The sequence below is a fragment of the Corvus kubaryi genome, unplaced genomic scaffold, assembly GCF_017639235.1.
Source record: "Corvus kubaryi isolate FWS band 111438036 unplaced genomic scaffold, C.kubaryi_AGA036_p1.0 37352, whole genome shotgun sequence".
Taxonomy (NCBI): domain Eukaryota; kingdom Metazoa; phylum Chordata; class Aves; order Passeriformes; family Corvidae; genus Corvus; species Corvus kubaryi.
Genome location: NW_024581114.1, coordinates 109,216 through 176,654, shown reverse-complemented (window position 1 = coordinate 176,654; position 67,439 = coordinate 109,216). Strand labels below are relative to the sequence as shown.

General features: G+C 57.1%; 3 protein-coding genes across 11 annotated transcripts in view; 1 reads left to right on the top strand and 2 right to left on the bottom strand.

Moving 5' to 3' along the window:
• Positions 1-10,734: 10,734 nt before the first annotated feature.
• On the bottom strand, positions 10,735-30,504 carry NPHP4 (nephrocystin 4). 3 transcript variants are annotated; one of them, XM_042031954.1, is made up of 29 exons: positions 30,414-30,504; positions 29,946-30,160; positions 28,952-29,083; positions 27,016-27,188; positions 26,626-26,690; positions 26,191-26,346; positions 25,344-25,480; positions 24,444-24,610; positions 24,236-24,362; positions 22,664-22,846; positions 22,412-22,541; positions 20,149-20,195; positions 19,280-19,470; positions 18,985-19,176; positions 18,187-18,374; positions 17,781-17,941; positions 17,195-17,375; positions 16,226-16,342; positions 15,956-16,035; positions 15,579-15,796; positions 15,298-15,487; positions 15,063-15,146; positions 14,811-14,967; positions 14,407-14,492; positions 13,452-13,537; positions 13,199-13,370; positions 12,455-12,634; positions 11,499-11,642; positions 10,735-11,333 (listed from the first exon to the last, which is right to left on the bottom strand). In XM_042031954.1, the coding sequence occupies exons 2-29, from the start codon at positions 30,081-30,083 to the stop codon at positions 11,193-11,195; spliced, it is 4,023 nt and encodes a 1,340-aa protein (XP_041887888.1). In that variant the 5' UTR covers positions 30,084-30,160; positions 30,414-30,504; the 3' UTR covers positions 10,735-11,192. The 3 variants fall into 3 exon arrangements, with proteins under 3 accessions (XP_041887888.1, XP_041887889.1, XP_041887890.1); XM_042031955.1 differs by lacking the exons at positions 27,016-27,188; positions 30,414-30,504 and having other exon boundaries at positions 29,946-30,020; XM_042031956.1 differs by lacking the exons at positions 26,191-26,346; positions 26,626-26,690; positions 27,016-27,188; ... (1 more) ...; positions 29,946-30,160; positions 30,414-30,504 and adding an exon at positions 25,594-26,179.
• Positions 30,505-30,863: 359 nt separating this feature from the next.
• KCNAB2 (potassium voltage-gated channel subfamily A regulatory beta subunit 2) lies at positions 30,864-49,588 on the top strand. Of its 4 annotated transcripts, none has more exons than XM_042031952.1 (16): positions 30,864-30,896; positions 36,312-36,430; positions 36,804-36,845; positions 44,786-44,829; positions 45,198-45,235; positions 45,425-45,504; positions 45,961-46,005; positions 46,166-46,210; positions 46,294-46,337; positions 46,463-46,549; positions 47,705-47,790; positions 48,007-48,127; positions 48,264-48,358; positions 48,549-48,669; positions 48,750-48,838; positions 49,147-49,588. In XM_042031952.1, exons 2-16 carry the CDS (start codon positions 36,354-36,356, stop codon positions 49,234-49,236), a joined length of 1,104 nt encoding a protein of 367 aa, XP_041887886.1. In that variant the 5' UTR covers positions 30,864-30,896; positions 36,312-36,353; the 3' UTR covers positions 49,237-49,588. The 4 variants fall into 4 exon arrangements, with proteins under 4 accessions (XP_041887886.1, XP_041887887.1, XP_041887884.1 ...); XM_042031950.1 differs by lacking the exon at positions 30,864-30,896 and adding an exon at positions 32,834-33,201; XM_042031953.1 differs by lacking the exons at positions 30,864-30,896; positions 36,804-36,845 and adding an exon at positions 32,833-33,201.
• Positions 49,589-52,310: 2,722 nt separating this feature from the next.
• CHD5 (chromodomain helicase DNA binding protein 5) overlaps positions 52,311-67,439 on the bottom strand; it is a 23,861-nt gene continuing 8,732 nt past the window's right edge. For 3 of the 4 annotated variants that reach the window (XM_042031945.1, XM_042031947.1, XM_042031948.1), the window contains 35 exons: positions 67,305-67,439; positions 67,003-67,224; positions 66,283-66,492; positions 65,984-66,195; positions 64,882-65,013; positions 64,249-64,357; positions 63,760-63,951; positions 63,474-63,674; positions 62,963-63,100; positions 62,435-62,556; positions 62,076-62,249; positions 61,249-61,390; positions 60,918-61,049; positions 60,314-60,431; positions 59,741-59,865; positions 59,151-59,382; positions 58,948-59,073; positions 58,642-58,814; positions 58,310-58,484; positions 57,809-57,901; positions 57,324-57,412; positions 57,003-57,136; positions 56,644-56,788; positions 56,302-56,461; positions 56,097-56,176; positions 55,853-55,979; positions 55,431-55,538; positions 54,977-55,114; positions 54,619-54,727; positions 54,306-54,438; positions 53,918-54,113; positions 53,576-53,736; positions 53,371-53,485; positions 53,210-53,260; positions 52,311-52,964 (listed from right to left, as the gene is read on the bottom strand). The exon at positions 67,305-67,439 is cut by the window's right edge and continues 32 nt beyond it. In XM_042031945.1, coding sequence (XP_041887879.1) covers positions 53,253-53,260; positions 53,371-53,485; positions 53,576-53,736; positions 53,918-54,113; positions 54,306-54,438; positions 54,619-54,727; positions 54,977-55,114; positions 55,431-55,538; positions 55,853-55,979; positions 56,097-56,176; positions 56,302-56,461; positions 56,644-56,788; positions 57,003-57,136; positions 57,324-57,412; positions 57,809-57,901; positions 58,310-58,484; positions 58,642-58,814; positions 58,948-59,073; positions 59,151-59,382; positions 59,741-59,865; positions 60,314-60,431; positions 60,918-61,049; positions 61,249-61,390; positions 62,076-62,249; positions 62,435-62,556; positions 62,963-63,100; positions 63,474-63,674; positions 63,760-63,951; positions 64,249-64,357; positions 64,882-65,013; positions 65,984-66,195; positions 66,283-66,492; positions 67,003-67,224; positions 67,305-67,439 — 4,866 coding nt within the window. In that variant the 3' untranslated portion in view covers positions 52,311-52,964; positions 53,210-53,252. The remainder of the gene's footprint in view (positions 52,965-53,209; positions 53,261-53,370; positions 53,486-53,575; positions 53,737-53,917; positions 54,114-54,305; positions 54,439-54,618; positions 54,728-54,976; positions 55,115-55,430; positions 55,539-55,852; positions 55,980-56,096; positions 56,177-56,301; positions 56,462-56,643; positions 56,789-57,002; positions 57,137-57,323; positions 57,413-57,808; positions 57,902-58,309; positions 58,485-58,641; positions 58,815-58,947; positions 59,074-59,150; positions 59,383-59,740; positions 59,866-60,313; positions 60,432-60,917; positions 61,050-61,248; positions 61,391-62,075; positions 62,250-62,434; positions 62,557-62,962; positions 63,101-63,473; positions 63,675-63,759; positions 63,952-64,248; positions 64,358-64,881; positions 65,014-65,983; positions 66,196-66,282; positions 66,493-67,002; positions 67,225-67,304) is intronic. The other variant, XM_042031946.1, reaches the window with a different exon arrangement.

Below are 67,439 nucleotides of genomic sequence, written 5' to 3'. Positions count from 1 at the left end.
CAGAATGTGCTGGGAAGCACATGGGCTTGTAGGATCTGCACTGGGTCTTGGACCTTCGTGGACATCAGCTTGACTCTGACTGCTTGGCACCATCATCATCCCATGGTTCACACCCAGACCTCACTCAGCACAGTGGTTCCTTGCTGATCCCGTCAGTGCTGGAGATGCTCACAGCTTCCATGAATCTGGATGATCTTGTCTGACTCAGGTCCAAAATCAAGCTTCCTTGTGTCATCTGAAAAACTTCTGGATTTGGATATAGGCTACATTACAAATATCACTCTCATCCTCCAACCTAAGTGCAGTCCTACTCACAGTCCTACTTACAGTGCTACTCACAGTCCTACTCACAGTCCTACTCACAGTCCGACTCACAGTCCTACTCACAGTCCTATGTGCAGTTCAGTGGTGGGTCGCCCTGGTGAGTGAAAACGGAGCAATTTTAGCCAAAAGCTCTGCCACCAGCTCTCAGACCGTGGTTTCCTGACAGATCCCTGTCTGCCTCTTGCTGTGGGGAACATGACACTCAGCTGGGATGCAGTTTGCACCACCCTGCCTGCAGCTGCCTGACTCTGGCTAAATTGAATACCATCATCCATGGATCTGAGAGGCAAATACCGCCCAGGAGAAGATGAGTTGGATATTTACCTTCAGGGAGGCTGGAAGCTGGCAGTGCCCACATCAAACCCTCAGTGTGGGCAGCAGGTGGCTGTGACCGTCCCCGTCATGACTGTGGGCAGGGGCATCTTCCCCATCCACCCACTTACAAAACCTCTTGCAGCCACAGTTTCCTCTGCTTTGCCCAGGAAAAGCTGGGCATCGCTATGATATGCTCATGCCACATCCCTGTGCGTTGGCATTTTTGTGAAGATCTGAAGGAAAACTAGAACTGAACACGCTGGTTTGCCCCTGGCAGGAGCCACCACAGACAAATAGAGAACACGGCTCTCCACGGCTCTTCTTGGGGATCACGCTAACGACTTGCGTGGCGCAGACCCAACATCTCAACGGGAGGCAGCCAGGCATCAGCGAAAATGATGGGGAATATAATGAATCATTTGTCTTCCCTGAGAAGGAAGAGTGGCGGTGGAAAACACAGACCCTTAACTCTTCCACAGCCGCCTGCCGCTGCTGTCAGCGTTCACAGAGTCCCCAGTGGACTGGCAGGAAAGGAAAAAGGAGATGAAAGAGGACATCACCATGCTGGCATGTCCCAGTTTCTAGGATGGATGTGGGCTTGCTCTCCAGAGCAGCCTGGCTGTCAGCAGTTGATTATTTTGCTGTTAATGATACAGAACCCCTTATGGAAAAGGATTTCACTTCCTCGGTAAGGCTAGTAAAGTGGATTTGGCTCTGTGCACTGCATCCTTTGTCTGAGGGGCCAAAGACACCAGAGGCTTTTGGGGAGCTGCTCCTCCAGCACACAGTGATGGTGGAATCCAGATGTGTTGGGAGGCAGATGAGCAATCCAGAAGGGAGCCCAAACCCGGAATGCTTCGGACCACGACGCTGCTTCTCCCTGGAATGTCCCTGTTGTGACAGGCTTCCTCACCCAGCTTCTTGGACAGGGAGGGATTCATGGAGAACAAGGAGCCACCCCATCAGCCATGACCACAAACACATTCCTAACCCCAAACCAGTCCCAGAGGGGCAGAACTGCTGTGGCTGCCCCAAGGTTCCAGACTCCCTGAGGGTGCTGGAACTGTTGACAACTGGGAATAAATTACAGTTCCCATCTAATCAACTCTTCTCATCATTTCCAGTTGAGCGAATTAAAAATCTTCCAGCAGCACAGACGAACTGCGGCCCAACCTCGCGTCTGATAAATGTTCCTTTTGAAATCACGCCCAATGGGGGAGCCGATTAAACTTTTAACTTTTTTAATCCTATAATTTATTTAAAACGCATTTGCTGAAAGAAAATAATGTAGAAGATTTTTTTCTTTGTGATTTCTTTGTGATTTTTTTTTAGGGGGAGCCGATGTGAGAGGCAGATAACACAGCGCAGCAAGCTCGCCTCTGATGTTATCGCTCAAACCAAGTCCTGCAGCTCAGGCTGAAATTCCCAACTTTCAGTGAAATCTGAGATTCAGCTGGGGCAGGAGCTTCCCTGAAAAAGTCCAGCAGTGTAATCCCAATTGGAGCAGGCAGGACCGGAGGAGCTACCAACAACCATCTCTGCTCCCAGTGCCGTCACAGCGCTCTGCCTTGCCAGCCCACCAGCGCAGCACTCACTATCCCACAGGAGTTTCCCAGCCATGCAGACAGGTCCCATTAGCTGCCACACTTCCCAAGGGGAATTTGCATGGAATAGCACAGCATATACATGCTCTGCAGCCCAACAAGCTTCCTGGGATTATTATTATTGCTGTAATTACCAAAGGAATTAGTAATGCTAAACTATCAAGAGGTTAACTGCACCAGAGGCTAACGAGCCATGAGACACATCAAAATGCTGGGAAGCATTTTCCCAGCTCAGAGTCACACCATATTTACCTGGTCTACTCATCCCTGGAAGTGGTCAAGGCCAGGTAGGATGGGACTTGGAAAAACCTGGTCTATTGGAAGGTGTCCCTGCCCATGCCAGGGACATGGAACTGGATGATTTTTAAGGTGTCTCCCTACACAAAACATTCCGGAATTCCATGATTCCGTGCTTTCCCCAGGAAGCAGTGCTCAGGTTTGCTTTTTTCCAGCCCCATTGCTTGGCACACAGTGCTGAGCTGGCAGGGTCGTTTTGACAGTCCAGCTCTGGCCAAAGCAGGGGCACATCTTCCCTCCAGGAACTCTCCCTCTCCGTACGGCTCCTGCCAGGGGCAGCAGCCTTAACCTGGGTTTTGACAACCTCCTCTTTGTCTGCTACTGACAACAAAGCTGTAATTGCAGCCCTCAGCAGAGCAGATAGAAGGAGCTCTCCAGGCCCCACAAGGAATAAAGGGCATTGCATGATCCAAGACTTGTCCTGAGATAACTGTGACTCTGCTCCAACAGTGGTGGGTGACAGAGAGTGATGCTCCTGGCCACTCAGTCCCTGAGCCCAGCCCCCTCCTCAGTGCTGACCTTCCAGAGCCACAGAAAACTCACATGACATCCTGTGGTCACACCGGATCCCTGCACATCCCTTTAGTTCCAGCAGATACAGGGACGGGGGGTTCCATGTGCTCCCATTTGTGGGATGAGGAGCGGGCATGCTGCAGATGCGGAGCAGTTGCCGCCTCCTGCAAGCCTCAGTGCCATCTCAGAATCAATACTCTGCCAACAATGATGGCAATAAGTTTAATTCTTGATGAATGGCAGACATAAAACTGAGCTATTGTGTTGCTGAAAGAAATTGAATTAAGGGTGAGCAGAAGGGACGCATCACTTGGCAGTGTGGCTGATAACGCTGCCTGCTTGGCCAGCTGCCACCAGCAGCCCTTTGGCTCCTGACGCGGCTCCTGACGGTCCTGGCAGGTCCCTGGGTGCCCAATACTCCCTAAAACCAACCCATTCCATGGTTCAATTGTTGCTGTACAGGGAAGCAGATCTCCAGCCCCCTCAACATTCCCCTCATCATGCCCTCCCCAGCATCCCTCCCAACATTACCTGCATTAGGGCACATCCTGGCACTGGGGACTTGGTGGCCCCTTCACCCCACCCCGTGGACATGCAGGAAAGGGAGTTTGGTCTTGGCCAAGTGTTTTGGTTTGGACAACCTTTCCCTTGGGATGGACACTTACTTATGTCTGATTATTTTTCCCAGCGCGTCTGTGACAGACTCCAGGTTTCCTCTGCATGCACAGGAAGACTTTCTTCATTAGCTGCTAGACTCCAGCTCCCGAAGAGCAAATTAGGGGACATGAATATGCAAATTAATGCTTCTAAGCTGATAGCGGCATTGCTGCCTCCAAGGGGATCAAAGCTGGGTGACATTTGGCTTCCAGCTCTTCACATTCGGGAGTGGGGTTTGACACTTTCTTTAATTGTTTTTTGCACTGGAGACAGCTAAAAATAAACCTTCCACAAAGTTGTTTTCCCATTCACTCTGTTGGGCTTGAGTTGGGGTTTTTCAAATTGTTTTTGCCCCGTGTTGCCCAAGCTGGCAGCATTCCACCGGACGGGCTGAGGCTTTTCCAGTCTGCAGGGGCCATCCCAGTGATGCCCTGCCCAGTCCCCACGTGGGCCACAGCAGTGGCATGGACACAATGGCCGTGGTGAGATGGTGTGGCACTAGGGACAGTTTGGGGACATGCTGGATGGCAGGAACTGCATGGGGTCACAGATAGCTGAATTTGGTCTGCAATTCCCCCAAAGAAGCCATTCCCCACCTTCAAAGGTGCTTTCCAACAACATCTGAGCCCATCAGCTTTCCATCCCTGCAGCCAGCCATGAAGACCCAGGAGTACATCCTGTGGCCACCACCAGCACCCAGATGTTGCAGGCTGACAAAAGTGCCCATGGCTGGGGCTTTGAGAGGCAGAGAAGGCTCCACACCCTCACATCCTGCATCCCCACAGGGCGTCTCCATCCTGGGGCACTGCCCAGGTAACTTGTCAATAAGTATTGGGAATTGGGAGGAATAATAAGGAATTCCAACAAACTCCCTGCCAGAAGCAGCTGTCGGTCCATGTCCCACTGCCCTGGACTGTAAATGCCCTTGGCTGGCTCTCTCCCTGCTCTCTGCCAGCCCAGCCTCTACTTAGAAGTAATTAGGAGATAATTAACATTTGTAGCAAACAGCAGGAAACATCTGGGCCTGATAATGTACGAGGAGCCCTCGAGGGTGATTAATGGGGCTGGAGGAAGGAGAGTGGCAGGTGGCATGGCAGAGCATCATGCTGGTGGGGTTGGGATGGGATGGGATGGGATGGGATGGGGATGGGGATGGGGATGTCTCTGGGGGATGCTCCAAGGATGGGGATGCCTCCTTTCATCCTCCTCTCAAGCAAAGGTGGGAAAGCAGCACCGTCCTCCCAGGAAGTTTTTCAGTCAGGAGCCAATCACTTGGAAGCAAGCTGGACTCAGAGGAAGAACAGAGGGCAATTTGGTGGAGCTGTAATTTATTTTGTCTGACTCCTACTTAATTAAGTACTTCATTTGCATAACCCTGTGCAGTAAGTCACTTCTGTCATCATGAGATTCAGCCATGTGCAAACAGTCTGCAAAAATAACACACATAATTCAAACTTACGTTTGTTGTAAGAACGAGTTTACATGATGCGATTAAACAGGCCTCACAGGCAGCCCAGAACACCCTTCCCTTTCTCCTTCCTCTCCCTTTCCCCTTTCCTTTCTCGTTCCCTTTTCCTTTCCCTTTCCCACCCCTTTTACCCCTTCCCCTTCTTCTCTAAAGAGAGGAATGAACCTTTGCATTGATTTCTGGAGAAATATTTGGGGTGTTGCTGGGCTTCACTTGCTCCTCTCCAGCAATTCTCTTTCTGACCTCCCTGCTGCAGAGGTCTGCAGTGCAGAGGGAGCCTCGGGTTCCCCTGAGCCACTCACACATTATTTCCCTGTAAATCAGCAAAAGGCCAAGCCAAGGGGTCCTCAAGGCCTCCCATAACCTTATTAAACCTTTCCCTCACTCGTGCCCTGGCCTCTCCGGCCTTTCACTAGCAGTGTGTGTGTTGGACACTGAAGAAGCCGAAAATGCAGCTGTGCGCAGGCAGAGGTATATTTTTAGGGCTGCGCTGACCTTCCGCATCTTGCTGCTGTCCTCCCCATGTGACACCAGCAGAAATATCCCCGGTGACACTCGGTGGCCGTGCACGGCTGGCCTGCGAGTGAGCAGCTCCACGTGCACGGGCTCGGCAGCCGGTGCAGCCGGGAGCGCTTAGCGCCGTGGGATGCTCAACAAACCCTGCTGACATTTCCCAGTGTGACATTAATAAAGGTGGGCTGGAGCAGGGCAGGGAGCTCCCGAGGCGCTGGGGAGAAGCCAGAACATCCCTGAGGAGGGGGACTTTGAGGTCTGTCCGGTCCTGCCCTGCTTGTTCCTTATTCACACCCGTGCCAGAGCAATGCTCAGCACTGTGGCAGCAGCCCCTGGGCTCCCCCACCCAGTGCCGTGCGGGTGAGCAGCCCTGCTCCAGCCTGGCATTTCTGGGGCACCCGTGTCCACAGCAGCTTGAGCAGCGACTGCCAAAGGACACACATGGACCTGGCGTGGGGAACAGCATCCTCACAGGCAGAGGCTTCTTGCCAGTATTGGAAAGTTTCTGAGGTGTTTGTAAAGTTCTGATTTGCTAAGCACAAACAGGTCAGCTTTGCTGGTCCCTCTGCCAGCCTGGATGGCTGCTGCAGCACTGCTGAGCCCAAAGGTTGGGAGGATTTCCAGACAGCCGAATGCCAGATGCTGGTGGCCCCCAGGACAGTTTCCCTCAGATATACACATCACAGAAAATTCGTTTGGCCGTGATCGAAGAGGCTCCAGGAAGAAGCTGAACACATCCCCTCTGGTGAGCGTCCCCTGGGATTCCCCAGGGCCACACAGTCAGGGTTGTTGCTGTCCCAAATCCCCCTCTGAGCAATATTAACAAAGAGCAACAAACCTCCCCATGCCCCCTTCGGCTGCCAGACCCACATGGCCAGGAACATGCACATGTGGTTTTCACAGAGAACAATCCCAAGTGCCTATAAATACCTAGAAAGGTAAATGCATTAACCTTATCATGATCCCAGAGTGTAATTACATACAGCCTGGCTCCCAGGTAAATTAGTACATTAATAACAATTTTGTTCCATAATTACTGTGGTATCTTGATCTTGCAGCTATTTGCCCACTCACTTCCACGTGCAAGGGCATTCCCACCACCATTCCCACTGCTGGAGCAGCCTTGGCCAAACAGCTCCAGGCAGTGCTCGGGAAATCTGTGTGCAGACTACCAAAGTCTACTTGTAGTTTAGGTGAAGATGCCACAAATAAACCAGCCTGGTCCTCTGTCCAGCTGTAGGGCTGATTCCCACCAGAGAAGATTTTCTGCTGGCCAAGCTCCCTGGGGAGTCAGGTGGGATCAGTTCCAACATGGGAGGAAAACTTTTACTGGGAACCTGTTCCTGGCATGTGTGGGATGCTCCACTGTGGAGTGGGGCACTGGGACAGGGTGACCACCACACCAGGACTGAAGCTACCAGTGGATGCTCGGACACTCCCAGACCCCTCGAGGGCCATCCCCAGGAGGGGCTTCTCCATCGGCTCAAGAGGAAGAAGGAAGGCTCGAGCATCCACTCGGATCTCCATGGAAACCAGGGAGCGGTGGGGAAGACTTTAATTTGAAGTGCTGATTTGGCGGAGGCCCTGGGAGCCATAGACAGGAGATGAGCTGCATTAAGGAGCAGCAGCGGGGGGGATGCAGCTCTGAAAATGGGTGCCAAAAGGGTATCTGATATCATTAGGATTGAAAAGTTGCTGTGAAAGGCAGGGAGTCAAATGGGACCAGTGTAGCAGCAAAGGATTTATTTAATTCATTTGGCCCCTTTTCTGGGCACAAATTATCCATGTAGAGAGTTTTTCTTTTTTTTTTTTCTGAATTTGCTCATTAATTTGCAGCAAGGGGGCAGATGGCTGATGCAGGCAGAGCTCAGAGCATCCTCCTGCCTGCACCCTGGGCGAAGGCAAACCCTGACACCATCCCCACGCCGCAGGGACTGCATCCACCGGCACCATCTCCCAGCTCCCTCCACGCATACTTCATATTTTGGAGATAAACAGAAGACTGGAGCCTCCAAGGCTTTGATTCCAGGACTTTTCATTTACTGTAATTACTGAAGGATGTTTCCCCTGAGATAAGATCTGTGTGACATTTGCGCAGCCGAACCTCCTGGCACAGCCCGCTCTGCTCACACCTGCCAAACAGATTCACAGCCGCAAACAACCAGGTCCTGCAGCAGGAGACAAGGCCAGCGTCTCTGGGGAAGCCGTGGGGCAGCTCCCTCCACCTTCCCAGGGACGAGTGCGGGGTTCGGCGAGCCAGGGGAAAGCAGGATGAGAACCCGATGCTAATCTGGGCTGGGAGGTGAGGAGCAGCTGTCAGTGCCCAGATCGCTGTGCCCCTAAAATCAAGTGCTCTCTAAGCATGAATTTGGGGTGCACTCTGATGTACCCTTATGCTGACGAGCCAAGTGATCCACTCTTGCTCCCACAAACCCTTTCTCATCACCCAGCAGGATCCACTGCAGCATCAGTCTTGCCAGAGGGGCCTTCGTTGCCTACAGCACCCACACGGTTTATTTAAAAACCTTAATAGTATTTGGAAATTACAGGCAAATGCTCCATGTTGACCTTCACTAAGGTGGCTGCAGTTTCCCACCTCCGTACAGTAAATCAGTGGGGTAAATGAACACGGAGACTCAATTCATCATCAAATGTCAAGCCTGAGACAGAAAGACGGGAAATGATTTAAAAGCAACTGGCAGTTTAGAACTGCTGCAAATTTCTCATTATGGAGCTGCGAATTGTTATGAGAAACTAATCTGTGTTTTAAGCTTTGGTTTGCCCAGAGCTGACAAGGCTCCTTCCTTCACCCCTCCCTTCAGTTGGGGTGAGTCCCATCTGACACCCCCAAAAGCCTTTGAGCATCACCCCCCCTTGGATGCCCCACTCTCCACAGACCCTGCAGGAGCTGAGCTCCATAGGGTGGATATTGAGGTGTGTTTTTGAGCAGCATCCCCAGCTGAGCATCCTTCCCTGGGAGTTCTCCCCCAGGCCAGCTCCTGTCCCGGGCAGAGGCCACAGCCATGCAATGTCACCATCCTGCAATGTCACCAAGGTGCCCATCACCCTCCTCCCTGCGGGACCAACCAGGGAGTGAGGATGTGCTTTGCAAAGTCCTCCACACCCCATCCATTGTGGCTGAACGGGAGCACAGCCACTGCAGCTCGGAGGCTCCTCATCCCTCCTGCCTGACTCCTTTCTCCGGAGACGCTAATAAAATGCATTTCCTCCAGCCAGCGTCTCGCTTAGGGAACCTTCGCCTGGGCGTGATTGAGTGCACTTAATATAGTCGCTCTCACCGTAGAAAGGATTCTGAGCCTCCTATTTGACAGCCTTGATCTTAAAGAAATCCATTAAGAGCAGCTTTATCTCTGGGTTTTGTAACCACTAAATCAGGTTTTATCAAGTCGGTGATGTGCTTTCAGAGAGACAAGTGGGAGAAACGGGGAATAAACCTCCCAAACTCCCACGCTGGGGCTGCTGGGCTGGATTTGGGTGACATGGAAATAACCAAGAGAGGGTTTGTCTTAGTGGGAAGCCCCTCAGGGTGATGCTGCCTCCCCAGCAGGTCACAGGAGCCTTTGCTGGATGCTGCTGTGCTGTTTCCACGCGTCCCAATCAGCTTTCAGTTTGGCAGAGGCGCTAAATACTCATTTCAGCTAATAAAGATGCCCGGTAATGTCATATTACAGGGCTGGCAAGCTCCCAGCAAATATTATGGTGAGGCTTTGTTTAATTAGAGGGTTCTCAGGCAGTCGCAATTTCCTTCTCATAATGGGGAAAACAAGCTGGGTTTAAAAGTTTGGGCTGGCGGCAAACCCTGCTGAGGCTCAGGCAGCCTGAGAGCTGGTTTCCCAAAGGGCCTTCAGCTGCTGCAGGGAGCTTTGCCCCCAACTCCTATGTTGGTTTTACTTTTCTTTTTACCTTATTTTCTCATTACTAGTTGCCATTTTTTAGTTGCCCCTCCCTAGCCCAGGTGCTGGGGGCCAGGTCTCCCTGCTCTCCTTATTCCTCTGGTGCCATTCCACCAATGCCTTTGCCAAGGCAGTGACACTCCAGTCCCCAAAAGGTCTCATTTGCATCTACTCCAAGAGGGACAACACCACAGAAAATTACTGAACCCATGGCAAGGGCTTCTCAATCCTTCCCTCTCTGTACACCTCGGTGATGAGACACAAACCGAGATTTTTAGGGCAAATTAATTCTGTCATTACTGGAATCCAGTTTCCTTCCTGACATGAATGCAAATGGGAAAAGCACACCAAGCTGCATGCCAGGCACGGGTGCTCGAGTTCATTGTCATCAGCAGGGATGACTTTATTAACAAGTGGGAACCCAGGGAGCTGCTCCCACGCTCATTGTGAGTTTGAGAGGCAGCAGCAGCAGCAATTCCAAGGGCCATGGCCATAATGCCAAGCAGCTGGGACACAAGGCATTTGTATTTCCTACAGGAAAAGTTTTATCAACTTTTCTTAATGACAGTTCTGTAGCTCTTGGGCCACAGATGTGTGCTGCAGGGCAGCAGGCAGCACCATTCAAGCACCAGCTCAGCTCGAGTCCCTGTGCTGGCATCCCCTGAACGTTGGCACATCATTCACCACTCGAGCTGCCTGTGCTGCAGGTACAGCACCAGCTCATTCATAAGCCTCAAGAAATATCGTTGTGTGAAAATGTAATAAAAATTATTCAGCTAATCTACTTTAATAACCCAACTCCGGGGCCTCTCTGTGCTGCAGACAGTATAATCAGTTCTAAAATATGAGCTGTCATTTCCCATCAGTTCAAGGGAGGCAGAGGAACTCGGCACCCGACTTCATCGGGGCCACTAATTCACCAGCCTCAAGCCTGTGGAGAGTGAGGCAGCATTTCCAGAGCTGGTGGGCTGCTCTTCCCTCCCAGTCCCATTTACAGTCCCTGCCCTGACCCCCAGGATGCTCCAGGGGATGGGGGTGACACAGGGGACCTCCAGCACTCATCTCCACAGGACAAGGATGCTGAGGATTTCCACCTCCCCGAGAAGAAAATGCTGCCACACTCTGACAGTTACGTACAGCAATTTTTATGGTTCAAGGATGAGTAAGAAGTATCAAAAATCCCATAGAACTGCCTTAGTGTGTACAAAACTCTCCGTAGAATATAAAATATACTTTAAAAATATTCCGCAGAATCAAATCTGCAAACTTTTTAAGTTAAAAAAAGATTCAAAGTGCCTAAAATATCGTCACACTTAACAAAAATACAGATCCTGCAGTCACAAAGTGCCGTAACAAACACATCCACTCGTCTCGATTGGGGCGGATGGAGCCGCTCGGCACCACCGGCACTCACAGCAGTGCCCAGGGACCCCAGTGACAGAGAGACCTCCCGGCCTGGCAAGGTGACAGTGAGGGGCTGGGGGTCATGACCACGCTCAGACAGACACGGATACCCCCGAGGCGGTGCTGACGAAGCCGCTGGGCTGGCGCAGGAACCAGCAGCTTTGCAGTGGCAGGCGGGCAGCCTCACTGGTACAGGACCTTCACGCAGAAGGTCTCCTCGTTCTTGTCCTCGTGGTCGTTGATGTGAATCAGGATCTCCTCCTCCCCCACGGTCGGGCTCGGGGCGAAGCGCAGGCCAATGGTGTACACCTCCCCTCCGGCCACCTGCGGGAGAGAGGGCCGGAGGAGGTGGCAGCACCTGGCCAGGGCCCTTCAGGTGCCCACTCTCCCCAGGCCAGGGTGGCCCTCGTGCCGGGCACCCACCCAGCATCGCCTGGCCTGGCCAGATGAGGGGCCTGAAGAGGGGGGAGTGTTGGCAGCAGGACGTACCTCGAAGGAGTCCTCCTTGAACTGCAGCAGGTCGGGGCGGTTGGTGCATAAGAAGTAGAGCCGGGGTGAGGGGTAGGGGTTGGTGTAGGTGATGCGCTTGTTGCAGCCTCTCCCACCTCCCGCGGGCAGCGAGATCTCAAAGGCCTGTGGGGCAAGCAGGGGCCGTGGCAAGGCGGCACAGATGGCAAGGTGGGCAGCAGCCACAACGGGCACTCCCCCAAACCCACCACAGAGAATTGCCTCCCACACGCTGCCTTCCCTTCCCTCCCCTCCCACACCTCACATCTGCTCTGCCAGCCAGCAGAAAGAACCCACCCTTGATCAAAAGCAGCAACAATTAATTACGAGTGTGAAGGACAAAGGGCTGGCAGAGCAGTGGAGACTAGCCAGCTCCTTCTCATTCCCAGGGAGAGTTGTGGTGCTCCCTCAGATAACTAGATGGACTTGATGACCCTGAACAGCACCTTCCAACCCCAACTACTCTGTGATTCTCTTAACACCCCACAGCACAAGCAGCATGTGGCAGGACAATGGGGTATCAGTGCAACTGCCAATCTGAACCTTTCCCAGTACCAAGGGGTTCAGGAAAACATTTTTAGAAGGAACACATTAGCCAGGAAAACTAATTTTCTGTCTTTGAGGCAAGGCCTCCGCCAGCACAGCGCTAATCGAAAGCAGCATGCTGCAGCTCTAATTTCACAACCGGGAATACTTCCGAGCTGCCGCTCCTCAGCATGGGGCTGCCTCCAAAACAGCCTAAAAGACATTTTACCAGGGGCTTCAGTGAGATTAGTCAAATATCCCAAGGGCTAAATGTGTGTTTATGGTGGCAAGTGCCAAAAAAACCACAGATGGAAAGAGAGGAAGAAGCAGAAGATGGCCCCAGGTTATTGGCTGAACTGAGACCACTGATCCGGCGCCATCACCAGGTTTCTCAGTCGCGAGAGCTGCCGTACCTTGGAGATGAGAGGCTGCCTGCAGGACAGGCAGAGCAGCCAGGAGGACACCAGCTGGTGGGACTCCACATCCACCAGGTTGAGGTAGATGAACTTGCTGCCAGCCCGCCGTGGCCTCACACCGATGTACAGGTCCTGGATGCCATTGGCAGGGAGGAGGAAGGCACCGTTTGGATCCACCTGTGGAACGACACCTGGAGGTACAGCCACCCACAACAGCTGATCCCAGCCCTGAAAAGTCCAGCTTGGAGCATCAATTAGACCAAAATGCTCTTAAAAGCCTGTACCCCTACTCCACCACTATTGAATCCCGTCCCTCCCATCCCCAGGAATACTCTGGGACTAATTTGTGTCAGGAAGGACAAGAGCCACTTGGGAACAGCCAGGGCCTCCCCAGCCCAGGGGTTCCCCCACATAGGCTTTGCCTGAGGAGCCTTTGCCTTTCCCTTACGGGACAGCAATGGAGGTTTTCTCCCTTTTTATTATTCACATTTCCAATTACGGACGAACAAATTCTAAAGAAATTGTGAGTCTTCAGACAGTCTCATTAACGCAGATAATTTGCCCTCCGGGGTTTCGCGCCAATGATCCTACACATGACAGCTCTAATCAAAAGATAATTATCACAAACGCTTTACGGCTCTCAGTTGTTCACAACTCCAAGTGGGTTGCCTTTTGCTTTCTGGAGGGGGTTTCTCTGGGCTGGCCCAGGCCAGCCAGCCCCCAGCCCGCCACAAGGGTTACCTCCAGCTCCTGGGGGTGGGAGGTGAAGGCCTGCACCCTCCGCGGGGCCGCGGTGCCGCGCAGCAGCAGGGAGAGGCGGGTGAGCTGCCCGGCCGTGCAGGCGACGTCCAGGCGCTGCAGCGAGTGCAGGTAGAACTGCCAGATCTGGACAGGCGCTGCCAGCCAGGTGTCCCTGCGCACGGACAGATGGACAGGGCTCGCCACACACCACGGGAGTCAACGTTCCCCACCCTTTTGGGGTCCTGCTACTTACGTATAAATAGCAACAAAGAACTTTTTGATCTGCGGGCTTGGTCCTCCAGCTACTTTGAGGAAGATGTCCTGTGGCTCGCCAGGCCCCTGCATAGACACCAGAGCATTGTCCCAGCAGTTGACCAGCTAATGAGGACCCCAAAAGTGTCTTCCCCTTAATGGGGAAACCACCACCTCCCTTATGAAAGCAGATGCTTTCAGCACCTCGTTAAACTATGTTATTAAGTTATTATACAGCTTGGCTGAGCTCCCCCAGTATTTTTAATTACAAAAGAGGATACAAATGACTATCACATTCCAGGTCTGTATCTGTAATCAAATTTTGGCAAATTTTCTGCAAGTTTTCTAACAAGCCCTAACCCAATTACCATACTAACGCATTTCCGCAACAGCAATTAGCAAGTATCCCTCGTCGCCATTTGCATGGACATGCCCAAGCTTATTTTTCCCTTCCATCCCCTCCTGCTGTGGAGCCAGCCCAGGAGAACCTTCTGCTCAGGGAGAGAGCGGGATGGTGCAGGGCTGGGCACGGAGCTGCCCCACTGCCTCAGCATCCTTCAGCAGGGACAGGCTTTGCTGTGCACCCCAAGGACACACCGTCCCACCACATGCTGCCGGCGGCTGCGGATACCCTGAGCAGCAGGAAGGTCTATCCCAGCCCAACAAAAGGCTGCTTTTCCCCAGCATCTGAATCATCTGGTACTTGCTCAAAAGAACAAGCGAGCACAGGCTGCTGCATGATGCGATAAGGGGCAATGCTCAGCCTCCCCCGCCAAAACAATGCAGCTCCTTTTAATTGGGAATAAAAAGCAATTCCAGCTTCATCGCTGCCACTGTGTCAGTGCCACGGGCTGGTACACAGCTCTGTGGTTGCACCCACATCGGCAGCTCTCTGCCAACCAAAATAAACTGCAGGAGAAGGACGCGAAGAACAGCGATGGTGAAGTGTAACATACCAAGGATTTGGTTTCACAAATGATGTCAGGGTCGCTGCAGCGAACAAACATCTCGGGCTGCCCGCCTGGCACCCCCACCGGCGTGCCTGTGGACAGGGACCAAGGAAACCACCTTCAGCTTTTCCTCTGCCTGTGCCTCTCCTCTGCACCCCACACAGCTGCACACAGAACCCCTCCTGCTGGACTGCCAGCAAACCACACGGGTGTGCAGGTGCAGGGAATTTGGGTTGAAGTTAACGGAGAAAGATGGAAGGAGAGCAAGTGAGGAGCCCAGGGCCATGAAGGGGTGAGGAAGCAGCATTGTACTCCCTGAATGCTGCTGTGCCTCCAGAAAGGCTCCATGAACCACAGACGATGACTAACAGGGAAGACCCCAAACCCTGCCAGACATGTCATGGACTCACCAGGGAGGGTGTGCCAGGGAGGCAGCCGAATGGTTTTCTTCAGGAAAGTGAGCTCTGGGTGGTAGAAGCGGAAGGTCTGGTCCACCACATGGGGCTGCGGCTCCACCTTCACCCGCAGGAGCGCAATGGGCTTCCCCCCGCTCACCTGGAAGGAGACCTGTCCCGGGGGCCAGCAGGAGAGGGATGGGGTTTTCTAGTGATTCTGCTCCTCCCATGCAGCCCCTCAAGCACTGTTTCACCTGGCTCCCTAACCTGGATGAGCTTTGTCTGCTTGGCCCCGCTCTTCCCAAGGGAGTGAGTGTCTGCATTGGCACCGGTGCCCAGCCCAGCTGGCCCCTGCGGGATGCAAGAGTGAGTTCCCTGAGGGTGCAGCATCGCTGCAGCTGTGTGGTGCTCCCCGTGGCTGTACCAGCCTGCTCTGCATCGGCAAACACAGCCGAGGGGAACACTTCCTACCAGGAACAGCTCAAAACGGGCCCGTGCCTACCTGTGCCGCAACCACGGCGGGATCTGCAGAGAAGGTCTGGTATTTGAAGGGGATGCGGACAGTCTCACTGGGGCGCAGGTAGACCTGAGGCTTGAGGTCATCACGGAGATGGAACATATCCTCCTCCACCGGTGTAACACTCTTGGTCAGCTCTTTGAAGTGGCGCCACTCCCTCGGGTCCAGTATGACACTGGGGCAGTGAGCAGCAGAGGTGCTGGTGACGACTGGGTGGGAGCTGATGCCACCCTGGCATCTCCCCAGGCACACACAGGAGCCCCCACCTGAGCTCAGGGTGGTCGACCTCAATGGTCACGGTGTGCTGGACGCTGTATGGGTTCTTCAGGGCGAACTCAAAGAACTCAGCTGTCCCCAGCACGGCGTGGACAGTGCGGGTGGCTGTGATGGCCTGGCTGAGCATCTGGTAGATGCTCTCTCCCTTGATGTGATCCCGGTAGGCATTGATGACCTGCAGGTCCCAGGTACGCTGCTTCGGCCAGCCCTGCCAGGAGAGAAGGAACCATAAGCCCGGAGCCACCACAGGGGCTCCAGCCCGCGCCCTCCTGCCACCAGCACCCTCGTGCAGCCACACCAGCACCATGTGCTGCAGCCAGCGGGTGGACACGGCCTCACTGAGGGTGGCCAGGGTGTCCAGGCTCACTTCTGGCCGGCGACTGCGCAGTGCGGCCTCCAGCTCATTGTCCACATCCACCAGCCTCCGTGCCCACGCCGTCCTCCCACCTGTGGGGAGAGAGCACCGTGGCACCAAGGAAGGACCCCAAGATACTGCAGTCCCCAAGGCCCCCACAAAGCTGCAGGGATGGGAAGGGGAGCAGCAGAGGGGGCAGCTGATGCACAGGTGACACTGCAGCAGCAGAGACCCTGCCCACCTCAACCCATGGGGGATAGGCCAAGCCCCAGCAGGACTCACCACCAGCAGCGTTCGGGGAACGCCAGCTGCCACGTGGGGTGGTGACAGTGCTGTCTGGTGCAGTGACAATATGAGTTTGGGATGGCAGCTGCCCTGGGGTCTCCTCACACGGGTGACCTGCCACGAGCAGAGACAGGAGTGGAAACCATCCGTTTTCATTGTTATAAAATCTACTGCCAATTTTTACCTCCCTGCAGCTCTGTTCAGCCAATTTACACAAGCAGGAGGGAATATCTGGAAGCCAGTGATGCCCTAAGAGCCTCATGTTCTCCCCAGGGCCTGTTCTATCACACAGCCACCTGCCCAGTGATGGAGCAGCATGGACAGCACACACCATCCTGAGCCCCTCAGCGGCTCCTGCTTCCATTTCTGTGTTCTGCCTCCCACAGCATGGCCACATGCTGCTGCATCTCCCCACTCCCACAAAGGCTGTGCCAAGTGCAGCCACACAAGGCTCTAAACCCACCGGCTATTTGCCCAGCCCACACATCCCATCCCCATCCTTCAGGAAAGGGCACCAAGCTTTGCCATCCTATTTCTAAAAATATTTTGAAATTTAAAAAAAAAAGAGGATGGGAAAAACACCAAAGGGCAGCTGCTGTCCTGGCACAGCAGCTCTACTTCTTCCCTTGGTCCTTCTTCTTTGTCAGGGTGTGAGTTAAACCACTCCCTGGGTTGTGGATCTCAGATTCTCTTTCCCAGGAGCTTATCGGCCCTTTGCAGGCAAAGTATGGAAATGACGATTGAAGATATCCTATATGGAGCTAATCTCTCCTCTGAAGATAAGATTTTAAAACCTGGAGTCACTGCACATTTATAGGACACAGAATTAAATACATAAAATAAAAGCAGCCAGCAGGTTCTGGGAAGGATGACATCCCCATCAGCCTGGGTCTCACTCAGGTACAGCCCTGCACATGCTGCGTGCCCCACCCAAGCCTTTGGGTCGCATGAGCAGTGGGTTCTCACCAACATTGGCCAGGCAGAGGTGGAGGCGGCCCCTCACAGCCACACGGACACCGAGGGGCCGCAGGGCACCGTGCCGCAGAGCCTCGCGGCCCATCACCGTCCCGTCCGGCTCGTACTCAGTCGTGGCCACCTCCAGCTCATGGTAGGTCCTGACAGCCCTCTGGCCCTGGCGCAGCAGGGGCTGGGGAAAAGGCAAGGACAGAAAAGGTGCAACGAGTTACTAGGGAGTCTGGTCTGGAAGGGTCAAGGGGTCTGGGTACGAATGACACTGGATGTCCTGGCTCTGCAGGGCTTAGTGCTAAAATACTGCCAGAGTTCCAGGGAAGGGCAAGGAAAGTTAATGCTTTGTCATCACTTTGGAGGAAAAGATAACAAATCCTGTGATTAAGGGCTTGTCAAGCTGACACCAGACTTGGCTACACAGAGGGGCTGACAGCATCTCCATTACTGAAGACACAAGGACAACGCAACAGCATCTCAACAGAGGACCAAAGGGAGAGCTGGGCTCCTCCCAAGCACTCCACACAAGCAGGGGGGTCCTTCAGCACTCCCAGCCATGGGAAAAGACCTTCAACCTAACCAATACCTCCAGTTTAACAGCAGCAGACCCAACATGGAGCAGGGAGTCTCCATCCCAGACATCCATCTGGAGGCTGTGCTCGGCCAGGTACCGCAGGAACCAGCGCTGCTCCCCGGGCCGCAGGAAAGCCGGATCCACCATGTACTTCAGCTGCAAGCCCGGTGGTCCTGCAAGACACCACACTGTCACAGACATGGCATCTGGCGTGGTGGGCAGCCTCAACGTGCACCTCACACAACTGACACTCAGTGCTTTACTTCAAACATTTGACGTTTTGAATGTTTTTCATGATGTGCAAACCAGCAGAGGTTTGCTATTAACAGACACCAGCCCATCCCTCAGGCTAGAGGCAAGCCTAACCCACTCAACAGAATAGGAGCAGCCACACACAGATGCTAAAAGCAGAGCTTACTGGTGCTGAGGGTCCCGTCCTCGTTGACCCGGACAAGGAGCTGCGCCAGCACAGCCAGCCCGGTTGCCGGCCCCCTGTCCGTGCTGACCAGCTGCAGCCGGGGCGTGGTGACCGGTGGGAAACGGTAGAACTGGAAGGTGAGGAAGACAGTCCTCGGCCACGGCCCCTCCGTGCTACCCTGGGCATCCCTTGAGGAGAGAAAGGGGTTTGAGTTACTTGTGGCACAGCACTGCCACTCTATCACGAGCTCCTCGTGCATTTGGCACATGCCAAGAAGCGGAAGAACAAGAGAAGATTGGCAGCACCACAAGTATTTGGACTTTTCTGAAGACAGCGGCCATACGGTTTGCCTTAACTTTCCAAAAAGCTTTGTAATTCCAGCTGTCTCCTGCCATATGCTGTGATGGAGGCGCCCAGCAAAGGCAGCGTGTTACCTTCCCACAGCACACTGCCAGCCATGGAAAAAACAGAAGCGGGGCCTTATCCAGCCAAAGCCACTCCCTGGGTGCCAACTTTCCCAACTCCATTTGCATTTCTGGAGAAACCCTGCATTAATGAGCTCTGACATCACATTGTGGCTCATGGATCCAACTAAAAAAAACTGGATTATGACTTAAAAGTGCCCGGGAAGGACAAAAGCATCATCACAAAAACCCTCTAGGGCCTTGCCTCCATGGCAGGTGCTAGAAGAGGCACCTCTGCAAGGACAGCGAAGTGGGTTGGGGGAATCTGGGGAAAGGACTCTGCCCAGGAGGCCTTTGGGACCTGCCCACACAAGACCCCAAGCTGCCATCCCACCTGCCAAACGCCAGGAACTGCAGGACTATTTCATTGCCTTGTAGAGGGTCAGCTTCCTCCAGCCGCAGGTTGAAACTGCCCAGCTCCACTGGCTCCGAGATTTCCACTGGCTCCTGGTTACAGTCCAGGATGTCCGGAAAGCCGGCGGCGTGCAGGCGCGCCAGCGAGGCGCGAGACAGGGACACACGGGAACTGATGGAGGAATAGCAGTGAGCTCCACAGAAGGGGCCACGGGAACCCTGGCAGGCCAGGTGATGGGGCCACAGGAACCTGGGGAGGGGCAGCCGAGCATCACCTGCATGCCTGCAGCCCCACAGCAGCCATGGGCAGCTGCAGCGGGGTGAAGGGCAGCGCCCGCAGCTGGTCGCTGGCACAGGGCTCCGCATCCGGTGAGCCAAGGTCGGCCTCCAGGTGGGTGATGCCCGCATCCTGCTGCAGGGTCTGGCCTGTGCCCCGTGGCGAGGCCACGAGCTGTGACACCGAGAGCTGGTGGGAGAGTGGTGAGTGTGAGCACCTGCAGCCCCCTGAGGCAGCCTCTGTGGCAAGGTCGGCCAGCAGCCCCTCTTTGCTAAAGGAGCTCGGCCACTGCGTGCCCCAGTGCTGTCATTCCACCAGGAAGTGGCACAGCTTGGCCACACAAGGGTTTGCACCTCCGCTGCCATTTCCCTGCTGCTCGCTCCCTTGGCAAGAGGAGGGATGAGCACATGCAGCAGGAAGATCAAACTGTTTAATGTGGCCTTATGAGGCATTTCATTTCATCAAAAATATTTGTGTGCATTGATTCCTGCATCAAGATATAAAACAGCATAAAGAGGGCTCTCAGTATTCATAGCTGTCCTTAAATCCTGGGAGCTCTGCATGAACAAACTGTGTGTCACTGTCAGCACATACCGGGGACGACAGCACCCAGCAAATCTGGACTGTCAAAAACCAGAGCTGCCCTCACTCCTGGGGTGTGAAAAGAGCACAGGGAACCTCACTCAGCACATCACAGGCAGGAGCTGTTTTGCTGCCTGGAGGAGGTGGATTTGAGGACACTTGGTGCCTCTTGGCCGCAGCAGAAAGGAAAACAGGCAGAGGATGGGTCCAGAAGCACATCCTACATATGGGCCATCCCCTGGGGAATGCCCACCACCCACCCCCACTGGTGCATGTGGCACTTACCCCTGGTCCCCGTGGGGAGACTGGCACTTGCCGTGGGGTTGGCACTCCTGTGGAGAGGGATAGGAGAGATGCTGTAGAGGAGCCATCACCCCCAGGCCCCATAACTGCAGCTGCACCCACCACCACCAAACCTGCCCTGTCCTCCCACCAGCCCTTTTCAATTCTAGGGGTGAAGGCAGCACAGCAAAGCAGCTTACCCAAGCTTACCCAAGCAGCATTTCACTTTACTTATTTCCCAGTAAGACTGCTGCTTGGGGGTTAACACAGCACGTCTCCAGATCCATCCATTATTTTGCCGGGAATCAGGCTAACTCTGCCACAAACAGCAGCTCCCCCCATCCCCTGACAGCGCCACGGTGCCCCACGGCCACATGGTGCTGCCTAAGTGGGATGCTTAATGAGACGTGAAAGTTTTAGGATACTTAAGGTTTTCATTGCTTCTCTGTTATTTTTTGTCACTCCCTTCATCTGCTCGAGCATTTGTGCCCCGAAACGGTGGGAGCTTTATCCTGTTTATATTTGGCTGCTCCCTGCGCCGGCACAGCTGAGCTCGCTGCGCCGTGGAGCCGCGGGTCCTTCGCGGCAGAGCAGGGGCACAGATGTTCCATCTCTGCATCCACGTGATGCTGAGACCTTAATTTGCTTTCCCCACCACGTATATCCCAGCTATTCCGTGCTGGCTGCTGTGTGAAGGAAACCACCCCGTCTCCCTCGTGCCTGAAATACTGTTTCCTTCCAGTTAGGATGGCTTTGGCTGGCGTTAAGAAGAGGATGGACAGATACAGCAGCAGTACCAGCATCTGAGCTGACAGAAGAAGCTCTCAGCCTCCCCTGGGCCAGACAGCAGCACATTTCTCAACAGAGCTCTACAAAAAGTTAACCCAATAGTCCCTTCAGCACCTTGGGATACAGGCTGGAGGGGCACAGCTCTGGGACCACCGCTGCACTTTGCAAGCTCTCCCTGGTGCCATAAGCCCCCAGGAGCCGGGAAAATGCCATGGAGTTTGTCCCTGAAAATCACCTTGATGGGGATCTCCCCTCACTAGGGACACAGCCCACAGCCCAGCACACTCCCCCAAGCTGGAGCACACCAGACCAGCACCAGGATGGAAACTCAGCGTCAGCATTTGCTTCCCTCTCCCTTCACTACACCACAACTCCATCAGCATCCCAGCCACCTACAGCTGAAAGGCACTAGGAAAAACTTTTCAGGCAGCACCAGGAAGGTATCTGCATGATGCAGCCTGTGCTGCAGGGAGATGAACCCCACATACCCCAATATCACCAGACTCCTTCATCCTTCCCTAAAGCTCTCTTCTCCAAGGCCCCTCCCAGCAGCAGTGCTGGCTCCTCACTGGCAGAAACACAGGATTTGTCACAGCAAAGCCATGGTGCCACTGCCATCGTGTGGAAGACACCACAGCACTGAAGCCGGCATGGAACAGCAACCCACTGGTGGACCATGGACTGGCTCATCAGAGAGCCGGGGAGATGTGACACACACTGAAACACTGCCTGCTGCCTGGAGCATCACCCTGAGACACAGCTGGGACCCCAGCAGGAGCAGCACTGCAAAGAAAGGGGAGTTTGCTTCCCACCAATCCCAAAAGGGGGATGAGAGAGAAACCAGCCAGAGAGGATTTTCAGGAGCACAGTGCATGGACACAACTTTGTGCCCAAACCCAAGCCCACAGCATTTTTCCTTCCATCTCCAACAGACCAGAGGGGTGCTGGAATCCTGACCACACAGCTCCAAACTGTAGACAGATGCATCGGTGTACACACACACAGATGCTGCCTGCTCTTCCCTGGCCAGGCACCAGCACGTCCTGCACACATCAATCCAACCCACACTGCTGTCAGGCTCCCTCAGCAGTGGCACAACCAGATTATTTTTCCTCAGCTTATGACTGACATCTCTCTTGCCCCCGTGTCTGGAGAGACTCTGAATCCAGAGAGAGGAGCAGCAGTACCTGCAGTGAGAATGTGCTGCTGGTGTGGCCACTGCGCCCGGTGACCTGGAATGGGAGCGGGCTGGGGCAGTGCTGGCAGTCCCTGGGGATTTTGCACATGGCTCAGCAATACTACCACATGAGAACTTAACAAGTTAAAAGGAGCTGAATTCAACTTGACAAAAACTTGCTTCACTCCAGTAATTCATAACTAGCTCGCTGAAACTCACTGAAAGTCTTGTTTTCTCTCCCAAGCAGACACCAGTGCCACACTCTATATTTTAAATGTCAGCGATCTGGAAAACACTCACTCAGCGATGGCGTAGGAGGCTGCTTCGACTCGTCCCTGTCTTTACATAGGATCTCCGCAGCAGTTACAAGATGTTCTTCCGAAACAGTGGAAACACGGAATTGGACAGTCCCAGACTCCACGTGCTTCCCCTGAAATCGGCAACAAAAATGCTTTCAGACAGTGTGTTACACGCAGCCTCCCTCGTGCCTCCGACAGCGGCTCCCTCGCCCTGACGCAGAGGCAGAGCTGCCAGGGGCCAGCACACCCTTACCTGCCGGGAGCTCCTGCTGCTCAGCGGGGTCTGGTAGACCAAGGCTCGGCAGGGGCCACGGCGGGCACCACCATGCAGGGGCAGGACCACCTCGGTGTCACCGGTGCCCGGGACAGGGCTCCAGACAGCCCAGCGCACCGAGCGCATGTCGGCCGCCTCACCGCGGGCACTGCCAGACAGGGCCTGGGGATGGGGGAGCACAGTGAGCACCAAGCAGCCCCACCTCGCTACCAGACAGGCACTGGCTCTCATCCCCCACCATGCCTCCTCACACCTGCCTCTGGCATCACAGAAGCCACTGCTCTTCATCCTGTTCTGGAGACATTTCACTTTCCAGGACCTTATGCATCTGCAACCCCTCCCTCAAGCAGCTGCACGAAGGGATATGCATTGGACCCCCATCCCTGGCAGAGGGGAAAGGTTTCCACTTACCCAGCACATCCACAGCCTCCCTCACACCGAAGGAGAGGCACAGAAACAAGAGAGGGCTCTGCCAGCACCCACCATCCCCCTCACAGCTAATTATGGCACCGAGGACAAGGACAAGGTGATCAGCTTTGCAAGCAGCTTTGGGATTAACCACTCTGGCCCAGGGCTGCACCACAGGAACTGGCTCCACCACTGCACCAGCCAGCACACCCCACACAGCCATCTGCCTCTGGAACCCCAAATCTCTGTGGGACCTTGGGCTTTAGCTTTCCAACAGAGCTGGACCCAACAACAACTTCCAACAGCTTAGATCAGTGTCTCCTCCCTTCTCAGTACAAATCTCTCTGGTCTGGCACACACATCCTGCTTTATAAATGCCCATTTCCCCTACTTTGACTCTGGACAGCTTAACAAGAGGCGTTTGCTACATTTTCAATGAACATCTTAGTGGGACGATTAAAGCCTCCTAACAAATGCTTGGCCATCGATTCAGCCAGCCAAGAGCTGATGGCTCCAACAGCACAAGGTCTCTGGAGGGGATACGCAGTACTCATTGAGCTGGGTTTAACTTGCAGAAAGGTTAAACTAAGATGTGAGTAAACGAATCAGTAAGTAGGTGAGAGTGTATTGACTGCAGAGACCACCCTCAGAGATTTCTCCCACCTTTATAGTTTGAGAACATCAGGCTGAAGCACCCAGAAAAACCTCAGCATTCAGGGCAAAAACAAAAAAAAGAAGCAGGAGGGGTTAACCTCTTTTCAGCATAAATGCCAAATTCTAAAGAAAAGCCTTTTTTATATTAGAAAAAAAGCTGAAAGTTTCCAAATTAGCTTGCCAGAACACTATGGGAATGCTGCAGGCTACATTCCTCCATCTACATATAAACAGTGGAGAAATGCAACCACATGTAATTAAAATAATTCACCGAGCCCATATGCAGGTGGTTTTGTGCAGTGCTGTGGAAGGCACCCGCACACTTTGCAGGGCCCTGCATTACAGCACAGCCATGCAACAAGGAGCTGGAGGAGCAGGATGGTGAAACAGGGGCAGAGGAAGGAGTTCCTCAGCAGGACTCACTCCTCCAGCATGGATCCCTGCTCTTCCATATGCACAGAGACAAGGAGCAGGCACTCTCAGCCCTACCTTCCCACCGGCTCTCCCCATGCTGCAGAAGACATATTCCAGCTGGAAGCAGACCCCAAATGCCGGGTGAGGGACCATTTCACTCAGCTGGATGCGGCTCCTCAGCGCTAGGGCTTGACCTGCATCCCTGTGCAGGATGGAGAAGCGGCTGTGGCAGGCATCTGAGGCAGGAGGGAAGCGGCACCGGCAGCAGAGGGGCTCCCCCTACCTGGCTCCAGAGCTGGGCACCCCCCGGCTGCCACCCGGTGACAATTCCGCCTCTGGCACCAGCACCGTGACCTGTGGTGTCCGGACAAAGCGCAGGCCATTGTGGACGCCAACGTGCAGCCGCCGCTCCCGAACCACCACCTCTTCACCGTCCGGCGTGGTGTTAGCCTGAGACAGGAATGTTTTCCACCTTGGGCAGCGAGGTGGCACGGGGTGGCACAGCGTCACTCCCCGTGCTGACCACAGTGAGAAGAATTAAGGTAACCCTTCAGAAACTCAAAAAGCAGGACCCATTCCCCCAGCAGTTGATAGATATTAAAATCTTTTGTCTTTATGGCAGAGTTGGTCCATATCTGGCAAGAAAGGACCTGGCCAGTGGCTGCCACTCCAAAGAGATGGGCTCAATACCCACTGCATCTCATCTCTGCATTCCCCACAGCAAAGCAAACCCAAATTCTGCTTATGAGTGTCTGGATGTTCAAAACAAAGCCCACGCAGAGCACCCACGTGCTAATCCAATAGGGACGCAAATTAAAGGCTTCCACAGCAAAAAAAAATTGGAGACTCCAAGGGAATCAAATGCATGAACATCATTTATCTGACACTTTTCACCCCACCCACAAAGGAGACACTAGAATTACTGCTCTACACTGTGCCTTCCCCTGCCCCAACCACATTGGCAGTACCTAGAATCATGGAATCACAGAATGGTTGGGGTTGGAAGGGACCTTGAGCTTTTTCTTGTTCCACACCCTACCATGGGCAGGGATACCTTCCACTATCCCAGGTTGCTTCAAGCCCCATCCAACCTGGGCTTGGACACTTGGACACAGGGATGGGGCAACCACAGCTTGTCTGGGCACCCTGAGCCAGGGCTGCACCCTCACAGCACTCCACTTACCTGAAGTAAGCGATCGCTGTTCAGTAAATCCAGCAGTTCCTCCTCAAACTCCTCCAGGGAAGGGTACAACCGGATGAAAAGCCGCTCCAGATAGCAGGTGACCGTCTTCATCAGCCGGGGCTTCTGCAAGCAGTCGCCTGAACAACAAGGGGGTGGCCACAGGTTTCCCAAGCCACCACTGCTGGGGTGCCCTGCAGTGTCAGCAGTGGCTCTGCCCACTCAGCTTCTGAGCACGGGCCTGAACACCTACAGGGACTCAGCTGCTTTCGAAACTTGCTCAGCTTCAGTACCAAGAGTTACAACCCCAAAGCCATCAGCAGTAGGTTTTCCAGGCAGGAAGGTGAAGAATAATTCAGCTGCAGAACTCTGAAGAATTTTTTACCTTCTGAATCTTCAGCTCACGTATTTTAATTGCAGAAGCTCGAAGGGCAATGTGCCATAGGGAGAGATTAACAAAGGCCAAGTGGGCAAGAGCTCATCCCCCCAAACCTTCGATGATGCACCCACCTCCGAGGAGTTTAAACAAGCTGCAAAAGCTGTTTCCAAGACTCTGCTGAACGACTGCAATTAAACCATTACTTATGCCTAGCAGCTTCCCAGGAGCAAATCAATTAACGGACAGGGAACTGACTGAGCCATTTGATGGATTCCAGACTGAGCTCTGAGCATGAGGGCTGCGGCCCCACACAGAGGAGATGCTCTTGACAAGGGGAGACACTGCAGGGAAACCACTGTGCTCCCAGAAATCCCATCCCAGTGCCCTGCCTGCCCTGCCCACAGCCTCCCAGGGACCCGCTGCCTTAAAGCAGGAGCAGCACAGGCAGAGGGAAAGGGAAGGAGCCCTTACCTGTGTCTCCACGTGCCGGCAGCAAGCCAGGAACAGTCTGCAGCCCAGATATCAGCAGGTTTTCAGGCAGGAGGTGAAATATCGCTTCCAGGGGCTGGTGGGACTTCAGGGCATACTGCAGGTGGCTCTTCTCCATCACTGTCATGTATTTGTTCTCTAAAGAAAAGAAAACATCCCAAAATGACCAAAACTGGGGAGACAGCTTCACAGTCCCAATGTTGAATGAATCATTATCTGTGAAGACACGTGCTAGGAGCAAAGGAAAACCTGAGTGTGAAAACCAGCCAGGCCATTCCCAGCTGGCAGTAAGGCACGTCCACTGAGCAATACCAGGACACGGACCACGTCCCACATGAAGCAGACACTCACAACACACATTTGGGTAAGAGAAGCCACCAAGAAGGGACCAAGATGCCATGACTGGCTGCTGCTTACTTTCCACAGGGTCCTGGAAGCGTGGGTGCAGTAGGGCACGCGGCGTCCCATGGTACAGCTTCAGCCTGAAAGCAAAGAGCACATGTGCAGCGGCCAGTAAATCCACCCTGAAGCACTTCTCCATCTTCCACTACATCTCCATCTTCCACAAAGTCCCTGCTCAGCAGCAAAACCCACCCAACCCATTCCGGAAAAGCCGTGTCCTTTAGGGAAGGGACAGGAATCCCTTCCAAACCCATCATTGCTTCCCCAGAGTGAAGAATTCCAGGCTTCTAAATGCCAGCTCTGTTTCTGCAGCCCCAGGACCACCCTTTCTCCCCCCAAAGCAGCTGTGCACATTGCCACCTCAATTCCTAGTGTGACATGTCACACAGCAGCAGGAGAACCTACGCTCTGTCCTCAGTGGCCAGGTCTGTCACCTCTGATCCACCGTGGAAGAGGGGGATGATTCCAAACCCACAGGAAAGATGCTGAGAGCCCCCATCCCCTTTCCCACCCATCACTACCACTTCCACGACAGCAGCGATGCCAGGGTGGTTCAAGGAGGTGTGGAAATAAACGACCTGGAATGGAAAGGAGAGAGATGGGCTATTTCAGAGCTGGCATGGGCAGCCACAGGCAGAGCAGTGCCTGTTGTGCTGGGACAGTCAGTGGCACAACCAGAATATCCATTAAAACTTCCAGACAGAAGCTAATGGCAAATGACTTCTGGCACTGCTACGAAATCTCAGCCCTTAAATCTCAAACATCATCTCTTTTTTTTCTAACTTTTTTTTTGTTGCCAACACCTGTTTTCCAGGGTAACTAGCAGGCTGCAGACCCCGAATGAGCAGGGCTTTGATGCACCCCAGACCTACAGTATTAGAGCAGGAAAAATTAGCTGGAAACCACCCTGCAGCAGGGAGGGACATGGGAGTAGCCTGGACCTAAGGGCAGGAGGGGATGGGACACAGGTCACCTCCCCAGGATAGAATTTAAAGCTAGGTTAACCTTTCTATTAAAAACTCATTATCTCAGTGTTCCAGGGAAAACGTTTACTGCAATATGGGCTGTCAGGAAGGAATAACAGAGAGAGACATTCCTGCATCAACCCCGGGACATAAATCGTTATTCCATTAGCCTTTATTGCAAGGTGCTGGATTAACGACCTGATCACAGTGCCTGCAGAGCAAGGCTCACCCTGCAAAGGCACAGGGAGCCCTTACAGGGGATCGATCCCCTGTGCCACTGAGCTCAAGGGCCCCTCCTGAATGCACATAGCAGTTTCTGTCACTGCATTCCTCTCCCCTAGACCCTGAGGACAAAACCCACCACACACGCAGACTCTGATCCCTGTCCCCACGCCTTCCTGCTCTGGTGAGGCCAGCGAGCACACGCAGGCAGAGGAGCAAGGACGTTCCTCCTTCCCTCACCTGTCACAAATCAATTCCAGCTCCACCTGAACTGTTCACAACAATGAGCTGCTGACTACTGCACAGTTAGAAGATCCCACCTCGCACGCAGACCACCCCTCCTCTGCCAGACCCCAAGCCCTTCGGCTGCAGGGACAGGCAACGCAATTCAGCCACCACAGAGAGGCTGCAATACAGTCCCCCAACACCCCAAAACTCCTGCCAACTGCTCCCAACCGCATGGCAAACACCCAGGAAGCCTGCAGACATTGGGAATGTATTTGGAAAGGCAGCTCTTCCCAGCATTCAGCTCTCTCTGCAGCACTCTCTGCCCTAGTTTTAATCCATCCATCTTCAAAACAAGCCAGGGTGGGACGGTACTGAAACACTCAGGAGAGAGACGCACGCATCAACGCCCCTCAATGTCACTGTCAACGTAAAGGAAGGAAAAGCACAGGGCCAAGCTGTGCTCCACTTCACCTGCAGCCCTGAGGAGGTGGAAACAGGAGCTATGAATTGGAAAACATGGATCATGCTACCGGGCAGCAGGATCTCCCCTTTAAGGGACACCCTGGTTTGCCGGTATCAGCAGCGGATGGAAGCATGGCCTCGGGAGAGTTTAGTCCCCAGATAAGGGGAGAGAAGCGCCGTGCAGGAGGGTGGGCAGCTGCTCCTTCCCTTCCTTCCCACTTGTGGGGAAACACTGCTCTCTGCCGCCAGCTCTGAACACAGCAGGTGGCACACGGTGGCACATCGCTGCTCCCGCGGTGGCACCAGCCTCAGAGGAAACCCAGCAGCCCAGTTTCCTCAATAAAACGTACAGAAAGCTTAATAAATGGGCAGTGTCTGGGATGCACTCTGGGCAAAAGGTCAGGAAGCGCTGGGAGGGAAAAGGGTTTGGTGCTGTGTTTCCCCAGACCCTCGGCAGCCCCTACCTCATTGAATGCTGCCCTGGCCGAGCGCGGTGGGGCAGCGCCGGCAGCTCGCCAGCTGCTCCTCCACGTCCTCCCAAAGAAGTGGTGGTAGGTGGCATCGAAAAGGGAGAGGCGCAGCTGGTACTCCGCTCCCTGCAAGGCACAACACACCAGCTTTGGGGATGCTCAGGGACAGGCCAGCTCTGTGTCCCCAAAGCTCAGAACACACTTTGGTAAGAGATATAATTCCCGTTTTCTAAGGGATGCCCAAATCAGGCACATGGCCACAGACAGCTTCGTGCATTGCTGCAGAACCTGCCTCCAAGCCAGAGGCTGACGGAACAAAGGAGAAGTGGGAAAACTGAACATTAAGCATAAAATAAAGAGGCAGCTGATGTTAAAGTGCTTTCCAGAAATTTTAATTCAAATACACTTACCTAAACTAACAAAAACCTAAATGAAAAATTAATTAAATGCTAAGTCAGATTTGCAGGTAATAAGGCATGGGATTGAAACACAGCTTTGTGCTTCCAGGAGATTTCCAGTTAGTTCCCCCCAAAACCACCTTGTTTTAAAAGACACTGCTGGGAGCTCACGCCCACACACACAGACAGGAATGCTGAAAAGGGGCTTAGAAAAACGATGGAGAGTGACTTTGTACATCCACAGAAAGTGACAGAATAAGGAGGAGGGGGGCTAAACTCAAAGAGGAGCAATTTTGGTTTGATCTTAGGGAGAAAATCTTCCCTGTGAGGTTGGTGAGGCACTGGCACAGGCCACCCAGAGAAGCTGTGGCTGCTCCATCTCTGGAAGTGTTCAAAGCCAGCAGGTTGGAAAAGGCAACCTGATCTAGTGGAAGGTAGCCCTGCCCATGGCAGGGGAGTGGAAGGAGATAATCTGTAAGGTCCCTTCCAACCCAAACTATTTCATGATTCTATGAATAGTGAGACTCAGCAGAAACAACGGGCGCAGCAAGACACTTGCGGGGTCCCCTCGCGGAGCCGATCTCCCCTACCTGGGAGAGGGCAGCGCCGTGCAGGTACTTGAGGACGCAGCGGAAGGCGGTGGAGCGGGGCGGGGGACGGGCCCGGCCCCGCTGCGGGTGCGGCGGCAGCGCCAGGTGCTGCCGGAACACCCGGTCCCACTCGCCCATCGCCTCCCGGGGGTCGCCGCTGCCTCCCGGCGCCAGCTACGGCGGGCGCGGGGCTGGAGCACCAGGGGACACGCAGCCTGCGGGAGGGAACACAGCCACACGGACCGCGCACGGTCAGCACACACAGCCGCACGCACCGACCGAACGTGGGTGGGGACGGCTGCTGCCCACGCCCGCCCCGCCCCGCACCCGGCTGGGTATGCACACGGGTACCGCCAGGGCAGCGCCGGCCCGCGGCCGCCCGCCCACGCCCCCACGGGATCCCCGTGCGTGGGAGCGGGACCGGCACCGGCCCCGTCCGGCAGCGCCCGCACCCCCCCACTCACTCACCGCGCCCCGACGCCATCTTCTTGGGCCCGACCAACCGCGCGCCGGCCCGAGGGGGGGACGAATGCACCGCCGCCGCTCACCGCCCCGCCGCCCTCCTCCCGCGCCCCATCAGCGGCGGAAAGTGGAGACAGTCCGCGGCGAGACGATCCCGAAGCGATTCCGCCCCAGCGCGGGATGCGGCAGCAGGACAGAAGCGGCGGCAGCAGGGGCGGCCTCCCCTCTCCAGCGCGGGTGGTCGCGCCCGGCTCAGCATCGGGTTACTAGGGCGATGGTGCCGCACCGGGCGGGGCGGGTCCCTGCGCTGGGCCCGGCCAGCTCCGCAACCAATGGGAGCGGCGCAGCGCCCTCGTCATTTGCATGCGGCGCGAGAGGCGGGCGGCTCGGCCAATGGGCGGTGGGAGGGGCGGGGCGAGGCGCAGCGGGGCGGGGCCGCCCCCCACGAGGGCGCGCGGCGGAGCGGCGGGAGCGGCGGACGCGGGGCAGGTGCGGGGGCGCGGGCGGAGCGGGGCCGGGAGCGGGGCCGGGGCCGGGGCCGGGGGATTGTGGGGGCGATGGAACCGGGCAGGGCCGCGGGCAGAGCTACGGGCGAGGCCACTCCGCCGCACGCCCCTCCCGACGCTCCCTGGTGCGGAGAGCGGGGCCCTCGCTCCGCCGCCTGCTCTCGGCCCAGTGGGAGCCTGGGCCGTGCGGGGACGGGGGGAGAGGTTGGCTGTCCCTTCGTTCCCACAGCAAGGCGAGGTGAACACTGTTCGTGATGTGCCTGCGGCCTGTCACCGTACACCGGGAGCGGCAGGGCACGAGCCCCGGTGACACGGTGAGCCGCCGGCGAAGCCCCAGTGACACGGGGGTGGCAATATTGGATTTTCTCCCGAGCCGATTTGTGCACAGCGAGTCAAACGTCGCGGTTCCTTCAGTTTCCTGCCGTTCCTTAGTCCGTTCCGTGTCTCCCTTTGCCGCCGTGACCGGGGGGCTGCGGGTGGAAGGAGCCCCGAGCCCTGTGGCGGGTCCCCGCTCCCCTCACAGCCCAGCTGTTGCTGCCGCTGCTGCCTCACCATCTCTTCTGCCACGCCGGAAGCTGGCGGGCCTCTGTCTCGCCAGCCTCCATTTTTTTGGGGCTGTTTTCTTCGTGGTGGGCATCCCTGTAGCCCCTTGCCTGTTCAGCCTGCGGCCGGCACGGGACTGCTCATGCCGGCGCCGCAGGCTCTCGTCCAGGTGAGACGTGGTCTGTGCCACTGGCAGGGCACCCAGCCTGCTTCCCAAAACCGCAGGTTTCTTCCCCAAGCATTGCTGGGAGCCGCGGCGCAGCACCGTGGGTGAGTGCCAGAGCAGGCTGGGCGAGATGTATCCAGTCTGTATCACATCCCTTATACAGGCCTGTTGCATATATGCAGTGATTTTCCAGCTGGTGAGCAGAAAATGCCTCTCTACGCAGCTGCCAACGGCAGATTCAAGAGAGTTGCTGGTTTTTATTAGTTATTACTATTATTGTTTTGATGAGGAGGGTGGCAGGGCCAGCTGTCACCTCCTGCTCATGGCCTGTGGGTCAGACGCATCACGGAGCAGGAGCAGATCGACTTGGCACTTGGTTCCCACCATCTGTGGGGGTAGCAAAGCTACTGATGGGCTGGTGCTGGGAGCATCCCCAAATGGGACAGGGTTTATGACCTTCCCCGCCTGTTATGGGCTTTTCCTGGAGCTGCTGTGGCATGGAAAGAGGGCAGCCTGCTGGGATCACCCACCCTGGCAGTGCTGAGTGGTCCCTGTCAGCATCAGCATGGTTTGGAGCAGGCAGTGTGTTTATTGGCCCCATCGCTGCCAGGACCGTGCTGAAATGGCAGAGGAAGTGCCAAGATGCTGCCATGAAGCTGAACAGGACCCGGCTGAGGGAGAGGAACCAGGTTTTCCTAGTTTATAGCTGCCAGAGCACCACTGCGTGAGCAGCCTGTCCCAAACCCTGACCCCTTTTTGCTGGCTTGGCCTCTAATTTTCCTGTTAGATCCAGCTGCATTGGTGTTGTTATCACTGTGGCATCGCTGAGCCGCGCTGCCACAGGGACCAGCCTGCTCCAGTTACCAGGGTGTCTCCAAGCCACACGCTCCGGGGTGGGTTTTTGCCCAAGATAGCCAAAAAGCCAAAGGCGCTGAGAAGGCGTGATGAGCGCGAGCAGAGGAGGATGGGTGGCCAGTGGCAAAACGCGCCAGCCGGGTGACCCTGGTGCTGGAGGCAGCCCCGCAGCATCACTGCCGACGCTGTATTTGATTTTTTTAGGAGAAACACACCCGGCGCGGTTTAAGGCAGCGATGATGCAGCTCTTGCCCAGGCTCCCCGTCGCCCCAGACGAGCCTCCCCCCCGCCTGAGCTGCGCAGGGGCGGCTGGTGGCAGCCGCTCGCTCGCCCACGCGCTGCCGGTGCCGGGCTGCGGCGCCGACACGGTTAAGGCACCGGCGGGATCGGGAGCCGGCTGCAGCCACCGGCGGAGCCAAACTTGCCGAGTCAGGATGTGAGAGCGGCAGGGACGGCTCTGCAGCATCCCTGGGTGCTGTCGCGTCCTGGAGCGCGGAGGGCTCGGCTTCCCCCTCCGCCAGACGCCTTTTCCCGGGGACAGAGCGGGAATGGGGTAGGAACCGTCATCCGCTGCGTTTGCCGCCGGCTGTAGCAGCTGCTCTGCGCCGGCACCGGCGCCGCTTCCCGAGACCCGCGGAGCCTGCAGCCCGCCGGCAGCCGGGTTTGACTCATTTCCTTGTGCCTCCCGACCGCGCATCGCCCTCCGTCCGAGCACCGGAGACAGGTAGGTGCCGTGCTGGGTGCCGGCGGGGCCGCGGCGGTGGCTCAGCCGTGCCTGGCGGGCAGCCACGGCGAAGCAGGGACCTGGCAGTGTCACACACCGGGGACCCGCGGGCAGCCCGGTGGACCCCGTTACTTTGGCACTGGTGTACGTGACGGCAAAGCCGGAATAACCCCCGGCCGACGCGCCGCGTGTGCTTTTGGGCTGTGTCATTGACTCGGGCAGCTGAGCAGCGCCGATGCCGGCGCTTTGGCGGTCACGGGCGACCTCACGTGTCGCAGCTGAGTCCCCAGCGCCCGCCTGCCGCGTTGTCGTGATGATGGGCTGGGGAAGGCGCCGGAGCCCACCCGGGCGGTCGGAGGGGCCCGGTGGGCTGGGAGATGCTGCGCCGCAACAGAGGCTCCCGGGCCGAAGGAAGGGGCAGGGCTGCCGCTCTGCGGATCCCTGCGGCGCCGGTGCAGCCGGGGGAGGGGGGGGCACGGGACCAGCACGGGGCATGAGCGCAGAGGTGACGGCAGGAGGTGGCAGGAGGTGCCGAGGCGACAGAGCAGGGCAGCGTGAGTCATTGAGCTAAAGTCACCTTCCCCTTGGCGTGGAGGAGAGCATTTGCTGCAAACACAGTGAAAAAGGGGGAGAAATATAGGCACAGGCACCTGGCATGGGGAGATGCTCCCTGCAACGTTACCTGCATCCCTCACCTGACTTGGGCAGGATGCTGGGGTGCCCAGGGCAGGGGTCCCGTAGCTCTCCTTGCCCCAGAGCCTCACCCTTGGAGGATCAGGCTCACCAGAAGCAGCAGTTTCATCCCTGCATTTGCATTAATTCCATGTCCAGTTCCACCCGGTCCTGCCCTGATGGCAGCATGTCTGGCGGGCTGCAGTGTGTAGTACCCCCCATGCTGGCCCAGCTCCCGGGGGCTTCCCAGCCATAAACTATCCATGTCACAGCACCTACACTCCTATACCCCGTTGTGCTGCCAGGGATGGCAATGGACCTTGGTGGGAGCACAAATCATGAGGGCATCCTTCACCTGGCTCCTGGGTGCATCCTGCAGAAGAAAACACTTTTCTTCCCTCTCGGGCCATTGCTGAAACTCCCACAGTTGCAGACTCACAGCTGAGTTGTGCCGTGAGGAAGCTGGAGGTGCAGGAGCAGTCTCAGGGAAGCACCAAGCTGCCGACACAGAGGGGATTGGGCTTTTGGTGGTGCCTTTGGCTCAGAGAGCTCAGAGGGATGAATTGGCCCCAAAGGCTGGGACACTTTGGCTTCTCAGGGTGCAGAGCCCTGACCCGTGTGCCCGTGGTCCAGCCGTTCTTGCCAACAAAGTCCCTCCAGCACTGCCAAAGACTTGCCAGCCACTGCGCTTGGTACCCGCAGCACTGCTGGGAGGCAGCAGGGAAGGGGCATCAGGTCCTGCTGAAAATCGCAGAGATCTGAGCTCCTGGCACCACAGCCCCCTGGGATACAGAATCGGCCGGTCCTGAGCCACGCAGGAGTCCGGCATTGGGGCCGTGCAAGCAAGGAGCTGCACGGCTGCGCTGGGACACGGGCGTCCGGCTGTCCCCCCCCGCAGGCGTCCCCCAGCTTCCCTCAGCTTTGTTAAGCCGCCGCTAACGAAGTGACGTTGAGCTGGCATGAGCGGGCAGGACAGTGCCCGGCCGGTGGCTGCTGCTGACCCGGCGGTGCTGCTGCTCCCTGCCCACTGCCAGGCGAGGCCGCGGGAGCTGCGGAGCCAACACCCGCAGCACCCGGGAGAAGCCGGGGGGTCACAAGGGCTCGGGGGCCTCAGCCGGGTCTTGGTTGTAGGGCTCGGCAGGGTCCCGCTCCGGGCTCAGGTCAGTGCTGCGGGTTTGGGAGAGAGCGGCTCCCTCCTGACTTCTCGAAAATAAACCCGGTTTTACTGAGGCTGTCTGGGCTCCGGCTCCAGCGCGACTGTGGCCGAGGGAGACGCACTCCTGCAGCGCTCAGGAGGAGGGCGATGGGGATCTGTGCCGGGGGCTGCAGCCCGGCCGGGAGCTGCGGTGGGCGGGTGGGCGGCTCCGCGGGGATGGGCTCGGCTGCCGCAGCTGCTGCCATTGGGCTGCGTGGGCTGCAGGGGCTGCGCCGGGATGCAGGCACGCCGGGCCGGGATGCCGGAGGGATGCAGGATGCGGGAGGGATGCAGGATGCTGGCACACTATGCTGGGATGCAGGATGTGGATGCAGGATGCAAGCATGCCCTGCTGGGATGCAGGCAGGATGTGATATGCAGGCACACCGTGCTGGGATGCAGGATGCAGGCATACTGTGCCAGAATGCGGGAGGGATGCAGGATGCAGGCGTGCTGTGCCAGGATGCAGGCGGGATGCATGCCAGGACATGAGCACACTGTGTAAGGCCATGCTCCTGCTGAGCCCAGGGCAGCTGGGAAGGAGCCCAGAGATCTCTCAAGTCCCCATCTCGGAAAAAGGGCAGCTTGTGACCTGCAGCGTAAAGATGGCATCTCACCGGCCTAAAGAAAGATGGGATAAATTTAAATCCCAGCCCCAGTTCTGTAGGAAGTGTCACTGTTTTCTGTGATACTGGAAACTGCTGACAGTGTTGCAGGAGCAGGAGCACAGCTCCCAGGGAGTCATGCTGGATGCCCCTGGCATGGGGACAGGGAGGGTCTCCAGGGACACCCAGGAGGGTGCCTGGGGTTGAGCCCTCCCTTCCCTCGAAGCTCCCTCACCTCTGTGCACACAGTCACATGTGGGCTGCAGAAAAAGCCAGACTGTTTTCTTCGCTTGTCCCTTTCAGAGGAACCCCCAGGGACAGCTTCAGGGTTTTCAGAATGTTTCGGTTTTCAGGACTGTGTTTCCTCACCATTTCCTGGAATCTCAGGACCCCCACGAGTTTGGAGAGAACAGTCAAGCTGGGAAGTCAGGGGAACAGGGCTGGGGCAAGATGGTTTTGGGGTCAGTGGTGGGTCAGGGGGTGAGCCCCAGGGTCTGGGGCTGGCAGGGCTGCTGTGCCCACGCTGCTGCCCATGCCACATGCCCATCCGGCTTGAGATCTTCTGCAACAGGAAGCGCCGTCATGCGCGTGCCCCAAAAAAATTCATTTCTTCCTCTTTTCCTCTTCCCCTGTGGCAGGGGTGAGGCGGCGAGTGGCTCCGGGGAGCCCAGGCTGGCTCCATGTATCCCGAATCCACCACTGACTCCCCAGCGCGACTCTCGCTGCGGCAGACGGGCTCCCCAGGGATGATTTACAGGTAAGGGTGCAGGGCAGTGTTGGTGGGACTCTGTGGGGCTTCAAACCCAAGCCTGTGGCAACCCAGAACCACCACACTCCCTGAAACTGCTCTGATGCTCCTGAACCACCTCGGCACACTTTGTGTAAAAGCTTCCAGCACAAAATCCCCACACAGCAGCAGCAGCGTTTTGGGGTGCTGGTGCCTGTTATGGGCATAGGGAGCACTTTCAGGGTCGTGCCAGTGCCTACTGCTCAGTGCCCAGTGTGATGTGACATGGGTGGGTGCCACTGACCCTTCCCACAGCCACTGACTCTGCCACTCAGTCCCTCTCCTCCTTTCTAACGGGGTTTGTGGGACTTTCTTTCTTCTTTCTCCCCTTTGCTGTCGGAAGTGCGAGGTACGGGAGCCCCAAGCGCCAGCTCCAGTTCTACAGGTAACCAGGCCCTTCCTCCTCCCCAAAATCCCCCTGGCAAGTGGCTGTGGCCCCTCCCCCTGCCCAGATAATGCCAGCACAGCACTGCCCTCCCTGCCCACTCTGCCAGGGTCCCTCTGTGTGGGATGGGCATCACAGGTGTGGCATCCCCTCTTCACCTGCTCGCGGATTCGGAAGCGCGGTGCGGGGATCCTGGGGTGTGGCTGGATGGGGGGGACCGTCTTCACGGGCTGTCCACGTAGCAGAGTGTGGCCACACAGCTGCAGGGGGCAGCCACTGTGGGGTGTGGGGCTCGGCTCGGCTCAGCTCAGCTTGGGGGGAGTGTCCCATGCCAATGCTGTGCCTGGAGGAGCCCCTGGCTTTTCCGAAGAGCAGCTCTGGGAAACCAGCCAGCTGCTCCCCAGCTCCTGCCATTAGGAGCAGTCTCATTAAGTGTTTCAGGAGGTAACATTCGCTCCCACCATCCTTTTACCGTCTGAAGTGAGGGCAGTGCTTTCCCCACACGCTGTGCCAGCAGCTGCTCCAGTGCTCCCAGGGCCACAGCAGCCTGGTGGTGTGAGACTGGGTCTGGCCTGGCTGCTGTGGGGTGGGGGACCAGGGGCTTCCCCTCGACAGAACCGCGGCCCCCCCCACTCCATCCCGCACATGACAGGAGGAGGTGAGGCCGGCCAGCACTGGGGTGGCTCAGTGGCACTGACAGTGTCCATCCCAGTGCTGCCACCAGCACTGCCGAGCCCCAGACATGGGCAAGTTTTGGCTGCCAAACTGGCCTGAACCACTGGACACATCTGGTGCAAAAGGCTCCCAAGGCCAACAGGCAGGAGCTTGTCCTTAGGCTGCCTTCAGACAGCAGCCACCTGTGTCCACCACCCAGTTCCGTTTTGGGAATCCTTCCCGGGGGAGGCTGCCTTTCAGTCCTGCCACAGCCCAGCTCCGATTCCACTGCCGCGGGTACCACAGGAGGGCTGTGTCTGCCGCCAGGCACCGTCTCCGCTCCCCGATGGCCCCAGTGTCCAGCTGTCCCCACCGCCCTGTGTGCTGGTGATGGGGGACCTGTCACCGCAGGGCGAGGGGCGGCGGTGCCAGCGTTGATAAAGCAGCGGCACATCCTCGGGCTTTTAGCAAGGCGCCATGAATAATTTAGCTCCCCTTCGCATGGAAGAAAATCCCCTAATAGGGCTAATGGACCGCGGCGAGAAGCCGGGCGCTGGGGGCCCGGCGCAGCCGCCAAGTGCTTTGGACGCCAAGCGCCGACACTCCCCTAATGCAAAACAACGCGGCGGCCGCGGCTCTTATACCTGCCCCGGGGCAGCCCGGCCGCCCAGAGCTGCGCGGCTGCTGAGCAGCTTCCCCGGCGCGGTGAGTCGGGGCCAGCAGCGCGGGCGGCGAGCGGGGCTGGGCATGGTGGGCAATGAGCAGGGATGGGCACTGCCATGGGGCAGCCGCTGCGGGCAGCAGGGAAGATTTTCCGTGCACGGTAACTTGGGATTTGATGGCTTAGGGTGGTTTTCTTTTGGAGTTTGGGGTTTTCCTGGCTTTAGGCAGGCTGGTGGCTGTCAACTTCCCGGCTTGGCAAGCCAGGCTGGCCAGACATCTTTCCAGGCAGCTGCCCTGCCTGACACCCACTTGTTGTGCCCCTGACGCTGCTAACGGTGCCATTATCCTGCAGAGCCTGCGCTCTGTCCCCCATCGCTGCTCCTTCCTCGCAAAACAGCCTCTCCCGCTTGGGCATGGCACAGCTTATCCTTGGCAGCTCCTGCAGCCCTGCTGCCGCTTGTCCCAGGAGCACCGGGATTTCTGCTTTCAAACAGCCGTGACTGCACCCGCCATCTCCGCGCTCTCTCTGCCATCCAATACTGTTCTACCGAAAATCAGGGAAGTGTCCAGATAGGGCGGCTGGTGGGTTCCCACCCCATTCCTCAGAGCAGCCCAGATCAACCCCCCAGCTCTGCTTGCTGCAGCCGTTTCACTGCTGTAGAGCAGCAGTGCAGCCAATTCAGGCTTCTCCCTGCTGCTGTCAGGTGAGGGGATCCTATCAGGGAAAGGGGATCCCACTGGAAACAAGGAGATCCCACCACGTACCCGTACCCAGCAGGAGCCACTGGCGCTGCCGTAATTAAAGCTACCAGCCACAGAGAAGGGCTGGTGCTGGAAGTGCCGGCTCCAGTCTCCAGCTTTGAGGTGTGGCTCTTTGAGGAAGAGGCTGGTGACCAGGATTTGGTTTGGCTTTGCCACAGCAGAGGGAAAGGTTCCCTTTCCATGTCTCCCTGCTTTCCCAAAGCCTTGCTACAGAGCAGGAGCACAGAGTGGTCTCTGGCAGCACGGGATGTCAAAGGAGACCCTCAGGGTTTTGGTCATACCTGGCCAGCTGCTACTCCATATCCTCTGGGTTTCCTTCTCCTTTCCTCTAGAGGTCACACCTCAATGGCAGAGAGCACTTCACTTTTGCCTCCTGCAGCTGTCAAGGTGAGCTTCGCAGGGAAAGAAAAAACCACCAGTGGGAGCCTGGCTGGAGCCTGATGCCGGGGTAGATCTGTCACAGTGCATCCCCAGTGGCCACCCCGGCACCAGCACCGCAGTTTTGGCCCCAGTCCCTGCTCCTTGCAGACACTGAGAACAAGAGAAGTTGCAGAGAGAGGCACAGAAATCGATGCCAGTGCCACCACCAGTGAGGTCCCAGCCATAGAGGCAGCAAGGGCTCGGGTGTGTGAGGAGCCCACCCTGCGGCAGGCTATTCTCGGCAGCCGCACCGGCTGGGAGGTCGCTGCCGCGGTGGTGGGGAAGGTGTTGGCTGGTGGCACACATTGCGGCAGCGTGACGCAGGCACAGTGAGCACCCAGTGCCCACAGATCCTCTGCCGATGTCCACCCTTTCCGGGGAGCCCCACGGGGACCCCTTTCCCGTCCTGATTTTCCTTGCCCGCTGGCACACATTGCCAGATTCTCACCAGCAGTACTTGCGCCACTGCTCACCATGCCTCGGCCAGCTCCTGCGACCCACTGCATCCCTCGCAGGGTTGCAAACCAGTGCAGCCCAAATGGTGCGAGCTGGGAGCCAGAGCAGCCGGGGCACAGGCCACACTGCTGCATCATGGCTTGGGGCAGCTGTGGCAGGTACCACTGCAGCCTCAGACACGGACTGTGCCGCATCCCTGTCCTGCTGCTTCTCCCATTGTGCTTCAGCTCCCACAGCAAGGCTTTGCTCTGCTGAAGAGACTGGCTTTGCTAGGGTCCCCCACATGTCCTGGCAAGGGCGGGTGCCACCACGCCGGCATGGCAGTGCGGGCAGGGCTGTGCCCTGTGTAGCGATGGAGCCCACGTTGTGCTTTCCCAGCTCTCTCCGTAGCACCACAGAGTGTTTGGCGGCGTGGCTAGCCGGCAGAGCCCACGCTCGGGTGGCAGGATGCTCTCCATGACCTACAGTGAGAGCCTGCGCAGCGTGGCCAGCCGGCACAGCCCCGAGTGGGGGCTGCCCCCAGCCCCCCGGGCGGCCGACGGGCTGGAGCTGCGGCGGCTGCGGGACGTGCGGGCGGCGGCGCGGGCGAAGACTCTGGAGGAGTTCCTGCGGATGCACGGGCTCTCCCTGGCCGACAGTACCGCCCGCGCCACTGGCATGAAGTACAGGTAAGGCAGCGCCGCGAGGGCCGAGGTGAGGGGATGACACAGGGGACGCTGCTCGGTGCTGGTTTGACACCTCGTCAGGAGAACGGCTCTCACCTACGCTCACCTCGGCTCCCCTGTGCCGCGCCGAGGCTGGGAGGAGCCGATGATGCCCTTGGCACGGCATGCGCCGGAGAGGTGGCAGCCGATCAGCGCCGTTAGCACTTTCCTACTTGGTGATCTTTGAGCTTCTCACTTGACATTCCTGTTTGCTATTTGGGCATTTGCAGATGCAAACACCCTTTGAGCTTTAAAGATTAGGCACCTGGAGCAAACAGCCGCCAAAGGGCTGTTTCTGCCACAGAGGTGTAAATCTCCATCTGATGGGGATACATCCCTGCCTGACTGGGGGGTACATCTCCGCCTGACAGGGGTTCATCTCCATCTGATGGGTGTAAATCTCCATTTGATGGGGTACATCTCCGCCTGACGGGTGTGCGTCTCCTCCTGACTGAGGGGTGTGCATCACAGAGCGGGTGCATCATTAATTTTGTATGTGGGTCCTGGTGCAGGGTGTATCAGGATTTCAGCCAATGTCCTTCTCAGGCGGAGAAGGACAGCTGGAGAGGCAGCCACAGCCCCTCAGAGGGATGGGGCTGCTCTGCTCCGCACTCTCACCTGGTATTGCGGGTGGGGCAATGGGGTGCAGGGCCCAGCAGCCCCAGTAGCCCAGGTCAGGCTTTGGGGGCACCAGGGCTGAGGACAGTGGCTGTTCTCCAGTGACAATGCAGGGGTGCCCCTTGTCCCCCACTGCAGCGAAGCCCCCAGGAGCTGGCAGCTCTGCCGGCTCCTGCCGTGCTGCGCTGTGCCGTGCCGCGCCGCGGGTCAGGTTCCCCTCCGCTCACAATGACCGCGGTAACATTTACACAGTGGCAAGAGCCCATCTAATATTCATGGAGACATTATTTATTCATGGGAGCAGCTGGCACCCCAAAGGTGCTCCTTCTTTGGGCATGTCCCCGCTGCCCCCAAAATTTGCGGGGTTTCTCGTCCTCTGGGGGCTGACAACTGCTGCCAGGTCCCCCCCGCAGTGGAGCCGGCGCTGGTGCTCCGGATTACCAGCTAAGGAGCTTTGCGACAGAGGGAAGCGGAGGAGATTACAAGAATTTTCATTAGGTTTGGGGCAAATGTGCATAATTTCCTGCAAGCCCCGTCGCTGCATCTCGCTCCATCCTGAGGGGCACGGCAGGTGCTAGCAGCCGGCCCGTGGCCCCAGCCGCAGAATGGTGCTGTAGTGTGGTGGCTTGTGTCCCTGCTTCGGCACGAGGTGCTGGGCTGGAGTTCACCTCACTCGACTTCGCTTGCACTGGGAAAAATATGGGGAATGTGCTGCTGGGGCTGTGGCCCCGAGGGCGACAACTTTGGCAAACAGCTGGGCTCTGCCGCGGGAGAGCCATCAGCATCGCCGCCACCTGCGCTGTCGCCCAGCCGTGGGGTTGGCGATGCACACGCCTTGCTGCCAGAGGGTTTGGTTTCGGACCCGTGCGGGGGAATCTGTGCTGCTGTGCGTGGCCGGAGGGAGGCAAGAAAGGACCTCTTCACTCCGCAGCCTCGGCCCTCGCTGCGCCCCAAACCGGGGCTCGGCCAGCAGCCGCGCCCGCGGGGGGATGCTCAGCGGGGCGCGGGGGAGTCCCGCCCCGCCACGGCCACTCTGGGGGGTACCGGCAGCGGCTCTGCCCCTCCTGCCCCCACCTGCCCGCGTGCCGCTCGCTCGCTTCCTGAGCTCATCAAATATTGAGGGCAGGAGGGCTGACGGGAGCGTTCCGCGCCCGCCGCCTCGCAGCCCCCCGCCGTCACGTTGGCGGCGCGCGGGAGGAGCTCCCCGCCTCGCCCGGGGCGCCGGCTAAATTTAGGCAGCTGGCGCTGCTGCCCGCCGGAGCAGCATGCAGGTCTCCTTTGTGTGCTCCGAGCACAGCATCAAGAGCCGGAGCGCGGAGGACCGGCTGAACCGACAGAATGCCGGCAGCCCCAGCCTCGGCACCCGCGGCAAGTTCCGCGCGGTGGCCATGGTGGCCCGCAGCCTGGGGCAGCTCTCGGTGCAGAACGCCCCCTCCTCCAGCGAGTCCAGCGTCAAGCAGCCGGGGATGAAATACCGGTAGGAAACGGGCACTCCTGGGGCTTTCCCTGCTCCTCACTGCGATCGGGGTGGCGGCGGGGGACTGGGGGCCGGGGGCGCCGCACTCCCCTCATCTCCGGTTCGCGTCCGGCTCTGTCGGTTTCTCGTCGCTGAAAGTGCTGACCGTGCGCCTCCGTGCGCTTCCTCGCTGTTTGCTCCCGTCCCCTCAGGGCAGCTTTGATCCACCGCGCGTAAAATCTTCAGGATGGGGGAGAGAAGGGACCCTAAAATTCAGGGCAGGATTAGTAGTATCCTCAGTGTCTGCCAAGCCGGGCTGGCTGCCCAGCCGGGGGGGGTCTGGGAGTCACGGTAGCGTTAATCCGGGATGCCATGGCATCCTTTCGGTGCTGCCGGAGACTCAGTGCCCTGCGAAGCAAATGCAGAGCTGTAAGCAGCTCTGGCTGCCCATGGTGGTTCTGGAAACGGGGCGGTGATGTGGGGCCCCCCGGGCCAGCACCCACAGGGCTCACGCACTCCATGTCCTGGCTCTGGGGCAGAGTGCTGGGGGCTTCCCCCATTGAGGCTGAGTGTGCACCCAGGTGTGGGGCTGGGGCTCCCCCCAGAAGAGCAGGGACCCCAGGACAGGGTAGGGCCCCCCCACAGATGAGCTTGCACGCCACGGTCCGGCTGCCAGCGGCCGTGTGCCTCCACTGCAGCCCAGATGTGCCAGCATTAGGCACAAAGTGTGTCAGGCCAGCAGAGCGCTGGGGTGAGCCTGGCCATCACCCACCAGTGATGTCCAAATCAGCCGAGTCCCCTCAGCTGGACACTGGGGAGGGGGCTGGTCCGGTTCTGTCCATCTCTTGAACACCAAACCCTTGTGGTGCTGACAGCAGTACTGGGACAATGCACAGTGGCATCCTCAGGGTGCCGTGCTCCTGCCCCGCAGTTGTGTCCTCATCCAGAGGAGGAGCATACCAGCAACACCCTCTCCCAGGCAATGGGTGATTAGCTCGGGGGTCCCCACTGGTGACTGCTGGAGGGACGGTGGCACAGGGGGATGCTCCAAGCAAATGGATGGGATAGGAAAGCCATAGCACAGTGTGGGGGGATGCTTGGCCTTCCCGAAGTCTGTCAGTATCTCCATTGGGCAGCCGGTCAACACACTTCTGGGCTGGGAAGCCGAGAGCAGTGATGGCCACCTGCCCAGGGGAACCCCAGCGATGCTCTTGGAATGGCCAGGATGAGGTGGATGCTGTGCACTCCCTGTATCAACCTCCCATCACAGGGCCTTGAGCCACTGCTGCCCCACAGCCATGGCCTCTCCCCACCGCGAAATGCTCTAAAAACACCGCGGGACAGGGGACCACTGGTTCCTCCAGACGTTGGGCAATAACATGGCAGCACAGAAGGATGCTGCCCTGACTCGGTGCAGCCCACGGTTGCCCGCGGCCGGGCCACAGCCACTCCCTGCCCGGCTGCGGGTGCCCGTGTCGGCGGTGCCGGCGGTGGCGGTGCCTCTGGTTGCTATGCGACACCCGCGCGGGCGAGCTGCCGCGGCTCACCTACACTTTATTTATTTTAACGCTCATTTCTTGAGCCTTTGTCATTTTTAACAAGTAACTGGCTCTCCATCACCACAGCGAAGGCGTCTGCCAGCCTGGCCCCCTTCCCGAAAGCTGTTCTCCAGTTCCTTGTGCCGGTCGATTTTCTGGGGTGCTCCATTTCTCCAGGATGTTGCTCCACTCCTGAGCACCCTCGCCTGGTGCAAGCCCTGTGCTTCCCTGTGCCACAATGCAGAGAACAGGCACAACTCATGCCGTGTATGGGATGCTTCAGTCCTGACCACCGGCATGCCGGCTCCTCTTCCTCCAGTCTCATTCCCCAGTGCCAACAGCACTCTCAGGACAGCCGGACACCCCGGCCTCATCACAGAGAGCTGCTTTAACGAGGTCACTGCTCTCCCAATAGCCCTGCCAGGCACAGCATCACTGCGCAGATGCAGGCAGTGCCACTACCAAGCTGTGGGATGCCCAGCCTGGGATGGCTCGTTGATCAGATGAGAGGGGACTCCCATTGTGGAACCATCCCGGGTGGGGATGGGGACCAGCGGCCACCACCACACCTCCCTGTCCTCACACCCAGTGTGTTTGGTGGCATGCAGGATGCATGATACAGCATTTTGGGGCTTTCTGGCACATTTCCTAATGGTCTCTGTCTTCCAGGAACCTCGGGAAGTCTGGGCTGCGTGTGTCCTGCCTGGGTCTGGGTAAGTGCCAGGGTTTGCCACAGTCCCTCGGCATCCCCTCAGTCCCGCAGCAGCTGCCAGAACTCCCTGGCCAGGGCAGCGCTTGCTTGCCCCAGCAATGTTTGCAAAGGGAAGGAAAGGGTTTTCCTCAGCCCTGCGGCTGTTTTGAGTCACGGCCCAGAAATTGCCAAATTATTTTCTCTTTTTCTGACGCGATAAGAAGCGACTGGGCCGTGCTGGGAGCACCACAGTGCACGCGGCAGGGCCAGCTGTGGCCACCACGTGCCAGGGCTGTGCTGAGGGAGCCAGGGTGGGTGGCTAGGGGCTTGGGGTGGCAGAGCTCGTTGCTCACCACGTTCACCATGCACACATCTCTCTCTCCCCTGCAGGAACATGGGTGACTTTTGGAGGGCAAATCACAGATGAGGTAAAGCTGCACCCCTTCACCCCATCTCTCCCCAGCCTTTCCCTGGTGAGCAGGGAGGGTTTGGGGCCAGCACAGCCGCGGCTGTGGCCTGGGTGCGTGCGGCATGCGGGAGCTCACCAGCGCTCTGCGCACGCGCCCGTGTGCCGGCTCTCGGCCACCCCCTTCACCGACCCCGCTCTCTCCTCGCAGATGGCGGAGCAGCTGATGACTTTAGCTTATGACAACGGCATTAATCTCTTCGACACGGCAGAAGTCTACGCTGCTGGCAAGTAGGTACCCCACTTTGGCAGTGCCACAGGGGTCTCACCCCACACCCAGTGGCACTGGGAATCTCCCAGGTTTGCCAGCTGCAAAGCAGCTTCCAGGACGGGGCTGTGAGCACTTGCTCACAGGGGAGTCGTGGTTCTGGCAGTCCCATGCTTCCCGTGGTGGCCTGTATCACCCTCCTGGCCGTGCACCCTCCTGGCACAGTGAGCAGCAGCTGTACCCAGGGCACGCTGGCCCAGGGCATTGGCGTGTGCCCATGCATTCACTTAAAATTAGCAAGTTCGTGCACTGGGGGTAGCTCAGCTGTGGACACTGCAGCTAAGGGCCAAACAGCATCCCCACAGCCACTGCATTTGCCTCTTATTCTCCCGGGGTCTGGGGCCGTCGCTGCCGGCTGCCACCACTCCCCATGGCCGCAGCAGCCAGGTGTCAATGGCTGATGTCCCCTTCCCTTGTAGGGCCGAGGTGGTGCTGGGGAACATCATCAAGAAAAAAGGGTGGAGGTAAGCCGGACACCATCCCTGTTTGGCAAAGCCATCGTCATGGTGCCGATGGACTGGGGAAAGCTGGCAGAGCAACCCTGGGCAGGAATGTGCCATCCCAGGCAGGGTGTACGGGGCTTTGCACGTGCCACCACCAGTGACTCTCTGTTTGTCCCTGCAGACGGTCCAGCCTGGTCATCACCACCAAAATCTTCTGGGGAGGAAAGTAGGTAACACCTGCCCTTCAGCAGAGCAGCCGGCATGGGTCAGGCTCTCACCCCGCGCTCTCACCCACCTTTCCTTTTCCAGGGCTGAGACGGAGAGGGGCCTGTCCCGAAAACACATCATAGAAGGTAGGGGTAGGGGTGAGGGCAATCGCCAGGCGCTGCTGTCCCCGGTGCCAGGCTGTACCTCACCGTCTGCCTCGCTGCCGGCAGCACGGGGCCCAGCACACCTGACAGCCCCGTCCGTGCCACAGGTCTGAAGGCATCGCTGGAGCGGCTGCAGCTGGAGTACGTGGACGTGGTGTTCGCCAACCGGCCCGACCCCAACACGCCCATGGAAGGTGGGTGCGCGCCGCGGTGCCACACTCCTTCCTGCTGCCTTTCATCGCCGTCGCAGTTGGTTTGCGCCAGGCTTGTGTTTCAAGGGCATCTTCCCTCCCAAGCAGAATCCACTCCTCCGCCACCACGGTCGGCCCGCGCCACAGTCACACTTCGGCCGTCCCCTGCCCAGTGCCAGGGCCCTCTCGGGCTGCAGCGGGGCGGATTGGCGGTGCGGTGGCAGGTCACTGCCCCCGTCCCAGCAGCGGTGACTCCACTTTCTCTAAATCTCTCTTTTATCACCAGGGGACCCATTTAGTTCCTCCAAGTCCAGGACTTTCATCGTAGAAGGTACTCCCTGCCCGCACTCTGCCCGCCAGCCGCTGCCTGTCCCAGCGGCGTTTCCCGGGGCAGAGTCCCCACTCCTCTGTGATCCCCCATCCCTGTTCCTCCCTCTCAAGCAAACCCCGCCATGAGATGCAGAGGCAGCGGCAGCACAACACAGACACCCCCCGGCCCTTCAGACTGTACTGCAGTTTAAAGGACAAAAAGCAGAGAAGCTCCCACCCCCCAGGGTCCTGCCATGGGGTGCCCTTGGCACATGCCGGGGTCTCCGGCAGGGTCCCTCCTCACCGGGGCGGCTGTGAGCATGCTGGGGTGTGTGCCCTGGTGCCGGCCGGGAGAGCCTCGTGCCCCTTGCCCTCCCCACTGCCCGCCTTTGGCTGCAGGAGCACGCCTTGGCTTGGCCCCAGCCCGCATGGCTCAGGGCTGGCTCCCCCCCAAGACCCCTGAACACCTTACACAGGGTCCAGGCTTCCCTCCCTGTGTCTGTGTGTGTGGGCAATGCATCAGTCCCTCCCCTGCAGCAGTGCCAGTGCTGGTAACCCCACAGGGCATGGGGCCACTGGCAGAAGCCTCAGGCTGCTCTCCATGCTGGGAGAGCCTGGCACTGGCACGTGGCATGTCAGGTCGGCTGTGGTCCCCGGCACGTCCTGAGTGGCTGCTCCCTCTGTCCCCATCCTGCTCTTCTGAAAGCATCCCCCAGACACAACCCTGGACAGCTCCTGCCGCAGCATTGGGCAGGGACGCTCGCCAGCCATCAGCACGGTGCGAGCCCCGTTCTATCAGTGCAGCCCCTGCTAAACCCCACCTGCCACTCTCTCCTTCCCTCCCGGCAGAGACGGTGCGAGCCATGACCCACGTCATCAACCAGGGGATGGCCATGTACTGGGGGACCTCGCGCTGGAGCTCCATGGAGATCATGGTAGGGGCCCAGGGGACCAGGGCAGCTGCAGCAGAGCAGCCCCAGTGACGCATCTGACGTTGATTTAATTAGACAGCAGCTGTTGGGAGCCAAGCTTGTGCAGATGCACTTAAGCCTTAATTATTTTTCGGGGCAGCCGCTCAGGACTTGGCTGGGGGGCTCTGCAGGGGGCTTGGGGGGAGCAGCGGGGCGCTGAGGGTCCTGGCTCTTCTGCAGGAGGCATACTCGGTGGCCCGGCAGTTCAACCTGATTCCACCAATCTGCGAGCAGGCCGAGTACCACATGTTCCAGCGGGAAAAGGTGGAGGTGCAGCTCCCTGAGCTCTTCCACAAGATAGGTATGACAGTGGGGGTTCCTCCCCAGCCCCCCAAAGCACAGTGCTCCTCAAGCCCAGTGATGCTGAGGCCAGGCACCACGGTCCCTGGGAGAGCTGGGAGCAGCAGTGTCATCCCCCTGTTCTGCTCTGTCCCCAGGCGTTGGAGCCATGACCTGGTCCCCACTGGCTTGTGGCATTGTCTCGGGGAAGTACGATGGGGGCATCCCCCCCTACTCCCGTGCCTCGCTGAAGGTGAGCTGCACCAGGGCTGGGAAGGCACGTGGGGATGGACAGAGCTGGGGGAGCAGGGCCAGGGGCCTTGCAAAGTCCCCAGGGGAACAGGAACTCCAGGAGCCACAACCCAGGGAGTTTGGGGATGCCCTGCCTGTGCAAGGTGCTGGTGCACCCTGATCCCTCCACAACACCCCTTCCTGCTCCCCAGGGATACCAGTGGCTGAAGGACAAGATCCTGAGTGAGGAGGGCCGGCGGCAGCAGGCAAAGCTGAAGGAGCTGCAGGCCATCGCTGAGCGCCTGGGCTGCACCCTGCCCCAGCTCGCCATCGGTAAGGGGATGGGGGACAGCTGAGGGGGACACCAGGGGTATCTGGGCCATGCTCAAGCTCTGCTCTCCCTCCTGTCCCAGCCTGGTGCCTGCGCAATGAGGGTGTCAGCTCTGTCTTACTGGGGGCCTCCAACGCTGACCAGCTGATGGAGAATATCGGAGCAATACAGGTCAGTGCTCCCAGCAGGAGCAACATTTGCCCGCAGCACTCATTGCTGTGCTGCACTGTGTGGGGAAAGAGGGTTGCAAACCCAGCTCCATGACAGGTTTTGCTTGTCATGAAGGCGAGAAGCAGAGACGAGGCTTTGCTGGGCTGAGGGGGCAGGGTCGGGCCTGACTCAGGCTCTCCCTAACTGGGTCACCCAGCCGGCAGGCTGGGGCTTGTGGCACGAATGTGGCGGGGTGGAGGCGGTGAGCACCCTCCCGCGCGCACCAGGGTCACAATCCCAACTCCCAGCTTTTTCCCCGTCCCCCGCAGGTCCTTCCAAAGCTGTCGTCTTCCATCGTCCATGAGATCGATAGCATCCTGGGCAACAAACCATACAGCAAGAAGGACTACAGATCCTAAGCGCGCCCGAGCGCGCCGCCCGCCGCGCAGCCCTCGCCGCCCGTTCGCTTGCTTACGCTTTGTTGGAGCAAAGTGGAGAGTGTGGTTTGCACCGCGAGCGCCGAGAGCCAGCGCTCCTGCCCGCGCTGCCCCGGACACGGCGCCGCAGCCGCCCGGCCCGGCTCTGCGGCGCGGGGACGGCCGGCGGGAGGCGAGCCCGGGCTGCCCGGCCGCCCTGCCCGCAGCCGGAGCCGCCGCGGGGACCCGTTGCATGCGTGGCTCCTGCCCCCGCGTTGCCGGAGGCGGTGGGCGCGGGGTGCACGCGGTGCTGTACGCCCACGAGGCCGACAACACGAAGCTGTTCCCCAGCCTGCGCCCGGCCCTCGCCTCTGCCCTGCGCCGCCGGCACCTCCAGCGCCGCACCGGCACCGCGGATCCCGGCGAGCGCCTGCTCCCGGGGAAGGGGGTGGGTGGGACGGGGACAGGGAGGGAGTTGTCTGCGGGAAGAGCCTGCGGTGCCCCGGCCGAGCACGGGGCAGGGCTCTGCTGCGGGGAGGGGCCGGGCCGGGGGAGTGTGTGTGGGCACGTGTGCGGGTGTGTGTGTGTGTGTGTGTGCATGGACACATGCAGACGCAGGACATACAGACGCGTGCATTTGCAGACAGCAGCTGTGGAGGTGAACGCAGCCCACACGCGCCTTCAGCTGTACCTGCACAAAGCTACTGAAAGCCTCTACACATGCGCCCACACACACCCATTACAGGGGTGTGTACAGACACAAACACTCACAGTCACACACGGACAGATAAAGATACGGGTGTAGCTCTACCTCCACCTCTATCCCTGACATCAGTCTCTGAGAGATCAATACGTATTTACATATATAGATACCTGTATGTAGATGCGTACCCACACCTCTGAAAATTACATATATAATGTATATAAACACACACATGTGGACACGTGTGTGCCTGTGTATATACAGACATACATAGCTCTATGTACTGATCCATATATGTAATATATAGATGTGTACATATCCATGTAAATATATTGCTACAGCAGCATCCATGTTTGTATGGATATATGCACACATGAAATTTACAGGTATGTACATAAATGTGTGTATATGCAGATAGATGTGTATATACAGATGTGTGTAGATGTATCTATATCCATACCCAGCTCTATAACTATACACTCATCTCCGTACATCTATAAACACATGCCATATATACATATGGACACAGAGGTATTTGTAATTTAGTTATAGCTACATATATATAGCTGTATGTCTAGCTATAGCTATATATATATATGGATACATGTATGATAGATACAGAGAGATAGATGATACATAAAGCTATAGAGAGAACAATAGAACTATAGCTACATATCTCCATCTCTTTATAGCTCTGTGTACTCTGTGCAGAACAAACTTTTTTGCCAATACCTATATATGTATCCATATCCACATGCATTATACCCAGTTTCCTCTCTCTGTACATACATAAAAACTGTAAATGTATGTATATATTGCAAACCCTCAGCTCTGTACAGTGTGTGAGCTCTGTGCACTGTATGTGAGCTCTGCACAGTGAGCTCTGCAGTGTGTGAGCTCTGTACCCTGTGTATGAGAGTTCTGTGCGCTCTGTGTGTGTGAACTGTGCACTCTGGGCATGCCTATGAGCTCTGCACTGTGTGTGTTTGAGCTCTGTATTACGTGTGTGTGAGGACTGCACTGTGTGAGAGCTCTTTGCACTCTGTGAGCTCTGCACCGTGCGTGTGTGAGCCCTGCTCACTGTGAGAGCTCTGTGCACTTCGTGTGTGAGCTGTGTGCACTATGAGAGCACTGTGAGAGGTCTGTGAAATGTGTGTGTGCTCTGTGCACAGTGCACGTGTGTTTATCTGCTCTGTAGCCACGGCTGCAGCTACAGCCCCACCATAAACATGTGTGTACAAACACGGGAGGGTCTCTCCTGACCCACTCATGACATCAGAGCTCCCCTCTGTATATGGTTCAGAGTCTGTGTGCACACTTCCCACATCCACACCCATACACCTTTAGGTACATGGATTTACCTGCAGCTATACCTATACAGCTTTATCTATACATGTACATCTGTCTACAGAACATCAATGTTTGTAAGCAAACAGAAACATATACACTCATCTATATGTGTGAAATGACAAATACGTATGTGTCTGTGTGTATATACACATGTATACTGTCTAGGACAGCTATACACCTTTACCTACATCTACCCTTATGTATAAATATATAAACATTACAAATACATACGTGTCTGTACATATACACACAGACCAATACACCTATACAGCCATACAGAGATACAGAGATATAGAGATGTGTAGATATATAGATATATCTACACATGTATGTGTATGCATGTGCATATGTTCAAATTACAAATACACATTTATGTGTATTTGTACATACACAGATACATGTATGTGTATATACACCTCTGTAAATATATATCTATATACCCATACCACATATAGACCTATATATCTGTTATCTACCCAGAGCTGTGTCTACATACACACAAGTATGTATGTACATAAATACACGCGTATTAAAACCACAAATACATTATACAGACGTATAATATACAGATGTGCATGCAGATACACACCCACATAGCAGTACCTAAATAAATCGGTATTTATAGCCATGTATACTCACATAAAGATTTATATGCACACATATAGATCTAAAACTTACAGTTCTGTGTATATCTACACGTGTGTGTACACAGATCTACACATGCTATAGATGAAGAGGTACACACATGTATGGGGGTGACAGACGTATGCACGTGTATGTGCACTCATGCAGAGATTACAGTATCTGTGCAGATACACACAACATTCTCATGTCTGTGTCCGTGTGTGCGTGGACACGTGTGTGGACACGCACACATCTGCGTACGTGTGTGTGTAGACATCTGTGTCTGTGGACACGTCTGTGTGTGTGTGGACACGTGTGCAGGACAACAGGGGTACCAAGACCGTGGCCAGGCCCCACCAAGGCCTCCGCACCATCCCTTCCCCTGCCAGACTCCACTGCATCCTTCCCAAAGGATTTATTAAAACACAGAACAGAAACCGGGACGCACAGAGCACGAAGCGGATGCAGGGGCGTTGCTTACAGCTGCCGGTGTCACCACGCTCGAGGTATCCCCATCCCAGTTCCAGCTGTCCCCTCTGTCCCACCCACATCCCCTCCATCTGCCTGCCCCAAGCCCGGCACATGTGGACCCCCAGCCACACCACAGCAGTGCCCGGGATTCCAGCGGGGCAGCAGCAGGCGTGGGCTTGCTCCAACACCACGAGGATGCAGAGACAGCCCTTAGGGGGAAGCTGGGGAGCACAGCCGGCTGGGACATGGCAGCAGTGGCTTCCCCTCACCCCCAAACGTGCCAACACAACCAGACAAACACCGCAACTCCAGCCCTCCCTCCCTCCCTCCCCTCCACCCACCTTGCCCAAACTCTTCAAGTCTTCAATAAGAAAGTGCAAAAAATGTACACGGACACAAAACCCCGGCCCCACCGCTCCCACGGGGGACGCAGCAGGCGAAGCACACTTGAAGCGGGAGCGGGACAGCCCGGCAGCGCCGGCGGCAGCTTGTCTTCCACGCAGGCAACACTGGCACAATTTCCCCACCGACCTCTGGCAACAGCGGCTCATGGCCAGGGACAGGGGACTGTCCCCCCGGGCTGCTGGGAGAAGAGGGGAGGGCTACCCATCAGCCAAATCTGGACCCTCCCCACATGCCAACCCCTCGGGCACCTGGGAAGGGCTGCAGGAAGGATCTGCTCCCACCTCCACTGCAGCTGCTTGAGTCAGAGGCCACAGCCAGACACTGGCACTGGAGGGGCAGTGCAAAATGGAGCCTCCAATTTACCCCCCACCCCTTCACGTTCCCCAGCAAATGGAGCACAGAGAGCGGGAAGCACAGCCTTACCTCGGCTAGGAGTGGGAGCTGCAGGGGAAAATCGTGGGAACTGCTAAATATCTGTGGTGACAGAGGAAACACCTTGCTCACTACTGTCCTTTGGCAGCACTTCTGGACAGCCCAAATCCACCCTCTGAATTTCTCTGCCCAAGAGTAAAACCCCAACCTACCAGTCACATAGGGTCCCAGAGGCATCTGGCTGTAGTTGACAATCCCACCTGGCCCAGGACCACGGAAATTTGGCCCAAAGTTGTTGTTGAAGATCTGGGAGGAGCCAAAGGAGCCCTGGGGAGGCAAGGAGGGAGAAAAGACATGGACCTGCAGCCCTGACCTGACCATGACCATCACAGTGAGGGGCTCTGTGCCCCCACAGACCTGGGCAGCTGGATCCCCTCCACGGGTGGCCAGGCGGCTGAGGATGCTCCGCTCTGACATCTGCAGCCGGGCGGCCACGGGCGGGATGCGGGATAGCATAGAGGGCAAGCGTGTCACATCAGCCTTCATGTCACTCAGCAGCTCCTCGAGCTGGTTCAGCACTGCAAGTAAAGCAGGAGGTACTTGGGGGGACGTCTGCCAGACCCAGCAAGCTGAGAGGAGCAGGCAGCTCCTGGCTGAGGGAACACAAAATGAGGACACCTCCAGGCCAGGCTCCCCAGGTCAGGGTGGGGAACCCTTCCTAGCCTCAGGGCAGACTCCCCCAGCCCTGCAGGCACGCACCCTTGTGCAGGACAGCGTTGGCAGGCTTGTTCCCAGCCAGGGACTCTTTGGAGAGGTGCTGGTGGCTCTCGGCAAGGCACTCCACTTCTGCCAGCCGCGCGTTGAGCGCCATGGCCGGGTGACTGGGGTCTTGGGTCATGTTGAGGTACGCCGCCCTCCGCAGCTGCTCCTCGATCACCAGGGCCTGCTCCAGCAACTGGGAGGTGCAGGAAGGGAAGGACTCAGGACCAGACCCCGCCCCACTATAAACCAATAAACCACGGAGCCCCTCACAAAGTCCACTCCCCACTTCACTCACAGAAGGCGCTAGCAAACCCTCTCCAGGCTTCGGGGCACCGCTCTGGTCCTCCCACCAGTAAGGACTCACCAGCCCTCACCTGCCACTCACCTTGAACCGCCGGGCAAGGAACTTGTTCTTCATCTCGAGGTAGTTCCCCTTGTGTATCTCCGACTTGAAGGGCTCATTGAGGATCACGTAGCGTGGGTCATTCTGGATGTCCTGCCAGCGGGCATAGCCGTGACTGGTGTGGGGGAAGTGTCAAGGGCAGAACCAGCCAGCCAACAGCCTGCCCACCACCCCACAGTGACACCATGGCCCCAAGCCCCCTCCCTGCTCATTACTGCAGCGCCAGCCCAGCTCCCACACCCCAGAGAGGCCTCTCTCGCTTCACTGCCTCCTGCTCTGCCGGGTCAAAGGGTACGTGACAATTCCTGCCAACAGCCAGTAGTCGTGTCGGCGGTGCCAGATGTCATAGATCTTGCCAGAGGACATGGCAGCCCTCTCCTCGTTCTGCCACAGCGTGTGCAGCTCTGTGGAAGCAGAAGCAGAAGGGAGACAGCCTGATCAGGCAGCCGGGCTGCGGGTCAACGCACAGCATGCGGGCAGGGCGAGCGATGGAACCTCCCAGGGCCACAGGCACAGCGCAGACCCAGCTCTGCTGCTGCCAGCAAAGCACCAGCCCATCCATGGCCCATGATAAGGGTCACATTCCTTGGACAGGTTCAGAGCCTCTGCAGCAGCTTTGCAGGAGAGGCCAACACCTCATCTCTCACTCTTACCTGTGAAGCCACCGTCGGCAATGTTGAACATGAATCTGAAGTTCATGTTTCTGTCATCCTTCTTTCCTTCCTCCACTTCCTCTTTGTCACCATTTTGCTGGGCATCACTTTGCTCCTTCTCCTCCTCCTTGCCATCCTCTGCTTGGCAAACACAAGGAATTGGCCCTGTCTAACTGTGCTCCACCGCCAGACACACTGGTGCCACCCCTGCCCCATCAACAGCCAGTCACTGCTGCAAAAGCCACCAACCCCTCCCAGCAGGTCCCATTGTTAGCACAGGCAGGGCCCACCCCAAGAGGGTCTTGTTCCCACTCACGGCTCCTGAGCACAAGCGCTGCTGCTGCTGATGGCATCACTGCCACCATCCTGTGGGCACACTCTGTCACTGTGCCAGGCACCAGCCTCATTCCCGGAATTCTTCCCACTCTTCTCTCTCCAAAGCCTCATGCCTCACCTGGTTTGACTTCTTTATCCTCCCCCTTCCCTGGGCTGCTGCTCAACTCCGCCTTCTCCAAAGGCTTCTCTTGCTCTTGAATCCCCTCGTCAGCAGGAGGGAACAGGCCTACAAGAAATGCTTGACATGGAAAATGCTCTGCAGGGAACAACCTACTTATCCAGACAGACTTTCCCTTTTAGGGTAAAGTAACTGTATTGTTTGTATGTCCAAGGTGCTAAAAAACTTCAAACAGAACATTCTTCTGCATTTTATCAAATAAATGTATATAGTTTTCACTCTTCCTTGAGACATCTGGAGAAACGAATGCCCCCCAAGATCACCATTTCATGCAATTTACAACCTGTTTTTTCAAGAATTTCTGTAGGACTTTGTGACATTCAGGTTTCCCATAGCGACACAGAGAAGAGCCACAGCCTCACCTTTCACCAGGGGCTCAGAAGAAGGCTCAGCCTTTTCACAATCCTCTTGCTTCTCTTCCCTTGGCCTCTCCTTGCTGTCACAGCTCTCCGAGTGCTCTTCGCTCTCCACCTCGGCACTTGCAGGCACCTAAATGCCAAGCACCCATTCCAGATCAGCAGCCCTCCCTTCCCTAGGGAGCACCCCAAGTTCCCAGGCAGACCAGGGGAAGCTTCCTGGAGGAGATGCTGAACAAAGCCACCTCACCTGGCTGTCAATCACCTTTCTGGGCTTCTGCTCCACCGGGTCCTTTTCCTCATGGAACCCCAGTTGTGCTTCTATTTTGTCTGTAGGAAGAGCAAAGCCAAGAAGTTGTTGAACAGGGCCTGATGGGCCAAGCACCTGCAAAACCTTCTAGTGTCTTCATCCAGCTCCCTCCCAAGCCAGACCCCAGCCACAACCCCCTGGATACCTGCAAGGGCCCCTGGTCCCGTGTGTGTGTGTGCTGGGCTGGCCGGGACAGGCGTGTTGGGATCTGAAGACACAACCTCACTGGATCTCTTGCTCTCCGGGCCCTCAAGAACCAGGTCTGGGGTGCTGTACTTCCCATTGACATGCTCGAACTCCTGGACCTGGGCCAGACACACATCATCAGGTCAAACAGAGCAGGGACATTCCCAGCTGCTGCCATGGAGTGGGCATGTCCAGGCTGCTCATCCAGAGTGACCAAGTGGCAGGACTGCTGCACCCACCCAACTGGGAAAAGTCTCCAGAACATTCCTGAAATGGCCCATTCATAATCTTACTCACCCACCTTCTTCCTTACTAGTGACATGACCCCGATGCGAGTCAGCACGTGCTGGCGCGACAGCCCTTCCCGGGGAACGCCGTCCGCAAAGGTTTCGGCACCGTCTGCCCCGGGCTCACACAAGTGTCTCATGAAGAGAGAGACGTACGCCCTGCCAGGGAAGCCAGACCTCAGTCCTGGCCCACGGCCTCCCTGCTCAACCCAGCACGCCCATGGTCCCTGTCACCCATGGGTGAGGGAAGTCTCACACCCCGGAAGAGAACAAGAGACGCCATCTCGATGAAACAGACACTGCCTCCTCAAGAAGAGCCCACAGTGAAGGGGTGCAGGCTCCCCACCCTGCCTGCCTGCCAGGACCTCCATACCTGAACTCCTTCTCACTCTTCCCTCGCAGATCCCGGACCAGCCAGTGGGAGTTGAAGGCATCCTGGGGCGGCATTCCCCAGCGCATGATGGCATTCAGGAACGCCTTGCGCTGCCGGGCGTTGAAGCCCAGAACCTGCAGGAAGCGAAGGTTATCACTGGGATCACAGAGTGGCCTCAGCAGCAAGTGGCATCCTGGAGCCTCACAGCTGTGACAGGCATTGCTGGACCAGGACTAACATCCCAGTGATTCAGCACAGATGGATCCCAAGCAACCCGGACAGCACAGCATTGGCCATGCTCTGGCTGAGGCTGGGGCTCACCTCGATGTTCCCCCCAACTCTTGCCAGCAAAGGAGGGAGAGGTTTGTCTCTGTCAGTCTTCAGCTGTCTCCGGGATTGTCTTCTGCCACCTACAGCCAAGCAGCCTCAGTGATGGAAGGGCCAGGCAGCAAGGAAAGACACCTCATGTGCCCCAGGCTTCCTGCCCTCCCTCCCGATGGGAGCAGAACCTGCCAGAGCCACCTGCCCAGGCTGCAGGGTCCCTTCCAGCCACTCCCTAGGCGAGGACACTCCTCTGCCCTTCCCAGGCAGGGGGGGAACCATGCCTGGTCCTCGTGGCAGACCAGACCACAGTCCTGCAGAGGCCAAGGAAGAAGCTGGCTGCCTTCCCTGCCCTGGAAAGCTCCTCACCTGATAGAAAGCAGGGACACAGTCCCCTCAACAGAGGCCCTGGGCACACCAGTCCCTCTAACCCAGACATTCCTGATGCTTCCAAATCCCAGGGAGTATCAAACACATCAACTCACTCTGGCCTTCTGGCCTCTCTTCAAAGTCTTCGTCCTCATCCTCAGAGCCAATGGAATACTCTGACTGGTTGTCAGAGAGCTCGTCCTGCCACTCTGCAGAGCACAAGGGAGGCCAGGTTAGAAGACCCTGCCTGGGAGGGATGTGCTAGACAGGTCAGAGCCTGCTTGTGGGTATGACACGCATTCACTGCCAGGCAGCAGGAGAGGGGGACAGAGCAACAGGAAATCATGTCCTCAGGTTTTACAGAATTAGCATTCTGTTATGCAGCAAAAACCCAATTTGAAGTATTTTACCCACAGACATCTCTTTCCTAGATTCTTCCAGCAAAACCAGAGTTTACAGACCAACAAAGGAAAAGAAAAAATCTTTGAAAATTTCTACATTGGAAAGTTTAGGAATCTGGGAAGTACAGATCCAGGCAATCTACCAGCTGCAGAGAGACACCAAGTGACAGCTCTGTCCCATGAGCCTAGCCAGGAGCTGAGCATCTGTGGCCATACCTTGGTCCTCCTGTGATGTGTCATTGTAGTTGACCTGCTTGCGGATTCTCTTCCCTTTCCCCAGGTTCCTGGCCAGATCTTCCTGCTGCTGCTCGTAGTGGTGCCGCAGCAGCTTCTCCCAGTAGTCAGGGTCCACATTCTCCTCTTGCTTGATGATCTCACGTTCCACCTCCTCCTGCAGAGCCAGAGACAAGGGGCTCGAGCAGTCACAGAGAGAGAGCAGGGAGGGTCCTGCCCCGTGCCGAGCGCTCGCAGGGACAGGAGAGGCAGCAGAGGGAACACGGAGGGATGTACAAAGGGGTGATTGTAAGACGTGATACTGATCACATTACCACACCGTCCTCTTCTCTCACAACATACTGAGCCACTTTAAAGGAGCTGAGATACTCATTCATGTTCTGCAGCTCCGTGTCGTCAGTCGCATCCTGGTTTCGGTCCAAAAGCTTAGAGATGGCAGCATCATCGTAGTGGATCACACTGCTGTCATCCACATCCTTATTGTCACCTGGAGACCAAAGCGAGGGGAATGGCAGCGCAGATCAGGGTGCTGGACAGTCCACTCCTGAGCCAGGCAAGCTCAGGTGAGGTGAGGGGACAGGGAGGGGGACGAGTCATTCCAGCAAGGAAGAGTTACACACCTGGTGGGGTGCCACCATGCTTTTTTTTCATGCCAGGAGTTGCTGCACCCCCTTTTGTTGAGAGCGTGTCCGAGAAAGGGGTAACAGCATCTGGCACGGCAATCCGCTGTCCCTGAGACACCATGCCTGTGGCACAGGGAGAGGAGAGTGAGCCCCAGCAGATCAGAGAGGGCCCTGCCTCACACAGAGCATTCCCACCTCACCCTCCACATCATCCTTGAAGAGTTCTTCTGTCCCAAACTTGAGGATGTCGTCCAACTCTTGCTTGGTCATGGAGCCCGACTTGGAGCCGAGCCCCGGGCGGACCACCAGGTGGGTGAGCATCATCTTCCTTTTGGCCACCTGGGTGATGCGCTCCTCCACAGAGGCCCTGGTCACGAAGCGGTAAATCATCACCTTCTTGTTCTGCCCGATGCGGTGAGCTCTGCTGAACGCCTGTGGGCAGAGGATGGAGCTGGCGAGGGTGGCACCGGGCCAGCTGGACAAGAGGGCCATGCTTCTCACCCTCCAAGCTGCATGAGGGGCACCCATTTGAGGACAAGTATGAGGAAGAAGTGAGAATGTCACAGGGAGAGCCAGTTTGATGTGTCAGGTCTCCCCTAGACTGCAGAGTGGCTGGGGTGAGGCCACAGGGTGCAGGAAGGGGGCTGCTGAGCAGAAACACCCACAAACACAGCAGAAAGTGTCAGCAGCTCTCCAGAGAAGATACTGAAATCCCAGTAAGGGTGTGCAAAGAGAGGGCAGAGCCAGAGAGGTACTTACTACACAGGAAGGAAAAGGGAAAGTCAGAAACCTGGATGTCATTGTGGGGATTCCAGTCAGAATCATAAATAATGACAGTGTCGGCCGTAGCAAGGTTTATGCCCAGACCACCGGCGCGGGTGGAGAGGAGGAAGCAGAACTGCTGAGCCCCAGGAGCTGAGAACGACAAACCCAGAGGTGGGAACAGGTGAGATAGAAAGGAGCACGGCTCACAGAGAGGAGCAGCACCGTTTTGGAGGGACAGAATGGCACTCGAAGCTGACAAGCAGGAGGCAGGGGTGGCAAGGAGTGAAAACACATCGCTCCCTGGGAACCAAGCACTGCAGAACCCAGCTGCAGAGCAAAGGGGAAGCTCTGTCATCTGCTGAAGTCTTGAAGGGAAAGGCAGGAGCCCCTCCAGCTGAACAGCTGCTGGCACACTCAGGGTTCCTTGTGGGAACCAACTCAAGGGCTTAACAGCACAATACGAGCAGCCCCCACTGTGCCCAGGAAGCCAAACCTGTGAGTGTTCCACAAGCTCTGGCCACTGGCAGACAACCTGCTGCTGGCCACACACTGCCATCCCCCCCATGCCCACCCCTCAGAAAGGCAGGAAGGCAAGTACCATTGAACCTGTCGATGGCCTCCTGGCGCAGGCCGCCGGTGATGCCCCCATCGATCCGCTCGTACTTGTAGCCTTCATACTCCAGGAAATCCTCCAGCAAATCCAGCATCTTTGTCATCTACAGGACAAGGCAACCTCGGCATGAGAGGGTCTGCATGGCCAAACCCCCCTGTCTCCCCTGGGGACCTGCCCTGCCCTGGCATGGTCCTTGCCTGCAGCCACGGTGGTGGTGGCACAGCATGGTCAGCAAAGCAAGCACAGCCAACAGGCAGCTGCCAGAGGAGCAACACTGGCATCTCGTCTTCTACAGGCAACTCTGCCAGCAGGAAGGAATCGTGTCTGACTGTCCCTCCCCAAAGAGAAGCCTCGTGACTGTTGTCTCCTTTCTATCCCCAGCTAACAGAGCTCTTAAACACGACAGGCATTCCCTCAGGAGTGAGCTGGGACACGGCCCTTCCACCGTTACTGCCATGGCTGCCTGGGGGAGAAGCTGCCACCAGCTATTCCACCTATCTCTCTCTGTTCCCAGCACAAATTTCCCATACATAATTTTTAAAAATTCCTTAAAAAAAATGTATTTATTATTCTCTCTCCCTGCTCTCACCTGCGAGAAGATCAGAACTCTGTGACCCCCATCCCGTAACTTCTTCAGCATCTTTTGGAGCAGCATCAGTTTCCCAGAAGATTTGACCAAAGAATTCCCGTCATAAGATCCATTGGGCAGCACCGGGGCCTCCTGTGAAGGCAGCGTGGTCAGTGCCCACAAGGACAACCCATGTTAACCTCATGGAGAACTTACTTGCATTTCCAAAACAAAGCCCTTGTATGAAACCGCTCTCACGGAAACCCACAGCATTAATCAAAGCAGGGTCATGGAAGCAGCCACCACCCAACAGCCTGAGACATGTCCCAGGGTGCAAAGGCAGGGGACGTACCACAGCTGCCACAGGGAACAGGTATGGGTGATTGCAGCACTTCTTCAGGTCCATCATGATGTTGAGCAGTGAGACCTGGTTCCCACCACCTTTCGAATTCAGGGCTTCGAAGTTCCTCGTCAGTATGAATTTGTAGTACTTCCTGCAGGAGAGGGGATGGGACAGACACCGTGCCAGCTGGGGCAGGTGTGGGACTGGCACAAACAGGAGGGCACTGAATTAAACCCCCCTAGCGTCACTGGAGATGCAAAAGGGACATTTGGAGGGTTTTAAAAGCAATTCAGCACCCAGGGCTATGTGCTCTGGGGGAATCACAGCCCTAACAGTGGGATGGAGTGGGGGGCACAGCACCTCCACCACGCACCTCTGCTGGGTGCCAGCCAAGCCCTCCTGCCCACCACACTGGGAAGAAGCGACAGGCCCTTCCTGCAGGTGCCCTGAGCTGCAGGAGATGCCGCTGAAGCTGAACAGGTCAGCCTGGCACAACCAGAGCTGGGGCAGCAGCGACGCTCCAGGCTGACCCAGGCACACGAGCAGCACAGGCCATGTCCTGGTGCCGGGAAAGGGAGAAGGGGGTTCAGCCCCAGTGTTTTCTCCGTGCCCCCAGAACCAGCAGAGCCACACTGCCAGCCTGCAATGTCCCCAGGACTGCACAGAGCCCTGTTTAACCACGTGGAACACACTCCTTGGTGAGACACAAAGCACTCCCACTCTTCCTGCAGCAGGCCCCAAGCCAGCAGGGTGCCTCTGACCCCTCAATCCCCACTAACACCTCACCATGTCAGGGGAAGCCAGACACCCCTGGGGAATGCACTGGAATCACTCACTTCTGCATCTGGCTCAGCTCCACTCGCACGATCAGCTCCGTCTTGGCTGGCATGTTCTTGAACACATCGGCCTTGAGCCGCCGCAGCATGTGGGGACCCAGCAGGTCATGGAGCTTTTTGATCTGGTCCTCCTTTGAGATGTCTGCAAACTCCTCCAGGAACCCCTCCAGGTTGCTGTGGAAGCAGCCAGACCCCCATGGCGCTGAGCGACAGGGGCACGTGAGAGCGAAGGGATCTGCTGCTTTATGACTTAAAAACCAGGGCAGAGCTCTCGAGGCACATGAGGAGATAATGCTCATGTGCCTGCACCAAAGCCAGAGCGAGGAGCCACCCCGATGGCCCAGGTAAGTGCAACTTACTTAAACCTCTCTGGAGTCAGGAAATTGAGCAGGTGGAAGAGCTCTTCCAAGTTGTTCTGGAGCGGAGTCCCTGTGAGAAGCAGCTTGTAATCGATCTTGTAGCTATTCAGTACTCTAAAGAACTGGAAAAGAAATGAATTTGGGTGACAAGGACTGCAAGGAACCAACGTGTCACTGTGGAACTCTGCAGGCTGCACATGGAGACTCAGCAGTGACCCCCACGCTGGGCATGCAGGACAGGGTACAGCATGTCCTGCTCCCAGCCACTCCCACTGAGCACAGGCAGCAATCCTGGGTGTCCCTGGGTCACACCACTTGCCTCCTCCTGCACCAGGGACAGTGTGAATGTCCCAGGGGCTGGAAGCTGCATTGAGCCTCAGGTAAAGGGGAGAGGAAGGAGAGGGATCAATTCCCTTCCACAACAGCCTGTCCAAGGACTGTCTGCCTCTCCTGCTGCTGAAGGGCTTGTGATGCCAGAGAATGTTAAAGAGAGAAAAAAAAAATCACTCACAAATGCCTGCCACCTACTTTGGACTGGTTGTTCTTCAGCCTGTGTGCTTCATCCACCACCAGACAGGCCCACTCTATGGAGCCCAGCACAGCCTGGTCAATGGTGATCAGCTCATACGACGTGAGCAAGACATGGAACTTGATCTGGGCTTCCTTCTGGAGGAGCAGAGGGAGAGAAAAGCTGGGATAAGAGAGCAGGGAACAGGACAGCCTCCACCTTCACTGCTGCTGCACATGACCCAAGGTGAGAGGGGCTGCACTGTCTGGCACAGAGCCCACAGCAGGGCCAAGTCATGCCAGCAGAACACCCAAACACAAGAACCAAGCAGGAGACTACAGAAATTAGAAAGCTCTGGCAGAAATCTGTAAAGCTCATCACAAATCTCATGCATTTGTAAACAATGCCAGCTTCCCTCCGTGGGACACAGCTGAGCAGGGACCTAACCAGCCTCCCTCTCCAGGTCAAATTCTCCTCTCCCCTTCTTACTGACCGGTAAAGCAATGGGGCAGGCACAGACTCAGCTCCCACCTTCATCCGGAAGACCTTCTTCCCACTCCGTATGGCGTTGTCTTCAAAAGAAAACTCATTTTCCCGGATCACCGACCGGCTCTCCTTGTCCCCCGTGTAGGTCACGACGTAGAAATCAGGTGCCCACATCTCAAACTCACGCTCCCAGTTGATGATGGTGGAGAGGGGGGCACTGACTAGGTATGGCCCTTTCGAGTGGCCCTGCTCAGGGAGACAGAGCCCAGGCTGCTCTCCCCGTGCCCAGCAGCTCTCAGCCACCTCGGGGACTGCTGGGCGCTCCACTCACCTCCTTGTACAGGGAGTACAAGAACACAATGGTCTGCACCGTCTTCCCCAGCCCCATCTCATCAGCCAGGATTGTATCTGTCCCTTGTGCCCAGGAGAACCTCAGCCAGTTCAGCCCTTCCAGCTGGTAAGGGTGCAGCGTGCCTCCTGTGGCATCAATGTACCACGGCTGCTTGTCAAACTTCACCGTAGGCTGAAAGGAGAGCCACGGCACAGAGCACTGAGAACCACCTGCCCCTCCTTCCCCTGCACCCAAGCACATCCTTCTTTAGCTTTGTAACATCCAACAGCTCCAAAGGAGACACAGACACGGTCCCTGGCACAGCCCAGCCCCACGGGCTCCTCACAGTAACTCCACCCCAGAATTTTCAGTGAAAACAAACTGGGTCCCCAAAGGAACCAGAGGAGGAAAACATCACAGGACAACAGCAGACAGCCCACCCTCCCTCTGGGGTCCCACGCTGCCATGCTGTCCCCACCACTCACTCACATCCACAAGAGGTGTTTCTGGAGGCTTTTCCAGCTTCTCCTCTTTCAGCTTTTTCCCTTTCTTGTTCAGCTTCTTCAGAGGGCGTGTGTCCTCCCCCAGCATCAGCTCCCTGGGACAGCCAGCACACGTCAGGGAGGGCAGGAGGTGACTGTTCTCTCAGCTCCGAGCCGAGGGACAGAAACACCTCCCACACTCCACTGCCCCTCTCCCCACAGGAGCTCTTCTGGCCCATTTAGCACAGGCATTCACAGGGCATTGAATTTCCCCTCCCAACAGTCCACACAACAGTCTCCAGAATGAAGAACAGCAAACTCAGAGTACTGTGGTTTTCCCCCAAAGCAGACAGGCAGCAGGGCCATGGAGACCATGAATGTCACAGCAGTGCACACACAAGGGAAGGGGAGCACAGGCTGGAAAAGAGCAGGTGGGATTGCCCAGCAGCCCTGAAATGGCACATCAGGAGGGCCAGCCTTCCTCAGTGCTGGGCCACTGCTCTTTGAAGAGAAGTCGCTGCAAGCAGTGCCAGTGTGCTCAAAAAGGGGGGCACCTCTGTGTCCCCCTTGTCCCAAACACCCACTCAGGCTGCCCTGGCTCTGCCCGGCTCCCCCAGCTCCACTGCCCATGGGCTCATACCTGTGGTTCCAGTAGAGGAGTTTGAGGTTCTCGTAGTAGGGGATGTCTATGTCATCGATCTCCCAGGTGCACTGGTCATAGGGCAGGTCCTTCCACTTGATCAGGTAATGGATGTCTCCCTTTTTATCAAAGCTGTAACGCAGGGCACAGAAAGCTGATCAGTGAATGCCACACCGGCTCCCAGGAGCAGCTCACCATGACCTGCTTCCACAGAGCTGGATGCTTCATCCTCTGCTTTCACCTACAGGCCAGGACATCCAAGCTGAGGTAGAAAACATGAAGTATCGACACTTCCAGCAGAAATGCCTATTCATCTGTGAGTGTGTCAAACCATTAAGCTTTACAGGCTGCTTTTCCATTCCACTGGACAAACCTCATTTCCCTGTTTCACCAGGCCTGGATGGATACCAGTGCTTCCCCTCTCGCCTGCAGCATTCACCGCTCTAGGAAGTTCTGCTTACACTACAATCAGAATAAACCCACTTCCAAGTCTGACTATGTGCCTACAGGGAAACCTGCTGCCTTGTTAGTGGACAAGCTAAAGCTCACACGAAAATCAGACAGGCAGCTTTAGTTCTTTCCTGCCATGCAGCCTTCAAGCAGAGCTGCTGCTACTGCTTGATACTTCAAGCAAGCTGCCACTTGAAATGAAGAAATTCAAAAAAACATGTCTCCAGCCACTCGATGCACAGCCCATCTGCGCAGCACATTTCATTCACAGGGAATTTCTTCCACAGCAAAGAAACGTCAGTGTAAAGGTTCTGTAAGGGAGTTGGCCACATGCTCCAACTCTTCCCCTCAGCACCGTTCCCATCAGCATCAGAATTTACAGAATAATTAGGCTCTAACGGGACCCAAACAGTATGACTGGGAAGAGTGGAACAACACTGTGCATCTACCTTTGGGAAAATTGGCTATAACTCTATTTTTAATGTGCAACATAGCAGAAATGAAAACAAGGCAGCATGGATCCCCTTCCAGCCTCAGCTTCGCCCCTGGAGCAAACCTCCAAGGCAACAGAGACCTCAGCACAAGCCAGAGGCTGAAATTCCACCAGCCCAAGGTTTTGGCCCTGCAGAAGGCTGGCTCACAGGCTCCTCACCTGTGGTTCAGGATGCGGTGGATCATCATCCACTCAGGCTTGATGCCATAGCGGTAGAACCGCTCCTCCATCTTGGCATACTGGGGGTCCTTGTTCTTCCGCTTCTCCCTCTGGCTGTCCTCGTCCCCAGAGCCGTAGTCGAAGGCTGGTGGCTCATCCATGTCATTCTTCCGTTGGTAGTTGCGGTACATCACAGTGTGGTACAGCTCCAGCTGCAGCAGGAGGGAGCCACGCTCAGCCCGTGGGCGGTGGGGCAGAGGGCCAGGCAGGGGCTCTACACCGATGCCACGTGGGCTCACCTGCAGCTCCTTGACCCAGGAGCAGTGCCAGTAGGAGAGGCCTGCCCACTTCACAAAGAACTCGCGCTCCGGGATCCCCTCCAGCACCTTGGGCGGGGGCAGAGCCAGCTCCGGGTCCGCGGCGGGCAGCACAGGTGGGAGCGGGGCGGCCGGTGGCTCCTTCCAGGCCCAGTGCAGGATGCGTTGGACTTTGCCCTTCAAGGGAGGGCACTGGGGATACAGAAGCAAACAGGCAAGAGTACCGAGTTTAAGGTGAGACCCTGTCAGGGGCCAGGGGAGCTAGAGCAGGGAACTGGGGGGCAGAAGGGGCCCCTCAATGCCGAGTAGACGGCAGCCAGCACACGGTGCCCGAGAAGTGTCTGTGACACTTCTGCATCCCCCATGGGGACAGGTCTTGCCACCAGGCAGAAAAGGCCCCTCTCCTTAGGCCACATATCAAACAAGGCTTGAGGTCCCATCAGGAACCAGGCCAGGAAGCTGCCAGCCAGCAATACCCACAGGGAGACCACAGTGGCAGCAGAGCCTACCAGAGACACCCTGGGACCTCAGGCACAAGCGCCTGTCAGCGACACTCCTCAGGGAGGGGTTTGGAACAGAGGGCAGGAGGCCAACCCTGGGGCAAGGCTGTGAGGGGCAGCAGCAGCCACAAGAGCCACTGGCAGGCCAGGCAGGTGTGGGAGCAGGGACAGAGCAAGGAATGGGAATGCTAGTAACACTCACTGTACAGCGTGGGCAGAGCCATTCACCGTTTGGGATCTCTGGCAGCGGCGGGTTCAGGCAGTGGAGGTGGTAGGAGGATGGGCAGGTGTCACAGCACAGCAGCTCCCCTCCGTCCTTACAGACCCGGCAGAACTCCATGTGGTCATCCTCCTCCTCCTCGCCACCATCCTCTTCCTCCTCCTCCTCCTCCTCCTTTGGCTCCCACTGGATGCCCTCCTTCTCCTGGAGAAGCACAGCCAGTGTAACACCGAGAGTTTCCACCAGCAGGCCACCCACTCCCACGGGGCCCCGACCCCACTCACACAGTGGGGGCAGCTCCACTTGCCCTCAGGGGCCTTCTCCAGCTCGGGGTCCAGGCAGACCAGGTGGTAGGCACGGGGGCAGGTGTCGCACAGGATGATCTCCCCGCCCTGCTGGCACACCTCACAGTAGTCCTG

Coding starts and splice junctions, on each gene's coding strand:
- NPHP4 (XM_042031954.1), bottom strand. CDS start 30,083: ATGGGCGAGTGGGACCGGGTGTTCCGGCAGCACCTGGCGCTGCCGCCG. Junction 24,363..24,443: donor GTGCCCAGCTCTGGAGCCAG/GTAGGGGGAGCC, acceptor CATCCTGCACAG/GGATGCAGGTCAAGCCCTAG. Junction 17,376..17,780: donor CTGCTGCTGTTAAACTGGAG/GTATTGGTTAGG, acceptor CCTTTTCCCCAG/CCCCTGCTGCGCCAGGGCCA.
- KCNAB2 (XM_042031949.1), top strand. CDS start 42,388: ATGCAGGTCTCCTTTGTGTGCTCCGAGCACAGCATCAAGAGCCGGAGC. Junction 45,505..45,960: donor GAAGTCTACGCTGCTGGCAA/GTAGGTACCCCA, acceptor CTTCCCTTGTAG/GGCCGAGGTGGTGCTGGGGA. Junction 48,839..49,146: donor AGAATATCGGAGCAATACAG/GTCAGTGCTCCC, acceptor CGTCCCCCGCAG/GTCCTTCCAAAGCTGTCGTC.